At 45.3% G+C, this 72,089-nt stretch overlaps 1 protein-coding gene across 1 annotated transcript; it reads left to right on the forward strand.

The window, feature by feature from the left end:
- Positions 1-17,740: 17,740 nt before the first annotated feature.
- ATP23 (ATP23 metallopeptidase and ATP synthase assembly factor homolog) lies at positions 17,741-22,859 on the forward strand (the record flags this gene model as incomplete). Its single annotated transcript, XM_084255632.1, has 3 exons — positions 17,741-17,839; positions 21,012-21,095; positions 22,656-22,859. The coding sequence occupies 3 exons, from the start codon at positions 17,741-17,743 to the stop codon at positions 22,857-22,859; spliced, it is 387 nt and encodes a 128-aa protein (XP_084111758.1).
- Positions 22,860-72,089: the final 49,230 nt, after the last annotated feature.

Consider the following 72,089-nt stretch of genomic DNA (forward strand, 5'->3'; position numbering starts at 1 on the left):
GAGCGCGGGCCGGCAGCCTGCTTTAATAATTCAGCGCCAGGGGATGAAGCCTGAGGCGGTGGAGACGGGGACAGCGAGGAAGAAATGGATTCGAGTACTTAGCATTTTTTTCCCGGTGTTTCTGAGCTACAGTTGACGAGTAACGTATTAGTTTAAGGTAATGATGCGACCTGGGTGCGTGTTATGAAATGACGATCCCCGTAATGAGGCTGACGAACAGCTACATTTTTTTCTTGTGGTAAGAACTTTCAAGTCTGCTTGCCCTCCCGTGGCAAGATGTGTTATGACACTCCAGGGATTCCTTCTCTGCCTTGCTGAGGGCTGCAGAGAGGAAGACAGGGCCCCGGAAGGCACCAGTTAACAGCTGGCATAGTGGTGTTCGCCATAGTCGCCAGGTGTACATTGTGTCCCCAAAACTTCTCTCGTAACTGGAACTTTGTCCTTTTAAACTCCCCGCACCCATTTTTGCGAGCCCCACCTCCTGACTGGCCAAATCAGTTCCCGATTTCTGTGAGTTTGGTTTTCCAAGATTTGACTAAAAGTGAGAAATTATATAGCATTCGTCATTCTGTCTGGCTTATTTCACTCATAATGTAGAAGTATCATGACCTGAAGGTCCATCCAGGTTGTCACAAATGGCAGGATTTCCTTTTTCATGGCTGCAAAATATTCCATCCTAGTGTGTGTGTGTGTGTGTGTGTAGACCATGTGTGTGAGTGGCATTTGTATACCTCACCGTGTTACTCATTCTCGGTGAATGCACAGATTGTTTCCATGAGACGGCTATTGTACACAATGCTGCAGTGAACATGGGGTTTCAGATATCTCTTTGAGATAATTGATTTGTTTCCTTTAGATATAAGTTGCCGATTGCATATTTATTTAGTATTATTACTTTAAAGATTTATTTTATTTATTTATGCATATAAGAGCTGGGGTGCAGGCCAGAGGTGCGTGGGGTGAGAAGATTCACCAGACAGAGTGGGGAGCAGAACAGGCAGACTGACTGAAACACACTGCTGAGGGGAGCAGCGGGTGAGACAAGAGAGGTCTGCTGTGCCATGTGGGTAGCTCCCTGGCTGGGGATGGAACTCGTGCTGCAGGGGCTGCGGACAGCTTCACAGTGCTGAGACTTTAACCCCTCGCGCCACCAGGGAGGCCCCTATTCGTCTATTTATTTAGAATGAAAAATAAATCACAAGTTGTTGATCCTCTCCCCCAGACCGCAGGCTCCGTGAGGGCAGGCCCGGGTCTGTTCTGTTCACCACTCTCAGCGCTTAGCAAAATGGCGCAACGTGGCCATTGTTCTCACACAGTTATTGAATGAATAAGAGAGGGAGGAGAAAGTTTAGTGTCATCCAAATTCTACCCAATGCCCGGGGGCGTGGGGGTGGGATCTGCCTGTCTTCTGTGCTGGACATTCTTTCAGGAGTGAGATTGTTGCTCTTTTTCAATAGGGCCCGATTATAATCACTGCTCATCCACCTGTGTGCTCCTGGAAGGGCCGCTTACGCCAATGACTCACATTAAAACACAGAAATGTGCAATGGGATGAAGCAGAAGGTGTGAGCGAGCCAGGTGTCAATCTCTGGAGAATTGTTTTTCTTCATCATTTTTTAGATCACCTTCTAAATCTCGTTGCAAAGTAAGGTTCAAAGGATCCTCTCCACAGGTGAAGACAATGGTTCCAAGACCCTTGCAAGCCTGATTGTTTCTGGAACAAACAAGGATGCTCATGAGGGGCGGTTTTCTTTACAGAGGAGACAGTGGACGCTGGTCTAGGCCAAGAAACCTGGACCTTTCTCTGTGCAGCGCCGCCGCCCCCCGGGCTGTCTGCACCCCGAGTGGCACATGCCGTGTTCCCCCAGAGACCCGGCGGAGCTGAGGCCCAAGGGGCTGGCACAGAAGGTGACTTTCCCAGAAGGGAGAGGGATGCGCAAGTCCCCGAGACAAAAGCAGGACACTGGGCTTGACTGCCCGGGAGAGGGCGGCCGGGAGGGCGAGCCGAGGACTGGGGGGCCTTGGACACAACTTCGTTGCCGATCTCGGAGGTCTGGGGACAGCGTCCTCTGCAGTTCAGTCCCCGTCACAGATCTTATTTTTATTTGGAGTTGATCATGGAGCAGTTGCTGGTTGGTCCCTCACGATGCAGGGTAATTTATTTGGTCAGGTCCCTTCCAGACACCCACCGTGGCGCTCGCTTTTTATTTGCTTGTTTGTTGGGGCTGAGCTGCAGGCAGCTGCCTCTTGCTCTGAAGCGACCAGACGCCTCCCCTTGGAAGACGGCCGTGTCCCCAGGGGGCCGTGACTGTCTCACGTGTCAGAACTGTGAGGGGCATACCTGTACATCTTTTATGTCTTTTTTAAATAAAATTTTAAAAATTTTATTATTTATTCTTGCGGTCACGGCGGCTCACAGCACTGCGCGTGGCTGAGGAACAGAGGCGCCCCCTCCTCAGCTGAGGCGCCCCCCGCACCCACCCCAGGCACCCTCGGGCCTCCCCACGCCCAGGGGCCCCTCCGGGAGTCGGAGCTTGGCCGCAGGTGTCTAGTTTGTCTCGGCGTGGTCTGGCCTGACTGTGACTTTCTCTGTGTTCCACGGAGGAGCGAACCCAGCCTTGGCTCCTCTGCTTACTCGGCACCATCCCGACCTGTTCCCTCCACATGGCTGTAGTCGGCAGGAATTCATCTCTCTCCTCTCTCTCCCTCCCTCTCACAGCGGAGCAGCACCCCGTGTGTCCCCGCACATCTTAATCCACGCACCTGCTCTGGGTCTTAGGTCGTTTCTGTGACGTGGCTGTTGCAGGTGGTGCTGCCGAGGGCACGCGCGAGCCGCCCGGCCCTTTGAATTAGTGTCTTTGCTTCTTCAGGCAGATCCCCAGGGTGGGCTTTCTGGGTCATAGAGAGCTTTATTTTTTTTTTTTAAAGATTTATGTATTTATGCACACAAGAGCTGGGGTGCAGGCCAGAGGTGGGGGTGTGGTGAGAGGATTCCCCAGAGACAGAGTGGGGAGCAGAACAGGCAGACTGACGGAAATCCACTGCTGAGAGGAGCAGCGGGGAGACAGGAGAGGTCTGCTGCGCCATGTGGGTAGCTCCGTGGCCGTCCGGGGATCGAACTCGTGCTGCAGAGGCTGCGGTTAGCTTCATAGGTTGCATCTTAACCCCTTGCACCACCAGGGAGGCCCTAGAGCTTTATTTTTTTTAAGCAGAGGAGAGGTAAATGAGGGTCACAGCCCCGCCCAAGGAGCCTGTGGAGTGGGGTGCTATGGGGGCCCAAGTGTCTTGAGGCTTAAGTAGGGGCTGACGCTACGTCATTAGCTAGAGACAAGAAGACTTGGAAGCTGTCGAGGACAAACTCTGCCTCATTTACTCTTTGCCGCGGGGCCAGTCGCCAGCCTGGCCTGCTGCGGGCTTGCCGTGGAACGGGCGGCACAGGATGTGGAGGGAAGGGTGCGGCAGGTGAACTAGGGTCCCCTAAGGCGTCACTCTCTCGCCGGGAGGATGTGGCAAGGTAGATGGTAAAAGAGACTGTGCAGGGGGAATTACGGTAATGAGCCTCAACACAGGGAGATTATCCTGGGTTAGCCGCATGGGCCTAAGGTAAGCGCCTGAGTCTCGGGAAGAAGAGAAAGGCGGGAAAATGAGTCAGAGGGACTGGACCACAAAGAAGCAGGAGAGACGCCAAGTATAAGAAGTTACCTACCCCGCGCTCTGCAGATGGAGGAAGGGGCCAGGAGCGCCCAGAAGCCGGCCACAGTGCTCAGATGACAGCCGGCCGGGGACGTGGGGCTGAGTTCTGCAGGTACCTGCACCAGCAAGAAAACACGTTCTCCCCTAGAACTTCCAGAAGGAAACAGAGTCCTGCCAACACCTAGATTTCAGCTCGCTGGGTTGCGAAGCTGCCCGTAGCCTCTGCAGCGCCAGTTCGATCCCCGGCTGCTCCCCGGCCACCGGAGGAGGGTCCCACATGGCGCGCAGACCTCTCCTGCCGCCCACTGCTCCCCTCAGCAGTGTACTTCGGTCCTTCTGCCTGCTCTGCTCCCCGCTCTGGCTCTGGTGGATTCTCTCACCCTCCCGCGCTTCTGACTGTACCCAGTGCTTGTATAAACAAATTAATTAAAAAAAGTATATTTGATTTAAAATATCTAAAATATCATCTCAGCATATAATCAGTATTAAAATGAGAAACAAACAAACAAAAAAGAGAAACGTTTAATTCTTTTTCAACATCTCAATCGGACTAACCACATTTTAAGAGCTTGGTAGCCAAGGCGGCTCGCAGTGGCCGGATCAGGACAAGTTTAGAGAACAATGAAGCCCTGGGGTGGAACTTTTGAGACACAAACATTATTTAATATTTTATATGAAAATAGCCCCAGAAAGTCAAAGTAGTTATTAAGTGGAGGAATGATTGGCACTTGCTAATCCCTTTAACCCAATGCACAGTTATGGCAATAATGTGTGAAGGAAAAAAAAAGAAAATTGAAAGATTATTTTTTTGCAGATTTTAATTTAACCTGGAGGATCTAGAGAACTTGCATGTGGCCTTCTCTGTACACAACAGGCTGTTAACATGCATGTTCATTTTGATTTTTGTCATTTAAATGGGTTTTAGTATTGGAAAAGACTTAATCACTGTTTTTTAAAGTGGGGAAGCGTAGATTAGCGCATGGAAAGAAAAGAAAATATAAAAATACCTTTCTGGACCTTTTTAGTGGGGTTTTTATGTATGAGCTGAAGTTTTCTCAAAAGTACAGTTAGTATCTTATTTATGTCAATTATTTTCTAACTTTTTATATTGTAATGAACATTCTTATACATGCATTTTTTTTTTATCACTTGGGAGACATTCCTGAAGTATTCCTGCTGATGACAGTAATGCAGATCACATTTTTTTAAATTAAAGATTTATTTATTTATACAAGCACTGGGTACAGCCAGAAGCACGGGAGGGTGAGAGAATTCACCAGAGCCAGAGCGGGGAGCGGAGCAGGCAGAAGGACCGAAGGACACTGCTGAGGGGAGCAGCGGGCAGGCGGCAGGAGAGGTCTGCGCGCCATGCGGGACCCTCCTCCGGTGGCCGGGGAGCAGCCGGGGATCGAACCGGCGCCGCAGAGGCCGCGGGCAGCTTCTCAACCCAGCGCTCAACCGCTGCGCCACCGGGGAGGCCCCCCATATCACATTTTAAAGAAAGTTTTTTTTTTTTTAAAGATTTATTTATTTTTTTTTATGCACACAAGAGCTGGGGTACAGGTCAGAGATGCGGAGTGTGAGAGGATTCACCAGAGACAGAGTGGGGAGCAGAACAGGTGGATCTACTGAAATCCACTGCTGAGGGGAGCAGCGGGGAGACAGGAGAGGTCTGCTGCGCCCTGTGGGTTGCTCCCTGGCCGGGGATCGAGCTGTGCTGCAGTGGCTGCAGAGGGCCTCATTGCGCTGCGTCTTAACCCCTTGCGCCACCAGGGAGGCCCCAGATCACATTTTAATACTGACAGTGCTGTAGCTTCTCTCTCTGCCAACACCAGCCTGTGTTGCTTTGCTAACCTAATGAGAACATGTTATGTCATTGTTGGGATTACCTGTATTTCTTAATTAGCAAGAATAAAAATATTTTCATATGCTTGTTAGTCATCTATGGGGTGACTATTATTTCTTTGTTCATGTTCTTTACCAGAATTTCTGTTAGGGTGTTGCACCTTTTTTGTCCACATGTAAGAACTCTTTGTGTATGAATGACATACACCTTTTCTCATCTATGTTGCAAATATTTTCTCTCGACTCATTGCATCAGTTTCATTTATGGTGTGTCATATGTGTGTATGTTTCCCATATAGTAATTTAAAACATTTTTGTAGCTTAACCTAAACTTTAATAGTTTTGGGACTTGAAGTCATATTTAAAAAGTCCTTTCTTCACAAGACTGTGAAAATATTCGCCTCAATTGCTATTTATTCTTAGCTTATCTTATAACGCTGTTGTAAAAATGTAAACATCATACTGAACAGCACTGAATGATCTTGTAATTTTAACTCCCAAAAGGAACATCATTAAGACTTTATATATACGGTAGGTATGTATTATGTATACAGTTTACATATATATAGCTAACTTTTTCTAAAACTTCCTGCATGTTGGGGATACTCTTTTGTCACTATACATACAGCTACCTCATTTTTTTGTTTTAACAGTTGCATGGTAATGAATTATACAGATCAGTTTTTCTCCAGTTCCTTCCCCCGACTATTATCTCCCTAAGGAGACTTTGAAGACATTTATTTATTTATGCATATAAGGACTGGGGTGCAGGCCAGAGGTGCAGGGGTGGGGGGTGGTGAGAGGACTCACCAGAGACAGAGTGGGGAACAGAACAGGCAGAAGGACTGAAATCCACTGCTGAGGGGAGCAGCGGGGAGACAGGCGAGGTCTGCTGTGCCCTGTGGGTCACCTCCCTGGCTGGGGATGGAGTTCAGGCCTCTGTGGCCATAGCACTGAGACTTAATCCCTAGGCCACTAGGGAGGCCCCAAGACTTTTTCTTCATCATCCCCCTCCGTGAAATTTCAATCACATCTAGACTATACATCTGTGAATGTACTGTGTGCAGAGCTGTGCTTTATACATAGAAAATAAGATTTTTTGGCCCTCCTCTCCCCCAACAAATTTTCACATGCTTGGTTATGATGTCACCCCTTTGAGACTGTATGGCGTAGAGCGATATTCTATACCTTTGCTATCAACATGTGTCTATTACTTTTGATATTCCCAAGCTCTATTATCTCTATCTCTCTATCTGTCTGTCTCTCTGTCTATCTCTCTCTCTATCCCTTTATAGGTATAGTTTGTGTTTCTGTTGGAGAAATTTTTATAGTTGAAAATTTGTGTCAAAGGCATTAATATTTTAAAATTTAGCAGATAAATTCCTAAGGATTATACCAATTACATGCTAACCAGTATGTTTTGAGAATCTGGCTTCAATATTATAAGTCATAAATCCATTTGGAGTTCTCCTGAGGTGATAAATAAGGTAAAGATCTAATTACATTTCTCCCCAAGTCTAGGTCATTGTCCCTTAATTCATACTTTATTGCCTTAGTCTTTTCTTAATTTACCACATGTTCAATGTAGTAAATACTCCTGTATACACACAGACTTTGAATTCTGTTCCATGTCTGTTTGTCTCTACTCCATTACCACCCTATGTTTATTATTCTTGCCATCATATATTGTAATATATGATTTTACATAAGCCTTTTATGAATTCTTCCCCTCCCATTTTGTGATATTTTAATATTTTTTTTCTCTCTCAGTGAATGTGGAATAATTTTGCTTAGTTCCAAAACAAGCAAACAATAATGAAGAACTCTTAAAATACTATTGGGATTAAGGTTGGGGTTGTAGAATATACTGCCGAGCAGTACATTAAAATAAAGCATCGAGGAAACAGAAGTAATGTTGATTCAATGATGGATACCTACAGTGGGATTCTGTAGCAAGTGAGAAAAATCCAGATAAAGCCACGTCTAAGCATAAAAGAGAGTTTACTGGTTCATTTAACATCAGCTCAGAGGTGAAGCTAATGTGCAGGCATGTCAAGATCCCTGGGCTCAGATAATGTCATCAGGACATGATTTCTTTCTTCCAGGCTGCCTTCTTTAAGCTTCCATGTTAGACAAGTCTCCATGCGGTAGCAAAGGGGGCCTGTCTGCTCAAGCATGGAGTCACTAGCACCTGCAGCATCAGATAAAAAGAGAGTTAACGTGCAGGGGCGTGTGTGTGAGAGGACTCACCAGAGGCAGAGTGGGGAGCAGAACAGGCAGACAGACCGAGAACACTGCTGAGGGGAGCAGCGGGGAGACAGGAGAGGTCTGCTGCACCCTGCAGGTAGCTCCCTGGCCTGGGATCGAACTCGTGCTACAGAGGCTGTGGACAGCTTCAGTGCTGAGACTTAACCCCTTGGGCCACCAGGGAGGCCAGCAGGTGCACCAATTTCTATTCCCACCTGCAACACCTGTGTACTGAGCCCTTGGCCAAAACATTATTTTCTTTCTAATCCTTGCCAATGCAGTAGGCAGTGAACATGCTATTTATATTTATTTCTAATTTGACTGAATCTGCCTATTATCCATTTATATATACTGTGGTTGCTCTCTCACCAGTTTGGAACAGTTGTTCAACCGTCACATGCATCTGATCTTGACATCCTGGCTCCCAGTTCTGCCTCCCAGCTAACCCGGCTTGTGGGCCTGATCTGTGGCGTCACCTCCTCTTTCTTTAGCGACTCACCCGGCCACTCAGCCTCTCTCCTGGGATGATCTTTTCATTTCTACCATTTTCCCCCAAATCCCAACGTTTTCCATTCTCCTCCGGCTACCAACCTTCTCCTCTGCAGCCAAGCTCCTTGAAAGAGCTGTCTCAGCGCCGCGCCCACCGCCTGGGCCTTTCGGGCCCACGACCAGCAGCCGACGGGGCGGCTTCAGGCCCTGGTTGTGTTGCTAAGATTTTAGTAACAGAATTTTACCATATATATGAAAAATATAATTATATATGAAAACAAGGAGACACAAGGGCCCTCCCCAAATCTGCCGACCTACGTGAAAACCATTTCTGCGGAGAATGAAGCCGCCAGGCAGAGCATGAAAATGTGAGGTGACCCCGGGGTGGTGGGGTACCTGCTTCGTTTTCCTTTTCCTTTTAAAATTTTGCACATTTTATAGAAAAAAGAAAGGGTCAGACACGGAGAAACGTTAACACCAACGCTTGGAAACTGCCGCCTGTGCCGAGGCTGAGCGAGGGGCCGGGGAGGGGTGAGGACGAGGGGCCCGTGGCTGGGGCGAGGCCGGGGGGGGGGGGGGGGGGGCTTGGTGACTGGATCTGGGCCCGGGGTCCGGCACCCCCGGGCGCCGAGGAAGAGGAACGGGGTCCCTCGGGAGTAACTAAAGCAGGGCCTCCCCGGTGGCGCAGGCCGGGAGCCACCCCCAGGGCGCGGCAGACACCCCCCCCCCTCCCCGCCGCTCCCCCGGCAGCGGGTTCCGTCCAGCGGCCGGTCCTGCTCCCCGCTGGGTCCCCCGTGGGGCCTCCCCGGCCCTGCCCCAGGCCCGCGCCCGGCTCGTGCGAAAATAACATAAATCTTAAAAAAGAGTCACTGAGGCCGAAACCCAGAGACCTGGGCCACAGGCAGCAGCAGGAGCCCCCCCGGGCCGCCCGCACCCCGCACCCCGCAGCCGGCGGCCTCGCGCGCGGGGACCCGCGGGGACGCTGCTCCCGGGGACCCCGTCTCCCCCGCGCGCCCGAACCCCCGCAGCGCGCGGCCCCCCCAACTGCTCCGAACCGCAGGGGCGCGCGCCCCCGTCCTCGGGGACCCCCCGCGCCCGCGCGCAGCCCCCCGCGCTCCCCGTTCCCCGGGGACCCCCCGCGCCCGCGCGCAGCCCCCCGCGCCCCCAGTCCTCGGGGACCCCCCGCGGCGCCCCCCCCCGTTACCCCGCGCGCCCCGCGGTCAGCCCCGGGGGGTGGGCGGCAGCCCCGGGCGCGGCCGCGGGAGCGCGCGCAGGCGAGGCGGGCTCGGCGCTTCCCCGCCCCGCGGAGGGCGCGCCCCGACACCCGCGCCCGAGAGGGGGGACCGCAGGGCAGGGCGGGGCTGGGGCTTCGCTGGGGGGTGACGGCGACACGTCACACGTGCTCCCCGAACTACAGCCACGTCGCGCCCGGCAAGTCAGTGAGATCTGCGAGTAAAAGAGGCCTCGGGGCGGATTTAATCAAAAATTACACCTCAGCAGCGGGGACGCTCGGGCTCCCCGTACCCCCGGGGGACACAGTGCCCCGCCCCGCCCCGCCCCGCCCCGTCTATAGCCACGCCCCTCATCACGCCCCGCCCCCTCCCCGCCTCGCCCGTCACCCGCTCCGCCCCGCCCCGCCCCCCGCCCGCCCCGCCCCTCGCCCGCCCCGCCCCTCGCCCGCCCCGCCCCGCCCCGCCCCGCCCCGCCCCCGCCCCGCGCCCCGCCCCCCGGCGGGCGGAAGGGCGCGCCCCGCTCCGCTGACCCGCATGGCGGGGGCTCGGGACGCGCAGCCCCGGGGCCCCGGGGCCGGGGAGCCGCCGCCGCCGCCGCGCGCGCCCCGCGGAGCCTCCGCCGAGCGGCCGGCGCCGGGCCCGGGTCCCCGGGGGCTGCTGCCCGGCCCGCTGGGCGCCGACGCGCGCTGCCCGCGCCTGCTGCGGAGGACGGTGCAGGCCGGTAGGCGGGGGGGCCGGGGGCGGGGGCCGGGGGTCGGGGGCCGGGGGTCGGGGGGGTCGGGGGACCGGGGCCCGGGTCCCCGGGGGCTGCTGCCCGGCCTGCTGCGGAGGACGGTGCAGGCCGGTAGGCCGGGGGGGGGCGGGGGGCCGGGGGGTCGGCCCCGGGGGCCGGGGGGGGCCGGGGGGCCGGGGGGGCGGTAGGCGCGGGGGGCCGGGACCCCCGCGGCCGCTGTGGAGGGGCGGGGGGGTCGGGGCGCCCCTCCTCGGGCCCCGGTGGGGGGCCCGGGTGTGGGGGGGAGCCCCAGGGCCGCTGGGGTCCCTGTGTTTCTGTGGTTCCTGCGCCGTCTTCCCTGTGCGCACCGGCGCGCGTCCGTTTTGGTTTCGTTCCCGCTGCTGCGCGGGGCGGGGGGGGGCCGGGGAGATCCGGGGGGGCGGGCCCCGCAGGCCCCTGGGACCCCGCGGCCGGCCGCGGCCGGCTGGTCCCCTCCGGGGTCGCGAGGGCGGCGGGAGCGCTGGGGAGACCTTGGTTTCTCTTCCTCGAAGCACGTCTGGGGGCGCCGGGGGCGCCGAGCCGCGGTGCTCCCCGGACAAACCCCAGCGTTTCAGGGCGGGGTCTGCAGACCCTCAAACCCGCTGCAAGCTGCAGAGCCCCTGCGGCCGCCCGAGGAGCAGCGCCCTAGCAGGGCGTCGGGCGATGCGTCAGGAACGCTTGTTATCAATGATGATGGTTTGGGGTGAGCTTTCTTCGGAGCGCGGGTTGACGAAGCAGCAGCCACACCTGCATTTCTTCCCCCACTACTTTCCTCTTTTTTTGCCTTTAGTGCTTTAAATAACTGCTTTCCTTTCCTTTTTTTTTTTTTTTTTTTAAGATTTATTTATTGATGCATACAAGAGCTGGGGTGCAGGGCAGAGATCCAGGGGTGAGAGGATTCACCAGAGGCAGAGTGGGGAGCAGAACAGGCAGATCCACTGAAACCCACTGCTGAGGGGAGCAGCGGGGAGACAGGAGGGGTCTGCTGCGCCCTGTGGGGAGCTCCCTGGCTGGGGATCGAACTCGTGCTGCAGAGGCCCGGATGGCCTCATAGTGCGGTGCTCAATCCCTTGCGCCACCAGGTTCCTTTTCTTTTTGGGGGCTGGGTCATGTGACTTCCTGTGCGCCTCTCAGAAAAGATCCTATGTGCAAAGTTGATATTAAAAGGCATTTGGGTTCTTGCACTTTGCTGTGGTTGTCCCAGGTGCTAGACCCTCGGCAGAGGAAGGGTCTTCAGGAGTCACCCGGGCCTGTCCACCCACGTAGGGCACATTAGCCTCTGGGCCCTCACTGGCCAGAGAGAACTGACAAACCTCTCTTGAAACAGGCTCCCTGTTCCACGAGGCCCTTTGAGGCTACTGGTCTATTTTGGCACCAGTTTTCATTGCTGGAAAAAGTATTTCTTGTACGGACCCGAAATCTGGCCCATGTTACTTCTGCTGTTTGGTCCTTGCTCTGCCCCTGAGGAAGTATTGATGGAGTCTGTGCCCACGTGGCACCCCTACAAATACTCGGGACTGCTGTGCTCCTAGTTAAGTTTTCTTTCCTTTTTTCCAAATCTACAAATCCTTCCTTGCTTTCTTTTTTCTTTTTCTAAAGATTTGCTTATTTATGCACACAACAGCTGGGGTGCAGCCCAGAGGTGTGTGGGGGGGGGTGAGAGGAGTCACCAGAGACAGAGTGGGGAGCAAAACAGGCAGATTGACTGAAATCCACTGCTGAGGGGAGCAGCGGGGAGACAGGAGAGGTCTGCCGCGCCCTGTGGGGAGCTCCCTGGCTGGGGATTGAACTCGTGCTTCAGAGGCTGCGGGCAGCTTCACAAGTGCTGACACTTAACCTCAGCGCCCCCAGGGAGCCCCCTTTCTTGCTTTCTGCTGAACATGGTCCCCTGCTCTTCTAGCTGCCTTCCCCTGTCACGGAGCTTCGGTCAGCAGGTCTTGTTTAAGAGAGAGGTAATGGGGATGGGCCAGTGTTCCTGGCGGGGACTGACCAGTAAGCGGGGCTTCCTCTCATCTGGACACCAAGCTGCTGTTCGTTTCTCGGATGTGGCTTCAAATCGCCTCCATCTTTTGGTATCTACTTTAGTGCAGTGTGTGCTGGATCGCTTCACTGAAAATGACCTTTAAAAGCACAGTTGATAGCATCTAAAGTGTCGGGCGTAGCCCTCTTGGTATATGTGAGTGTTTCATAACCATTTTTACCAACTTTAAGATCACATTATTTAAATAAGATTTGTGAGTTATGTCTTGATAATATCTCAGACTGTTTGGATAATTTAATTGGCCCTGTTTTTCCCAGTTAGCATACTGAATTGAGTCAATGTCTTTTTAGATCCGTATGTCAAACTTTTACTTGATGCCATGAAGCGCTCTGGTTGGTAAGTAAATCTTTTTGAAGGGCTGTTCTATATTCTGCTAAAAACAAAAACAAGCAAATGAAAAACTGGAACTACTTAGAGATGTTTGACTTCAGGCCACAAACCTTTTCCAGATGTAGGTGGTGGTGATCGGCTGCTTTCTCTCCAGGCAGGCCTTGCTCCCTTTGGAAATCTTCTGCTCTAACTTTAAATCTCTGGCTCTACCACTCACCTCAGGTATTCAGGAAAGACAATACTCAAAATCTTTCTTGGAAGTAGTTACCCAACCTGGCTTTTCCGCCACACCAGCCTCGGCCCTGCCTTTAGTGGAGATGAATTCTCAGCGAGCTATGCAGGAGCCTCCTAGGGATTTAACTTCCAGGGATTGGAGGAAGTGGCTTCTGGGGTCCACTGCTTCACATTCTGGCCCGCGGACAGGCGCCCCAGACACTTCCAGTATCGACTCGGACTGAAGACCCTATTGGGCTTAATGTCAGCTGGCCAAACGCTGTATGGAATTATGCCAAAGAATTTGAACGAGGATAGATTTCACAGAGACAGTCTCTTAATCTTATAGTGGAGAAAACTGAGTCCTGAAAGTGCTAAGTTGCTCCCCAACAGCCCGAGTGTTAGTGGTGGAGGGACGTGTGATGGGCTCACATGGGCGCATTGGTGCTTCTGGACATTGTCTCTTAAATTCATTCTTTTTCTCGCAGCGCTGTTAACAGAGAAAGACACTTCTCTTGTGAAGATTGTAGTGGAAATGTCAGTGGCGGTTTTGATGCCTCAACCTCTCAGGTAAGCACCCTTGCCAGCTTGTTTGCTTTCCTCTGGTTATCTCTCTTGATATTTGCAGATCACCTCCTACGTTCCAGGCATTCTGTTTGGTAGACTTTGTGTAGGATTAAAAAAATGACTTAGGGCCGCCCCTGGTGGCGCAGGCGGTTGAGCGCCACCCTGTGAAGCTGTCCGCAGCGTCTGCAGCGCGGGTTCGATCCCGGCTGGGCGGCGAGGGTCCCACAGGGCACAGCAGACCTCTCCTGTCTCCCCGCTGCTCCCCTCAGCAGTGGATTTCAGTCAGTCTGCCTGTTCTGTTCCCCACTCTGTCTCTGGTGAATCTTCTCACTCTCCTGCGCATCTGGCCTGTACCCCGGCTTTTGGGTAAATGAATATATAAATCTTAAAAAAAAAAAATGAGTTAGGCGCGGTCCTCACTCTTACGGAGCTTACACTTTCACAGGGGAGACAAGGCAGGAACACAGTCGACTGTAAATCTGAGGTCAAATGATTTTATGTGGGCACGATTACTTAGCGGGGTGCCAATGGCACAGGTGCTGTGATTGACTGAAAGGCGTTGACAGATCCAGCAAGGGTGCAGCGGAGACAAAAACCGCTTTCCAGAGCAGGCGTAGCATGAGGGGAGCTGGTGTGTTAGGAAGCCCAAGTATCTTTGCTGATGTGCTCGCTGGAGGGCACGGATGTGTGGGGAATAGGAAATAGGATTGGGAGGAAAGGTAAGCCATGTGGTGGGAGGCTTAGAATGCTAAACTTTAGTTTCCCCTTCCAAGGGAGAAATGATCTACCTTTGAACAGTTTTCCGAGGGTAGCGAGAGTTCTCAGCTGTAGAGTATGTGGAGCGATCTTGTGTGTCTTGTAGCTGTGTTTGTCCACTGTGTATCTTTGTTTTTTTTTTTTTTTAAGATTTATTTTTATTTATTTATACAAGCACTGGGTACAGTCAGAAGCGCGGGAGGGCGAGAGAATTCACCAGAGCCAGAGCGGGGAGCAGAGCAGGCAGAAGGACCCAAGCACACTGCTGAGGGGAGCAGCGGGCGGCAGGAGAGGTCTGCGCGCCATGTGGGACCCTCCTCCGGTGGCCGGGGAGCAGCCGGGGATTGAACCGGCGCTGCAGAGGCTGCGGGCAGCTTCGCAACCCAGTGCTCAACCTCTGCGCCACCGGGGAGGTCCTGTCCACTGTGTATCTTATAGCTGCATTGAGTGCTTATGAAAATGAATTGATGTCTCTCTTGTAAAGTGCTTGTCACAGCGCCTGGCCCACAGCAGGCCGTCAACACGGCTGTTGTTGTTAGTCATTGGAAGGTTTTGAGGGAGTCTTGGGGGCGCAGATGGGTTCTGTGTCAGGGTAGATGAAGGTGTTAGCAGCAGCTGTTTCCATCTCGAGTACGTGACCCACATGGAACTACACGTAAGTTTTCCTGCTGGGCGTTTTTTATTTATAGTTTGGTTATTTATAGCTGTTGCTCGGTAATCCTGGGGAGAAGTAAGATAGCACTGGCACGAGGGGGTCTGAGTTTACGATCAGATAGACTTGGGCGCAAATCCTAATTCCCTCGCTTATGAGCTGGGGGCTTGGCCAGATTGTTTTCCTTGTTCTCCGTCTTCTCCTTTGTAAATCTGGGATCACAGTATCTGTAGCTCTCAGAATGGGTCTGGGTAAGTTCCTCTCCTCTTGGCGTTACGTAGGGTGGGCATTTTGAACCTTCATCCTACTTTCCAGCAGTGTTGAACACAACAGGGCAGTCTTTTTTTTTTTTTTTTTTTATTAAAATTTATATTTGTGCAGTATCTCATGTAGACAGAAGAGTAAAAATCTTCAGTCCTCTTGATTAAATGGACCCCTGTGAACTGAGAAATAGAACATTGTCGGGACTTCAGGGAGCTGTGTGTCCCTCTCGGGCTACATTCCATCTCCCTTCCTTACACTGTGGGCCAGTATTGCCTGCATTTCGGAGTGCTTTTTTTTTTTTCTTCCCCAAACTGGAGTACAGGCCAGAGGTGTGGAGGGTGGGAGGATTCACCAGAGACAGAGCGGGGAAGAGAACGGGCAGACTGACCGAAGTACACTGCTGAGGGGAGCAGCGGGTGAGTCAGGGAAGGTCTGCTGTGCCATGCGGGTTGCTCCCTGGCCAGGGATCTTAACTGAAAATGACCTTTAAAAAAGCACAGTTGATATCCTCTGAAGTGTCAGGCAGTAGCCCTCTTGGTATATGTGAGAGTGTTTCATAACCATTTTTACCAATTTTAAGATCACATTATTTAAATAAGATTTGTGAGTTATGTCTTGTGCTGCAGTGGCTGCGGATAGCTTCATAGGTTGCATCTTAACCCCTTGCACCACGAGGGAGGCCCTTCAGAGTGCTTTTTAACACACATGTATACAGTCCAACAGTGTGTAATTTAGGCGCCTGTTTTTAAGTCTCATACTGGAATACTTTGAGATTTGTAATACTTGTAGTTTTACGGAACAGACACTAGACAGTCTTCTGTAAAACTTGGTTCTTTTGCTCAACTTTGTGAGATTCTTCCACAGTGTCCTGTCTCCACTGGCTTATCAGTTTCACTGTTGTGTAGTATTCCACTGTATGTCTGTGCTATACTTTGCCCAATCTAATATCGATTCTTTCCAGTTTTGATATGAAGAAAGCTGCTGCGGTATTCTTCATCTTCTCTCCTGGTGCACAGGGGCAAGAGGTGCTGCTGGCTGTCTGCTAAAGAGCAGAGTCGCCAGGCCGTGCGCTGTGCATTTGCTTGCCTCTTGAGATAATGGCAGGCACTTGCCTTTCTTGGTTTCCAGCACTCGGCACTCCTCCGATTCCTCCTTTGCCGGCAGGCCTTCCACTGTCAGCCCTTCTCAGAATGTTGAAATCTTTTAATCCTTGTTGCTGAATCTCCTTTTCTCACTCTGTATTTTGCCAGGGGGATCTCCTTTATTTTCCTAGATCAGAGCTTTCTTTCGAAATCCACCTCCACATGTCCACGTGTCCCTCTAACACCCACCTCTGCTCGGGTGTCTTAAAGGCATCTCACACCTGACATATCCAAATCCAACGTAATGATTTTTTAACTATCTCCCATCTCTACTCACCTGGTCTTTTAGTTTTGCATGGCTCAGTGAGTGGTGTCATCAACCTGTTACCCAAGTCAGAAATCTAGAAAACATCTTTGATAGCTCTGATTTCCTTCTCGTATTTTATTCATCACTAAATTTTATCCACTAGCACCTAAATCCCTTGTTATCAGCTCCCACTACTCTAGCTCAGGCATCCTTTCCTCTTGCCCAGAATATTTCATTTGCTTTCACTTGGTCTCTCTGTGTCCAGTGTGGATCATCTGCTGAGCCTTCCAACTAGAGCCAAAGGGTAAAAGCATCTCCTGGTTTGGCCTTATCAGTCTTAACTCATTTCTTCCAGTTTTAGCTCAGGGCTTACCCCACTTTCCATACGGGCCTGCTGTCAGCTTCTCAAATGCTCTGTTCTTTTGGTCTTCCTTTGCCCTTTGCATGTGTTGTTCTGTCAAGGATAGTCCCATCTTGGGCCTCCCTGTGGCGCAGGGGTTAGTCTCAGCACTGTGAAGCTGTCCACAGCCACTGCAGCATGAATTTGATCCCCGGCCAGGGAGCTACCCACATGGCATGGCAGACCTCTCCTGTCACGCCCTCTGCTCCCCTCAGCAGTGTATTTCGGTCGTCTGCCTGTTCTGTTCCCAACTTTGTCTCTGGTGAGTCCTCTCACCCCCCGCACCTCCGGCCTACACCCCAGCTCTTGTATGCATAAATAAATCTTTAAAAAAAAAAAGTTTCTCAATAATAAGTGTTTCACATATATTCTCATTTAGTTCTCACAAGTCTATGAAGTCAGTATTCTGTTTATCTACTGCTTAGAGTCCAGGCAGCTGAGGAACAGAGACTTTCCCAAGGTCACCAAGTTAGTAAGAAATGGGGCTAGAATTTGAATCTGTCTGCTTCATTCCTCAGTCCGCTCTCTTAGCATAATGCTGGCACCCTAGACACCGTGGTAGAAACAGCCCTGCGAGGAAGGTGTGTGGATAAATGTCTTCAGCCTGAGTGCTGCTCTGTCTGGAGGACGGAGAGGGGAGAAGTTGGTCACTGGGAGGCTCACTGGGGCTGTGTAGTTGGGACTGGGCCTTGAGGCCTTTGAGGGGTTGATGAAGGAGGGATAGGGGTGTGTTAGAAGATGGGCCCCCTCATGTGAGAGAGAAGGGGGGGGTCTACAGACTAAGAGCGGACTTCAGAAGTAACCAGGCTTCTCTTCCTTTGCTGTCTCCTAGATTGTCTTGTGCCAGAATAACATCAGCAGCCAGGCCCACATGAACCGCGTGGTCACCCATGAGCTCATCCACGCGTTTGACCATTGTCGAGCTCATGTCAACTGGTTCACCGATGTCAAACATCTGGCCTGCTCAGAGGTGAGTTTGCTGAAGCTGCTCTGCCCACTCGGAACATTCCGAGCCTTTTGTTCAAGTAGAATTTAGTTAAGTGTATTTGCATTTCCTGCCGTCCTAGTTCCATGCTAGCCTTGAATTTTTGTTTTTAGCTATTGAATGTAATTAAAAAAAATTTCATTTTTAAATTTTTTTGTTTTTTACATCATTGTTCATTTTTAAACAATGTGTGCTTCCCCCACCCCCTCAGGTGTCATCCCTGTAGAGTTTCCTTCCCCAAGGCCCCCGTGCACCATCACCTCAGTCCCCTGGGCTCCTCCCTCCCTCCCTCTGACCCCTCTACTGCCTCCTCCCCTGCAGGATGTCTCTGGTTTACAATTGTCTGTTTTTGCTTTGTTGTGTTGTGTACTGTTGTTATTTTTTTTACACTGATGTAAAATACAGGTTCCCACTATAAGTGAAACCATCTGATATTTTTCTTTTTCCTTCTGGCTTATTTCACTGAGCATCATTCCTTCTAGCTCCATCCATGTTGCTGCGAATGGCATGAGTTTATCTTTTTTGATTGCTGAGTAATAGTCCATGGTGTATATGGACCACATCTTCTTGATCTAATCATCTATTTTTGGGCATTTGGGTTGTTTCCAGGTTTTGCCTATGGCAAATAGTTCTGCAATAAACATAGGGGTCCAGGTGTTCTTTTGTGAATATAATTTTTGAGAATCAACAAGAGACACTTTAAGTCTCTTTTTAGAATTGTCTTACATATAACCTCTAAATCCTAACAATAGTGATGGCAACTTTAAGTTGAATTAAACTTAATTAAACTATTTTACTTATGGAATAAATTCTATTATGTGAAAATGTACAACATTTGTGAGAGCTGTGTGCGCTCTCTTTTCTGCTGCTGGGTTTTTATTTAATCATCTCAATAATCCCCTGAACTGAAAACGTTTATATATGTAGAAGGAGTTATTTAGATTCCACAGCTAGTAAGTGGCAGAGGCAGGAATATAACCTGGTTCTTCCTCATTTTCTTTGCTGCCTTCTGTAGGTGAAGCTCTTTGCTTGCCCTGTGGTGCAACATTTATTGTCAAAAATATAATACAGGGGGCCTCCCCTGGTGGCGCAGCGGTTGAGCGCTGGGCTGGGAAGCTGCCTGTAGCCTCTACAGTGCCAGTTTGATTCCCGGCCACCGGGCGAGGGTCCCACATGGTGCGACAAACCCCTCCTGCCACGCCCGCTGCTCCCCTCAGCAGTGTACTTCATCAGTCTGTCTGTTCTGCTCCCTGCTCTGGCTCTGGTGAATTCTCTCACCCTCCTGCGCTTCTGACTGTACCCAGTGCTTGCATAAATAAATAAATGAATCTTTAAAAAAAAAAAATAAAATACAGGGCCTCCCTGGTGGTGCAAGGGGTTAAGCACCACACTATGAAGCAATCCGCAGCCTTTGCAGCACAAGTTTGATCCCCGGCAGTCCAGGGAGCAACCACAGGGCACAGGAGACCTCTCCTGTCTCGCCCGCTGCTCCCCTCAGCAGTGGATTTCAGTCAGTATGCCTGTTCTGCTCCCCACTCTGTCTCCGGTGGGTCCTCTCACCCTCCGGCATCTCTGGCCTGTACCCCAGCTCTTGTGTGCATAAATAAATAAATCTTTAAAAAAAATACAATACAAAAAGATGTTCGTTATTAAGCACTTTGGATTTTTCTCAGAAGTACAAACATATATTTTTCCTTCTATGGAGGCATATGGGTTTCGTAGTTGCATTTCATTGATTAAAGGGTACAGTGTGCTGAGAAGTTAAAAAAACTAATACTTACAATCTTATACTTTCTTTTTTTTTTTTTAAAGATTTATTTATACGTATAAGAACTGGGGTCCAGACCAGAGTTGCAGATGCGAGGATTCACCAGAGACAGAGTGGGGAGCAGAACAGACAGACTGAAATACACTGCTGAGGGGAGCAGCAGGCGAGACAGGACAGGAGAGGTCTGCCGTGCCATGTGGGTCACTCCCTGGCCGGCCGGGGATTGAGCTTGTGCTGCAGAGGCTGCAGAGGCTGCAGACAGCTTCATAGTGTGGTGCTTAACCCCTTGCGCCACCAGGGAGGCCCCGCAACCTTATACTTTATAACAGATTTTTCTCTTTCCCTTGAAATGAATAAGCAACCCTACTGCATCTAACGATAACTTATATTATTTGGAGACGAGACTGAAATCTGTGTTTTTAGTAGATCTCTCTCGTGGGGTTATGAAAATGAATGCCTGCAAGCTAGTTAAAGTGTGTTAAATACTTGGTGCTCTTCAGAGGAACCAAACCAGGCCATGTTGCTGACGAAGTGACAAGGAATGTGTCATTCTGTTTGCAATGAATTAGAAAAAATGGGGCTGGGTTGATTGTAGAATCTATGTGCGTAGTTCTAAGGCTTTTTCACCCATTAAAGCTGCTTTTTGTCTTAAAATACAGGAAATTAGAAAAAATGTCCTAATTTCAAGCTGTTGTGCTCAGAGCATTGCCCCAGGATGTCCTTGATCCTTCGTGTTTTGCACACTTAACTTTTTTTTTAGGACAGTCCAAACTTTGGTGGTCATTCACTTAACTTACTCAAGTTGAAGGGAAGGTCTTGAAAGTTCCAGTGTTTGGGCCAGGGCTCAAAGTGCTCAAAGTGCAGCTACTGATGGATTCTGTTTTAAGCTCTCATTGAAACTCACTTTGAGACCCGTTGGAAGAATACTTTCTTTCTTTTTTTTTTTTTTGTGGGACCCTCGCCGGTGGCTGGAGAATGAACCGGTGCTGCAGAGGTTGCAGGCAGCCTCGCAGCCCAGCGTTCAACCACTGCGCCACCAGGGGAGGCCCGGAAGAATACTTTCTTAAAGTCCTTCTGGAATCTTGCAGAGAGCAGCATAGACTTGAAGGCTGAGGTTTTGAAAATTCCGTCTGGCGGGCGATGCTTCCCAGGCCAGTGTGTTTGTCACTTTCTGGCATAGCTCTTGGATATCTGTTTTTTTCCCCCTTAGCTTAAAAACTTTACTGAGTCAGTAGAGTTAATATTCTTTATAAAAGTCTTATAGATACTCTGTCCTCAGAAAAACAGGCTGCATTTATATTCTTTGACTTTTGAAAACTGTCAGTTGATTTAAAGGCTTCGAGTGTGAATACTTACTTTCTTTTCATTTGCCTTCTGTGGTCGTGACAGGTGCGAGCTGCTAACCTCAGTGGAGACTGCTCACTTGTCAATGAAATATTCAGGCTACATTTTGGATTGAAACAACACCATCAGGTAAAAACTGGCGTGAAATAACTGATAAGAGTGCCTGGAGTGGAATAAGAAGGACATGAGAAGTAGATTTCATAACTGAAATTTGAAAGAACTACATATATGGGACGAATACAAAGTTTAAGCCAATAGGTGGGATTTACTTTCACTTTATAATTATGGGCAAGCTGTGTGACTGACGGAGAGATTTTAGCAGTGAAGAGAGCTGTGCTCTTGCTTCAGGACGTGTCTGGAGAGGAGCAGATAAGGGATGGAGGTGAAATCACAGTCTGTCTTACTTTTGTCCTGGCAGTCCTGGACTTATGTTTTGAAACTGTAGCGTTGTTCTTGAGACAGAAAGTAGCAGCTCTCATGCCACCGGGTCCTGGCTGTGGATTAATGTGCCTTTGAGGGCTGTGGGATGCAGTAGCCAAGCTTTGCGTTGGCCCAGACTTGATTGTGATCCACGGAAGGGAAACAAGAGAAAATAAAACCAAAGGCCCAAAACCAGGCAAGATGATTCAGCTAGAATCAGTGACTGACAGGATGCAGAGTGTTTGGTTATTTTTTGATAAAAAGGTTAAAAGTCACTTAAACATTGTTTACTATGGGCAGAGGAGAAAAAAGTGGATCAAAAGCTCTCTAAGAATTAGAATGGCAGGACCGACTGTTTCTTAAAACAGAATATTGAGAAATTCTAATCTGTTACTGTGTGAATTAGGTAATTTAGGGAGAGAACTTTAATATCAAAGAACAGGAATAGCCCTGGGAGGTGGGGGGACAGCTTCTTTTCTCTGAAAAACCCAGACACCTTCAAAAAATTTTTTTTTAAATAATTTTTTTTTCTTTTTTTTAAGATTTATTTTTATTTATACAAGAACTGGGGTACAGGCCAGAGGCTTGGGAGGGTGAGAGGACTCACCAGAGAGAGTGGGGAGCAGAACAGGCAGACGGACCAAAGACACTGCTGAGGGGGAGCAGCGGGTGAGACAGGAGAGGTTTCCCATGCCATGTGGGTATCTTCCTTGCTGGGATCGAACCCGTGCTGCAGAGGCTGCAGACAGCTGCACAGCGCTGTGCTCAACCCGCTGCGCCACCAGGAGGCCCACCTTCAAATTTTATGTGTTTCTGCGTGTGGTTTCTGTTGCTTCCAGTGCGCCCCTCACGAAAGGGACTCACCCTAGCATTGGTCACCTGGAAATTTAAGGAAGAGATGTGTCGAGTATATTTTAAATTGATAAGTTCTATTAAAAATTCAATCAACCTTATTTATCGACTTTGTTTTGGTGATTTTGCAAATTGGGAGTTTTTATCTGGCGGACACTGCCTAGAACTTCATGACCTCTGCTTATGTTTTTGGAGAAGATGAAACAGTGGTATGAGTCTTATTTATACCTAAATAATTTTGGAGCTAAACATGGGCCATAATTTGAGTTAGATTTCTCCTTTGGGATGACAGAAATGAATAAAAAACATGAGAAGAAATTAATTTTAATTGTGCTTCAGATGTTATATATGTAAAGTGTTTTTGCATGATGATTTTTCATATAAAATGAAAGCCACATGACTTTTCTTGCTCCTTAGACGTGCGTGCGCGACAGAGCCATTCTTTCTATCCTGGCTGTTAGGAATGTCAGCAGAGAAGAGGCTCAAAAGGCGGTGGATGAAGTTTTTGAATCTTGTTTCAACGATCATGAGCCTTTTGGAAGGATTCCACATAACAAGACTTACGCAAGATATGCTCACAGGGACTTTCAAAACCGCGATCGCTATTACTCAAATATCTGAAGACTGTCTTATATTACAGAGCTTCCGTGATCATGAAGAAAATGTGATTCAAAAGTAGACAAATGTGTAAAATGTAGGTGATAAATATAAGACAAAGAAAATGCCGATTTTAGCATTGGATCAGAAATGTATATATCTTTGTAGCTCTCCATTTGGTAAATAAGGCAAATAAATGACATTTTTTTGTATTTTCTACATTGTACTTGTTTTTTATTACTTGTGTTTGGTTTTGATTGTTGTGATTTGTTTTTGTTACAAGTGATTACAGATTTGATTGAACCTGTGAAGTGTGCTCTTGCATGATGTTAGTTCACCGCTGTTAGTATATATAGTAAATGTGAAAAAAATGTACTGATCTCTTTTTTTTTTTTTTAAAAACCTTTTTTTTTTTTTTTTAAAGATTTATTTATTTATTTTATACAAGCACTGGGTACAGTCAGAAGCGCGGGAGGGTGAGAGGATTCACCAGAGCCAGAGCGGGGAGCAGAGCAGGCAGAAGGACCGAAGTACACTGCTGAGGGGAGCAGCGGGCGGCAGGAGGGGTCTGCGCGCCATGTGGGACCCTCCTCCGGTGGCCGGGGAGCAGCCGGGGATCGAACCGGCACCGCAGAGGCTGCGGGCAGCTTCGCAACCCAGCGCTCAACCGCTGCGCCACCGGGGAGGCCCAAAAATGTACTGATCTCTTTATGGGACATTTATTTATGTTGTCATGATCAGAAAAACATGCGAAGAGTGAAAGTTGGTAACAATTCATTCTGCGTTCACTGCCTCCCTGTCTCTCTTCTTCCAGCGTGTGTGAGGGGACATATACTTCATTTTCTGGGGACAGTGCTGTTTAGAGCTTTCCTTTTTTTATAGTAAAGTCAATGTATTAAATTTATAATGTATTTGAATTTAATTTTTATGTATTTATAAGAGTTTTCACATCATTCTCAATTTTTTTTGGTCAGGCCTCATGTCTGAGTTTTGAATTCAGAAAACATGAATTTTTTATCTTATTCCCTTAACTGGTGGCCGCGTCTCCCAGTGTCCCTGGTGATCCTCTTGTAACCTATGTCTGACCTGGAAAATATGCCCGTGTGTGGCTGATTAAAAAGGTTTAAAGACAATGAAATGAGCAGGATTCGTTCTTTTGAGTTAAAATTTGATTAAATATAAATGATAGAGTGGTACCTCAGGCTTATTATTAAGTTATTAAATATTAACATAAGTTTTGAAGATTCTGGGAAGACGAAGGGTTGGGAAGCAACAGAAATCTCTCCCCACCTAGACAAAATCACACTGGCAGAATGTGTCTGCTGTGAATATATTGGAGCTCTTGCAGTCTACGGAAGGCCAGCAACACCTTTGGGAAGTTGGGTGGCGAAGTGCAGTTAATTTTGATCCATTTCAGATCTTACCACATAGCTGCTGCCCATCTCTTGCCACGCTGCCCTGGGCAGGTGGCAAGGTGTGTGTTCCTGGGCAGCTTGTATGCAGACTGTGGGAGCCAGGGTGTGTAAAATACAATCTATTTGGAATCTGCTCTCCTCACTGTTGCTTCTAAACACAGAGGCTAAACACTTGAACAGACAAAGCAAGACACACCATTGGCCAATAGGCATATGAAAAATGTATAATGTTATCAGTCATCAGAGAAATGGAAATCAAAACCACAATGAGAACCTACTACACACCCAGTAGAAAAGCGCAAATGTAATAGACTACTGACCACACTGTTATGGTAAGACGGATTACTGGTAGAAATGTAAAAAATAGTACAGTCACTTTGGAAAAGTTGCATATAAAGTTGAACATGACTTTATCCTTTGACTTGGTTATTCCATAGTAGGCATTTTACTTAAAAAGAAATGAAAACTAATGCACAAAAGACTTGTGTAAGATTGTTCATAACAGCCTTATTCACAACAACTAAAACTGGTAGCAAACAAATGTTTATCAATAGGAGAATGAATTAAAGTATGATAGACCCATATCACGAACACTCCTCAGCAATAGAAAGGAATGAATTAATGATACAATAAAATGAGTGACACTCCTGATCATGAAGAAGCATAAGCTAGAAATCAGTACGTACTTGATGATTCTGTGTTTATGGAGAACAGGAAAATCTATATTGACAAAAAATATCAGAATCATGGTCGCCAGGAGGGTGGGAGAGAAGATTATAGATTTGACCTGAAGAGAGGAGGAACTATTTTTTTTTAAAATTTATTTATGTATACATGAACTGGGGTACAGGCCAGAGGTGTGGGGGGGGTGGTGAGAGGATTCACCAGAGACAGAGCGGGGAGCAGAACAGGTAGATGGATCTACTAAAATACACTGCAGAGGGGAGCAGCAGGGAGACAGGAGAGGTCTGCTGTGCCATGTGGGTCAGCTCCCTGGCCGGCTGGGGATCGAACTTGTGCTGCAGTGGCTACGGACAGCTTCATAGTCTGAGACTTAACCCCTGCTCCAGCCAGGGAGGCCCGAGAAGGAGCTATTTGGGTGATGGAAGTGTTCTGTCTTTTCGTTGTGATGCTGGTTATACACATGTATCCATTGTCAAAGTTGTACTGTTAATATTTGTACATCTTAATATATGAAAATTTTAATTTAAAAATAACTAAGTGTGTGGAGAGTGGGTGAAGTTACAGGATAAACAAGATAGCAGAATATTGGTAATTGTCAGAGCTGAGCGATGGGTACATGATATTCAATTTACTATTTTGTGTACTTTATAAATACTTGAAAATTTTACACAATTAAGTTTTTCTTTTAAACAGGAGGAAATTAAGAGTAACATGCATTGAATACTAAATATAATAATCTTTTATTTAAAATTAAAATGATATGCGAACTGGTATCGCCACACAGTCTTTGCCAGGCAGAAAATTGAATGCTAAATAATAAGAAAGCCATTGTTTTGTTCATTTCTGTCCTTGGGCGAGGCCAGGAAGGGCAGACCCAAGGATGAAGAGGATAATCTCAATAATCTCAGTGTGCAGCCAGCCGGCTGTGCTATTTCAACTATTCAACTTCCTCTCCTCGAGGGCATAGATATTCAGCCAAGATATTACCAAACCTAGTTATTTGTTAATTAAAATAATCTCAGAACAATACCCCAAGTGTATAATTAATTGAATGTTAAATTATGTTGATAATAATGTTGCATGTGAATTTTTAAACTTTTTTTCGGAATTTAAAATTATTCGAGAGGAGAAAAACATTCTGCTAATAACCTACATTTTTCTTTTTCTTCTTTCTCTTCCCTGCTGGTTTCTACTTCTTTTATGATCAGCTAGAGTTGCCCAAGCCAGAATTTGGTTCTACAGAAATCCCCAAGTGGAATATCTTGCATTTTATAAGGACAATATTGTTTATTCCACAGGGGCTGAGGCTGACTTCAAGTGGGAAAAAATCAAGCGACATCCTGAGTGGAAGTGGCAGCTTCTCTGCTTGCGAACGGCAGCGTGCTGCTCTCCAAGGGGGTCAAGTCAGGGGGAAAAGAGGAAATTGGGTCAAAAACCTTCTAACTGTAAGCCTGAAAATTAATAAGTCAGAGCATCCCAGTATAAAGGCCAAAACCACCCGCGTCCCCTGCAAGTGGCTCTGTACAGTCAGCGTGGAGGGGCAGGCCACTGAGTGGTCACTTATTAGCAGGAGGCCCTGAGGAGCCCCGTAAGAGATGGGCCCAGGCTCGGGAGGGAATCGCGCCTCCCTGTCGTTCTCTCCCGCTGCATGAGGAGAATTCATCTGAGGGGCAACACAGAACACCGCACTCATTCAATAAACATCTGTCTATTAGGTCCCAGTGTAGACGCTGGACCCTGAAGTGACCAACATGAATTGGGTCTTTGTCTTCTCACTTCTCACTGTGGGCAACAGTGGCACAAAAGTGGAAGAAATGCAGTGATTTGGGGGTGACTTGGGGATAGATAACATGACACCCAGCCCTAGAGAAAGTCACGTTTAAACTGAGAGGGGAAGGGCCTCCCTGGTGGCGCAGGGGTTAAGTCTCAGCGCTGTCAAGCTATCTGCAGCCTCTGCAGCACAAGCTGGATCTCCGGCCAGGGAGCTGCCCACAGGACGCAGCAGACCTCTCCTGTCTCCCCCTGCTCCCCTCAGCAGTGGATTTCAGTGCACCTGCCTGTCCTGCTCTCCGCTCTCTCTCTGGTGAATCCTCTCACCCCCCACATCTCTGGCCTGCACCCCAGCTCTTGGATGCATAAATAAATAAAAATTAAAAAAATAAAACAAAACAGAGAGGGGAAACTTGAGGAGGCTTCCAGGCAAGAGGAAACCCTTTGTGTGAAAGTCCTGGCACAGGGCTGGGTGGAAGGGAGAAGGGCTGTGGAAGGGGATAATGTGGAACGAACTACCTGGTTTCCAAGGAAATTCATACTCACTTCCCAGGGAGAGAAGAGGCTACGTGACCTGAGTGTCAAATCAAAAAGTAAACTGAGTGGGAAAGCATGAAACATTCTGTAAGTGACTTGGAGAAAACTAGAGATGTCTGGAAGAAATTAAGTTAAATCTCTTAACTATACCCAAATAAATCCCAGCGATATCAAAGATGTTAATGGAAAAAAGTCATAAAAATACCAGCACATGGGCGATGTAAAAAATAATCTTGGAGGGCCTCCCTGGTGGCGCAGTGGTTGAGCGCTGGGTTGCGAAGCTGCCCGCGGCCTCTGCGGCGCCGGTTCGATCCCCGGCTGCTCCCCGGCCACCGGAGGAGGGTCCCGCATGGCGCGCAGACCTCTCCTGCCGCCCGCTGCTCCCCTCAGCAGTGTACTTGGGTCCTTCTGCCTGCTCTGCTCCCCGCTCTGGCTCTGGTGAATTCTCTCACCCTCCCGCGCTTCTGACTGTACCCAGTGCATGTATAAACAAACAAACAAACAAACTAAATAAATAAAGCATGCCTCTATAAAAAAAAAAAAAATAATCTTGGAGTGGGAAAGTCTGAGATAACACAAAAATCACAAAATTATAAAAGATGATGTCGATGTATTTAAGGTGCCTAAAAATCTTCCAAGCGCTATTGTCAAGTGAAAATAGCAGGACATTGGTCAGGGAAAGGGGACAGAACAGTGTGTAGACAACAGAGCCACATGTCACCCGCCTTCCAGAGGCCCGAGACACTGTGGCTCGGAAGGCACCCAAGCACGCTTGGCCACTAGGCCACCAAGTCCCTGCGTTGCCTTTGAAGAAGACAGAAGACAACACGCTTGTGCTCAGCGTGGACATCAAGGCCAACCTGCACCAGATCCAACAGGCTGTGTAGAAGCTCCACAACCCTGACGTGGCCAAGCTCACACCCCGACCTGGGCGGAGGGAGAGGGAAGGGCGTCTGTCCCGCTGGCACCTGACCGTGAGGCTTTGGGTGTTGCCAACAAAGTTGGGGTCACCTAAACTGTGTCCAGCAAAACCCAATCCCCCCAAACAACAAAGTAGTTGCCAGTGTTAGGAGCCATCAACTGGAGGGGCCATCAACTCCTTCTCTGGAGAATGCATGCAGGAGACCCTACAAAGACCCTACAAAATATGAATACTTGAGGAAGAAATATTTTTTTTAATAATAAATTTTATTTTTATATTCCCCATACAGTTGCAACCCCCCCTTTCTGATCCCAATCCCTCCCCTCCCGCCCCCCACCCCCCAAAAAGTGTCTCTGTTTCATAGTTTTTTGTTGATTTTGATTTTCACTTTCTTATAGTTATTCGTTTTCCTGGTCTTTTATTTAAGTTTTCTAGATTCCTGCTATGAGTGAGACCATCTGGTATTTTTCTTTTCCTTTCTGGCTTATTTCGCTGAGCATGATCCCTTCCAGCGCCATCCATGTTGCTGCAAATTGCATGTGTTTATCTTTTTTGAATGCTGAGTAATATTCCATGGTATATATGTACCACATCTTCTTGATCCAGGCATCTATTTTTGGGCATTTGGGCTGTTTCCAAAGCTTAGCTATTGTAAACAGTGCTGCTGTAAACATAGGGGTGCAGGTGCTCTTTGGAATTGATGTTTCTATGTCCTTTGGGTAAATACCTAGGAGTGGAATTGCTGGATCCTATGGACGCTCTATGTTTAGTAGGTCCAGAAATCTCCACACAGCTCTCCATCGTGGTTGGACCAGTTTGCACTCCCACCAGCAGGGCAGGAGAGTTCCTTTTTCTGAGGAAGAAATATTTTAACAGCAATTCTTACAGCGAATTCTGGAGCGATTTGAAAGACAATGCTCTGTCCTGCTTCCCGTTACATACCACATCCCGGTGAGAAGGCTTTGGGAGACTATGGTGGCCGTTTCCATATTAAAATGTTAATGTATGAATCAAATTGATGGCTTTTGAACCTGAAGGGTCAACGAGGTTCATTTAATTGTATTAGGCAAATTGATTTTAAACCGGGGGAATTATTTGTAGTGCTTAAGAAGTCATTATGTTCCACCCGAGCGAGGTAAATGGGTCACCTTGGGATTTGCAGCTGGAGTTTTCCTTTACAACAACCAAGGCACTTGTCCTAAAGAGACTCTCTCAGCAAAGGTTCACCAAACCTGTCTTGATTAATTTTTCAAAAAGCACACGAGGAGATTTACCAATTAGAGTTTCAAGGGCTGATGTGATCAGCCTCACATGGGCACACAATCTGGCTCTTGCTGCCGTGAGCTCCAGCAGACCAAAATGGTTAAAAGGGTCTGATGCAGATGAACTGTGAACTAAATTGAATATGAGCTAAACTTGTATGCTTTAAATTATTGCACATGTGAAATGTTGCATAAAAATGATCTAATGCAAATTCTCGTGCCATTTCTGAAAAAAGTCGTCAGGGAGCAAATATTAACTCCTCCTGGCCAGTGAGAGGTGTCGCCACAGAAAACAATAAACTCATTGAAGATGATCCACTCCCATCGCAGAACTATGAAGGTATGTTTTTCTCTCACTTTCCCTTCCTCCTTTGTTTCCAGCGCAGTGGTCACCACAGCGATGTGGTGTAAATAATCTGCATTTTCAGCTTACAACAGGCATTAGGAAGTTCCATATTGACACAAATTGCCTCATCTCTGTCTGCCCCTCCTATTCTCTGGTGCCCCAAAGTGTGGTCCATGGTCTAATGGATCAACTGAAAGCTAGGAAGAAATGTTCGGATTCTTTTTTTTATTTTTAAAAATTAATTAATTTTTAAAAAAGATTTATTGATGCAAGAACTGGGGTACAGGCCAGAGGTGCGAGGGAGTGAGAGGATTCACCAGAGACAGAGTGGGGAGCAGAACAGGCAGACTGACTGAAATCCACTGCTGAGGGGAGCAGCGGGGAGCCAGGAGGGGTCTGCTGTGCCATGTGGGTAGCTCCCTGGCCGGGGATCAAACTCGTGCTGCAGTGGCTACCAATAGCTTGATAGCGCTGTGTCTTTAACCCCTGTGCCACCAGGGAGGCCCTTTCATGTTTTATATACGATCATTGTTGCTGCACAAAAGAAAGTTGGGATTTAAAATTTCTCATTCAATCCATCCATTAATTACAGAACTTTTCTTTTAAAAACAAATGTTTTAAATTTCATGCCTATTAATTCAATCTTTTGTTTTAAGTCTTAATATATTAAAAGTTATTCAGATTCTCACAAAACATGAGGGTAGAAATAGAAAATAGAGAAAGAGATGTTTTGTTTTTATTTGTTATCATGATAGGATAACTCTATCGCGAGAGTAAAGAATTTCAATGCTGCCTCTCAGGGCACACGTGAAAATAGTTAGGTCTCCAGATCAAATACAGGAAGCCCAGCTAATCTTAATTTTAGATAAACAATGGATACTTTTTAATTCAGAAATTTAAGTATAAGTATTTAGGTATGTGCCACAAAAATATGTCCACAGAGTGTATTTTTATTTGCAAAATCTGGCAACCCTAGAAGTAGGCCTTGTTCAGTGAGGAGTAAATTCTATCTAGAATTAATTAAAATTGGAACCTCTATGCTATGCTAGCAGGATGCCTACACAATTGCCTTTTATGGACTATTTTACAATTTAAAAAGCAATAAACACATACTCCACGATTACAGCTCAACGGGAAATCGAAGTGTGTTTTGACCAAGAGGCCTCTTTGAGGGAAGGATTGAATTACAAAATAATAACTTTAAGCCATTCCATGCCTTCTGATGATCATCCTACTAATAATTCCTACTAAATTATGCATAAAATATTGAACCAAAACAAAACACTGCATGTTCTTAAAAGAAAACAAACAAAAAACAAAAAAAGGAAAAGAAAAAGCAGAGTGGGCCCGAGTTGTTGGGAAGTCTCGTCAGCAGAGGGCACTCGCGTATCACTGATGACTTCTCAGTCACAAAGCCTCATTTTTTTTCCCAATCCTTTGTGCAACTTGGACTTTATAGAAATGTTTATTTTAGGCACCTTTGCCATGCAGTGTTTCTAAAACAGATTAGAAGCTAAATGCATTTCTAGTGTACCGCTCAGTGCTTGCATTGACCCAAATGATAGATTTCTATTGCCCAAGATCCTTGGCTGAGAAATACACCTTAGCCTGTGATGGCAACTGGAAACACGTGCGTTCTGGAGTGTGAGTGTGTGTGTGTGTGTGTGTGTGTGTGTGAGGGAGAGAGAGAGGCAGAGACAGAGAGAGAGAGAGAGAGAGAGAAAGACTGTGTGAGTGATCATAGTTCTCACTGAGAAAGGCAGTTTGGGTGGGAGTCTATCAAGTGAAAGAAATGAAAATCCCAGGTGGGGTGGGAGGTGGCTATTGCTGGCATGACTTGACCCCTGGACCATGGATTGAGGGTTGCATGCCACAGCTCTGGCCTCAATGCACACACCTCAAAGGAGTGCATAGGTGTATGTTAAATTCAGCATAATTTCATTTGTCCAGCCTGTGTGGACAGAGAAGGAACATTTGTTGTGCACCTGTGTTGAGTGAGGCTTGACCTTTTATAGATTTGATTTCATTTCAATCTCACAACAACCTGTTAGGGATTGTCCGTTTACAAATTGTAATTATTGTCTGTTTACAAATGAAAAAACAATGACCGAAGCCGAAAGAAAGGGCAGAGTCTTTGGACACTGCTTTTGCATCCAGTGGAGCCTCAATTCACGTTTGTCTCATGCAGCATTTCCCAGAGTTTGTTCTCCAAGACACGGTGCCCTTCAAGATTTTGTAAGTTTTCCTTATTCAATGACTTTGGGAGATGTTGCAAATTTTGAGCCGCTCTTAGGGTTTCACAATGTTTTGTGCAAAAAACATGCTTTAAAGTTTCTTAAGAAATTTTGTGGTGGTGAAACATTTAACTTTGCACAACTCATGTTTCCCAGTCTTAAGCGACTAAGCCCTTTCCCCTCCATTTTTACTAGAACAATCTGCAAGTCATGTACCTTCTGTGCGACATGATTTGAGAAACATGGGTCTGATGGCTAAACATAGGACATCCATTTCATGCTAGGAACAAGGGGAGCTAGTTGACTATTATTAACATCAAAAGGTTTGTCTTCAACGCCACCTCAGTTTGTAGGACACTGGATTCGGACCCTGCGTTGTGAGCCAGACCTTATTGTTGAGGATTCGCAGTTGGGTGAAGAGGCAAAATGCTTGTAGTTTGAATTGGAATATGACTTTAATTCCCGTAATCATATTTCTCCAATTTTTAGAGTAGGATGGTGATAATGGATAATAGGGTTTCCAATGATTTCTTAATGTGGCATTCTGTTCTGCTCCCCTGGTGAACAATTACCATTTTCTTCCATTAATTTAGTATGGCTCAGATGCTTGGAGGATGAGAAACTTAAACATTTGATTATGAGTAAATCCTAGGTAGACGTCATTAAGAAATACATCTTTGACACACCCTGGGGAAACCCATGCTCTCTTGTTCACACACAAGTGCACACGTATACACACACTCCATTTCACAACTTCATGTCCTTTGTTAGATGAACAACAGTCAGTGAAGGGTGTGGAGGTCTATGTCAGGGGGCTGGTCATAGGTTCTGGAAGTTACAGAATCAAAAATTTCAGGTGTTTTTCAGCATTTTGTGATGGGCAAGATATCACTAAGCCGGAGCTGTCTAGCCTGTCTTCTCCAGAGACGTGATCTTTCACACGATTCTGGCGCCTTTTCTCTAAGACTCTTTTAAAACCTTATCAAACAAGGTAGCATATGCCAATAGGGAGGATGAAATGGATTCAGAGTTGCACGATTGAGAGAGGAGTAAGAGGTGAAATCTTCAACTGTGATGAGTTACATAAAGGGAAATGTGAAAATGATGGAAAAAAATCCAGATTATCCAATCTTGAAATGTATTTTCTGGAGGTATTCCCATGCCTATAACAAAAAAAGGATTTTTTCTTCTTGAGCTGTCGGCCTCATTCCTTCCGGCTGCGTGTCGCTCCGTGTCGGGCTCTGTGTGGCCAGGCCCCGGGGAGCAGCTGTGCTTCTGGGGGGATCGTGACTCGCACCTTCACCTAATCAAGCTCATCTTGGAGAGACCAGACACAAGGTTTTATCTTGGCTTCCATATACCTTAGCTGCTTTCTCTTCCTATTAAATGACCAGGCCTTTTTTATTCAGGTCACAAATAACTGAGCAGTGTGGAAATAATAGGATACTGATGGCAAATTGTGTTTTTCCACATCATGACTATAAATAAGGTATCCGAGACAACTTTCAGAAGCCAATTTCAGTATCACGGTTTAAACCAAAATCCAATGAAAGGAAGTCATCTTTCCACATAATGCCGACATGATTAAGAATGATTAGTTTCCCTTTACGTTGATAATACCTAATCCTTAATCCTCCCTAGGAGATTTGCCTTAATATCTAAAAATAATGGACATTTCTGAAAATTTCTTGCAACGGAACCACAAACGCCCTAGGAATCAAGAGAATGTCCAAGTGGGAATTTTTCACATGAAATTGAACGTGGCTTGGGACATTACTTTGGAGAGTTTCCTGGGGGAACGAGACACCTATCTGACAATAGAGATGGGATAATTCATGTCTTGGTCCAAACTGGCGCTTTCAGCTGGCTTTCTGCCTCCCTGTCTCTTTTTTTTTCACCTAAGTACACTGCGGGCTCCTGGAAGAAACACTTCGTCATTTAAGCTCTGGTTCCTACATTAAGAAATTGAGAATGGAAAAAAACAAAGGCGTTCAGCCTGAGAGTTATTGGTCTCAGGTCTTCTAGCAACACTCATAAGTCACAGACCTGATAGAAACTTGTCAAGACGACTTGGGCAACTTGGAGTCTGTAATCACTTATTTATAACAGAGATCAATATTTTTAATACTCGCAACTCCAGCTGTGGCTTGAAATCATCACTCGGTTCGGCTAACCAAGAATCTTTCTTCAACACTTCCATTCATTGCTTCAAAAAATATTTGCTGACCGCCTGTTGTGTGCGAGGCATCGCTGTAGGCGCCAGGACACTGGTGAACATGAGGGGTGAGGTTCTAGCCGTCTTAGAGCTTAATTTCCAGTGTAAAAAAGACAATAAACGAGTTAGCATAGAGTCTGTATGGAAAATGAAATAAGGTTATGTGGCTGACCGTGATGGGTGTGGGGTGAGAAAAGACCTCTCTGGGAGAGAAGGGAGTCAGCTATGAGAAGGGGCGGGAACAGAGCCCCAACACTGGCAGCAGCAAGTGCAAAGTCCCTGAGGCAGACGCACCCATGGTGTGTTCGAGGCCCTGGAGAGAGGTGTGTAGCTGCAGCCTAGTGAGCAAGGCAGGGAACATGGAAAAAGAGGAAAGAGAGACAGGCAGGCACTGGGCTCTGTGGGGTGTTGGAAGGGCCTGGTGCAGAGAGCCAGCCCTGATGGGAAACTAACTCTCTTGATTCCTAGTCCTTGGTTTTGTCATGTTCTGATTTTCCAGTGAAATATCGTCTCTTCAGACTCCTTTCATATTTTGGAAAAGCAGCAGGAGGAGCTCTTTGGATGAGTTGAGGCAGTGGCCATCCTCGGATAATAAAATTTTATTTCTAAGGCACTGCGAATAGATCTAGAGGCCTTTTACTGTGGTAGGTTTTTATCTATGTTTTAAAATAAATAGAAAGGGACACATGAATTTTTATCAATTTATCGATCTAAAAACAAAACCCAGAATCTTGCCCCATGTTTTTGTTTCTTTTTTTAAAAAATAAATCACTCATCTTTTTTTTTTATTTTTAAAGTTTATTTATTTATGCACACAAGAGCTGGGGTACAGGCCAGAGGTGTGGGGGTGAGAGGATTCACCAGAGACAGAGTGGGGAGCACAACAGGCAGATCCACTGAAATCCACTGCTGCGGGGAGCAGCGGGGAGACAGGAGAGGTCTGCTGCACCATGTGGGTAGCTCCCTGGCTGGGGATCGAACTCATGCTGCTGTGGCTGTGGTTAGCTTGATAGGTTGTGTCTTAACCCCTTGCACTACCAGGGAGGCCTGCCCCATGTTTTCTAATAATGTTTTATTACTATCATTTTCTTTTTTTTTTTTTTTTTTTTTTTTAATAAATTTTATTGTTATATTCCCCATACAATTGCAGCCCTCATTTTCTTATTTACTTCTCTTCTGATTGTATGATGATGTAAAATTATTGCTTGGGACATTTTTATACCTGTTTCAAATTTGAAGACTTCATTTGGGACTAGAGTCACGTCTTTAGGAAAGCGTGATTGGATGCTCATGCATGTTGCTGTGTTCCTAGCTAAGTCTTTTAATTTTTGCAATATTTTAATATTTTTGTTTGCCTAGATGTTCAAATCATCAATAACTCAAGCCTTATTGCTTACCTGTCATTGTAGTTAAGAAAGTAAGCTTCATATAGGTAACTTAAGGATCCCCATCTAGTTAAGCATAATAAGTTGAAAAAAAATAAGTTGAAATCTGGGCAGTTGCTGTTATGATTCTCTCTTTCCTCTGTGGCTAGTGTTTTATGTGGAAGTTAACAGTGATTAAACTGCAAGCATTCCTATCTTTTCAGATGATTATAATGTTTTGATGAAAAAGGAAGTTCTTACAAAGAAAATTGGAAGAGAAGTTAATTCATTCAGTTATCCATCAATGAATAAATATTAAGAACTGGGCACCACACTAAGTTCTGGTGAGATATGAAGTCTTAGCTGTCTTAGCTCAGCTTCTCCCCCTGCTGCCACCCCCCCCCAAAAAAAAAAAAAAAAAAGCAGAGGCTGACAAAGACCTGATCGTGGGGGGTTTATTTTGGGAACTATAGAAGGATAGGAACTGGAAATAATGAAATAGGAAGGAAGCAAAGGGTTACTGAGCTGACTGGGCCTCTGGGGTTCCATTCCCCCGGGGACCCTCTGAGGAACTATGGGATGCTCTCCAGAATCGCTCATTTGACATATGGCAGTGGGCACTGTTCCTTCAGCGGAATAAGGATTGTCCCCCGGGGTGTTGGCTCTTTTCTACTTCCAAGTTTGGGTAATTTAGCCTGGCTGAGGGATTCGTAGTGTCCTCAGAAGAGGCAGAGAACCCCAGTATCACTTCATGGAGTGATCCTTAACCCTTCACCATGTTAGTCAGGATAAGCTGTAACAGATCAACCCCCAAATCTCAGTGGCCTAACCCTTACAGCTTACTTTCCTGCTCAAGCGGTTCACCCAGTGGTAGGTTTTTATCTATGTTTTAAAATAAATAGAAAGCGACACAGAGGGTAAGGGTAGGGTGAGGTGGGCTTGCCTTACATAGTCACAACCTGGCAGCAGCTCCACTGTCAGCTATACCTCTGTCCCAGCAGGGCAAGAGAGGCTGAAACATTGTGCAGGTTCTTCTTATTGCTTCAGGCTGCAAGAACACAAGTCACTTCTCCTGTTTCACTGGCCAGAATAGGACATAATGTTATAGGGCAGCCCCAATATTGAATGGATTGCCTGGCTGTGGGTCCTCACCCGCGCGCTTACAAGGGACTTATGAATACTCCACTGCAGGCACACACAAAAGGTTCATAAAAGGTTTATTGACAAGGGAAAAGGAAAGAAGGAAAATGGACAACTCAGGGAGAAAATAGGGAAATAAAGCCTTTCATGCATCCTACCCGATCCGCCGACCTGGAAACCCAAAGGCACTCTCAGAGCTGGCTGGACGCTGCGAGCTGGCGGAGAGCCAAAATGGGGGACACCCCCCCAAAGCCCACGTGTCTGGCTTTATACCAACCTGGCTGCTGAACCCACCCTCAGGTCCCAGCCACCTTCCCTTGGGTGGGGATGGGATGTGGAGTTCCCAGTGTCTTTGGCTTTGGCCTGGGGTGGGGGTGGAGTCCACAAAGCCTGTATGGGATTAGCTTTAGGACAGCCTTTTCCCCCTAACAATTAGACCCCTTCTAACCGCAAGAGGCCTGGAGGCATAATCATCTGAATGTTCAGTAAGAAAAAGAAGCCTCTATGTGAAGGAGGATGGTCTATGTCTACCAGAGCACATGAATATTTAGGTTGTTGGGGTTGGTGCTCATAGGTGGAGGGATTACGGGTTTTGCTTTCAGAAAGGACAGAAGGTCATTGAGATTTCTGGGTGGTAGCTAAGCATCCCTGGATTTTCTGAATTCTAAAACTTTGACACCGAGACTTCATTGTTTTGATTAGAAACCTGTCCTTTACCTTAGCATTTGGTTTCAGTTGGCAAACAATAACTCTGAGCAATAATAAATCAATTGGAGTGAGCTGTCCAGTACTTTAGATTATAAGATTTAAATGTAGGCAAATGCTAATTTATTAATTTATGCCTGTCTAGCTGCTAAGACATGGAAATATACGCCTTCTTGTAAATAGAAAATAGCAACGAGTGTCCTTGACAAAGAGGCATGTCCTTTCCTTCCAAGAGATAACTTTAAAATAAGACTAGATTGCCTTTTAGTATTTACCTAAAAATTCTTTAAAACAAAATGAATTTTTAAAATAAAATTTTATTGTTTTGCCCTTGATTTGCAATACTAGATAATTTTGGCGGAGTACAGCTTTGCAATGTGGCCATAACCCCAGCAGCTTAACTGCTAAAACACCCAGATCTGCCCCCCAATTCCCATCAGCCCTTCCGGGAGGTTTCATCTGAAAAGCTCCACACTCTGTCAGTGAGTTGGCTCTTAAATTTTTCTGTTTTCAATGTTTGTTAACATTTCTGTGGTGATGAAACCTGGATGCAGGGGTGAGATCTCAGAGACAGTTTTCCCTGGGGTTTTCAGTGTATTCAAAAGGAAATAACAGTTACAAGGTGTTGTCCATGCAGAGCCAGGTGGCAAAGTCCTTCATTCCTAGAAAATCATCCATCAGTGCAAGCCAAAAGAGAAAAATCTCAAAAATGGTTAAGAGAGACAAATACTAAATTCATTTCTGCCCACCTTCATCCCAGTTCTATCAAACAGTACAGCCAAATGCGTTTGTCAACTAAATCTAATTCCAATCTATTTGACCTACTTCCATTTAGTTATGTTTTGTTTGGGCTAATGTTAAAATGTCCTGATTTCTCCTGAATACACGCTGAAGAGAGAGGAGCGTGGTTCTGAGTGATGGTGGGGGAAATCAGTGTGGGACGAAAATGTCACCATTATGCATGCAGTTAATTGAGAGATGGCTGAATGTAAACAAATATGAAGTTACATCCTCACTCCCCTCGAGGGAGAGAACTTCCTTTCAGAACTTGACAAAACTTGAAAAGGATGCAAAAGGAGATTTTCTCCCATATATTCAGTGTGGGGCATTACAGGTGCTTCGGTGAATTTAAATAAAACAACCGGATTCATAAGAATTCATACATATTTATAACATATTACATTTTATATTATAATAAAAATCTTTCATAATATAGGATTTTTTGGTTAAATGGGTTTAGATAGAATATGAACCATATAATATTCCTTGAAACACAGTCTCTGCATATAATAAAGATTGTATCCATTACAGATATTAACTTTAGCTTCCTGGGTTATCCTATATTTAAAAATTTGAACTTCATTTTTTAAAAAGATTTATTTATTTATGCATACAAGAACTGGGGTGAAGGCCGGAGGTGGGGGGGATTGAGAGGATTCACTGGAGAACTGTGGGAAGCAGAACAGGCGGATCTACTGAAACACACTGCTGAGGGGAGCAGCGGGCGAGACAGGAGAGGTCTGCTGCGCCCTGTGGGTCACCTCCCTGGCTGGGGTTCGAACTTGTGCTGCAGTGGCTATGGACAGCTTCATAGTGCAGACATTTTACCCCTTGCACCACCAGGGAGTCCCCTCCCTCAATGATTTTATTTCATCTTTTTTTTGTTATTTTTAAAAAAGATTTATTTATTTATACAAGAACCAGGGTACAGGCCAGATGCGCGGGAGGGTGAGAGGATTCACCGGAGATAAAGTGGGGACCAGAACAGGCAGACTGACGAAACATACTGCTGAGGGGAGCAGCGGGCGAGACAGGAGAGGTCTGCTGCACCCTGTGGGTCACCTCCCTGACTGGGGATCGAACTTGTGCTGCAGCGGCTATGGATGGCTTCATAGTGCAGACATTTTACCCCTTGCGCCACCAGGGAGGCCCCTAAAAATTTGAACTTCTAATTTAAGTAAGACAATTAAAAAGTTCAGAATGCATTCATTGCCTGTCACCGAGGCATTTAGATCAAGGGTAATATACAAGGGTAATATACATGGACTGAAGAATCTCATATGCTAATAAACACTATATCTACTGCTTGTATGTTAAAAAAAATCTGAAATGGCCAGGTTGGCTATGCCTAATTGCATTTCACAATATCACTGTGTAAAGGAACTTTCTATGAGGACATTTTTCCAAAGTCAACCGTCACCCTGCTTGTCAAATAATCCCAGAGATGACGATACACAGAGCTAGAGAATTGGTGCAGAGAAGATGTGATGTGACTCCTGCTCGTTACTCAAGGCATGACTTCTATTGTAATTATCTACCGATCACAATAGCTTCCTTCTGCCACCTCCTGTTTACCTGCTGCCACACACATAACTCATTAACATTTGGTCAATACAGCACCATTCAGAGAGTTAACCTCTGAGCAAAGTGAGGTCACTACTCCATTATGATGGATTCTGTAATAACACAACAACTTGCACCAAGGGTTAATATTTCTCTTTTCTTCATTTATGGTTAAATTAGTAATTAGTCTAACACCTGGATTCCATTATATCCTTATTTGTCTGATCTTGTGTTGAGAAATCAATTGGCTTGAAGGAAATTTCAGAACCTTCTTGCCAAGGAAGAGTTACCTTCCTCTCTGTCTATACTTTAAATCGTAGAAAAATTATTTGGTGTTGTATACGGCCTGAATATGAGAACCATTGGTCATGTGCAGTGAGCCAAAGGAACATACAGTTGGGAAAGTCCATTGCAGTTTTTGGAAATTGAAGTTAGATTAAATTAGAAGAAAATTCTATCAACCTATTTATTGGGATGAGAAACTTGAGTCAGTTCCTTCTGCTGTTTGTCATGGACATGTACAGATCTCAAATTTTAGGTTTATATTCACAATCCTTCAGGGTAGCCTCTCATTCCACTTGGTAAACCATTGTCAATAGCTGCATTCTGTGTAAAGACGTGGTTCATTTTCTTATAAGCAGTTATTTGAACTTTCTAAGTTGAGAATAGAGTTATTATAGCAAGACACTTTTAAAAGGAAATGGATTTTCACATTTAAACACCATTTCTCATTACAAAGAGTAACAAAAGTCAGGCAGAGGCAGCAAGGAGGAGAGCTAATGTTTCTGAGAATCTATTAACCTTTGCTGTTTGTGCCCATTATTGTTTTTTTTTTTTTCTTTTTTGCCAACAACTCTGGAATATTGTTTAGAAATTCTGTGGTAATTAGTGGCACATTTTACAAAGCTTTATTTTATGCTTCTGTGGTTGTCTTTGGAATGAAAGTTGGAAATAACTTGGCATGCTTACAATTTTTACCATGGGCAGTTGAATAAAATCCCTAACAGAATGAGAGCAGTGAAATTCACAGAGCCAGGCTACCTTTAAAAATAGGTACTTTCTCTGGGCAAATAGTTTACTAGATGTTCCAAACAGTTTTTTATTTTTATTTATTTATTTATTTTTACTTTTGCCTATTAAGTTTATTTATTTATTTTTTAAAATAAATTTTATTTTTATATTCCCCATACAATTGCAACCCCCTTATTTTGACCCCAATCCCTCCCCTACCGCCCTCTACCCCCCGTAGAGTGTCTCTGGTTCATAGTTTTTTGTTGATTTTGATTTTCACTTTCTTATAGTTATTCTTTTTCCTGGTCCCTTATGTAAGTTTTCTAGATTCCTGCTATGAGTGAGACCATCCGGGATTTCTCTTTTTCTTTCTGGCTTATTTCGCTGAGCATGATCCCTTCCAGCGCCATCCATGTTGCTGCAAATTGCATGTGTTTATCTTTTTTGAATGCTGAGTAATATTCCATGGTGTATATGGACCACATCTTTTTGATCCAGTCATCTATTTTTGGGCATTTGGGCTGTTTCCAAAGCTTAGCTATTGTAAACAGTGCTGCTATAAACATAGGGGTGCAGGTGCCCTTTGGAATTGATGTTTCTGTGTCCTTTGGGTAAATACCTAAGAGTGGAATTGCTGGATCCTATGGAAGCTCTATGTTTAGTAGGTCCAGAAATCTCCATAGTGGTTGGACCAGTTTGCACTCCCACCAACAGTGCAGGGGAGTTCCTTTTCCAAACAGTTTTTTATTTTATTTTATTTATTTATTTTTTTTTTAAAGATTTATTTATTTTTATACAAGAACTGGGGTACAGGCCAGAGATGCAGGGGTGAGAGGATTCACCAGAGACAGAGTGGGAAACAGAACAGGCAGATGGACTGAAATACACTGCTGAGGGGAGCAGTGGGGAGACAGGAGAGGTCTGTCCCGCCATGTGGGTTTCCCCTGGCCGGCCGGGAATCAAACTCATGCTGCAGTGGCTGCGGATTGCTTCATAGGTTGCGTCTTAACCCCTGTGCCACCAGGGAGGCCCCCCAAACAGTTTTTTAAAAACCCTTCAAGGTGGATATTATTGTCCTACTTAGAGGTGATAAAAATGAGGCTCATAGAGATGAAGTGTTCAGCTTAAGGCCACTTCCCTGGAAGTGGTCGAGTCAGACTTCCAAACCAGAGAGCTGGCACTTTCCATCCTGACTGCTCTTACTGGGCTGGTCATTCATAAAACACATCAGTCATCTAACCACAATCAGAGAGATAACAGCCTTTGTGCCGAGAACATGGTTTCATCTCTACTTGAATAAGGGATTCCTATGATTGACTTGCTTTTAAGAAGTATCTTGCCTGTGTTTTAAAGTTAGTGATTTCAGTGGACATTTGTCGGTTTTTGTCTGCCCTTAGCTCTCCTCCAAGAGCACCCCAGTTTTACTGTGACATGATGACTCATGAGCCAAGCCAGATGGCTGGGAGGCATTACACTCTTGAGAGTAATAGAAAGACCCCAAGGGCTTGGTACTGTTTATCTCTAACACCCCCTGAGTTGACCATTCCGCTGGTCTGCTTCTGTCTTTCTCTGGCCCTGCTCTAGTTCTGCCCCTTCAGAATTTCGTTCCACTCTGTGAGTTACCCCATTTTCCCATACATGCTTTTCCTGCTTAAATTAGTCTGGTGGTTATATTTCTTGCAACCAAATCATCTAGTTGGTAAAATAATTCATTTTATCATGATAAAAATCATTATCTTATTACACAGATTGAATACAATATGCTTGCATCAGCTCTATTCTGTGCTTTTAAGATACTGAATATTTAACATAAAAATGACAGCTTTTGATAGTCTTTTTCAATTTTGATAGACTAAAGGCATTTAGGCAAATCAAATCAAGAAGGAGAAATGATGTAACCTCTGTTCATGTTCCACTAGATGCAACATATTATGTTTTGAATGCCTTGCCCAGATTTCTTGTCCCCATCAGAGCTTTAGAATGAGTGACTGATACACTTAGTTGCTGGTAAGATGTGCTCATTTTATAGAGGAGAGAGAAAAGCTATAGTGAATTTGTAGAACAAAAGTCATTTCTAGATTTTTGCTACACAGAAAACATCTTCATTCTTTCATGACCGGAATAAAATTTAAAGACCAATGGAGAAGGGCTTCGCAGACTTCACTTTCAGAACAATATTGAATTATTTGTTGGCATAATGAGAAGGTTAAAAAAATGTGCTGGCAATGAGGTTAAGAAATTGGGGCATTTTTTATTTCAGGTTAACTTAACACCTAATAATAATAAATATTGTAAATTATTGTTAAAAATCCCATGAAATCTGGAAAATAAAATCTGATAACTGTAAAACCAAAGAAGAGTGTTAAAGAAAATAGGTTCTTCATAATAGAAAGGCTTTTAGATTAAATAACTTACTTTTTCCTTGAAAATTTGATGAAGATGTTCAACTGATAGTACATACAAAATAAACTTTTGGTGGGTTAGCTTCTATTTTAGTCCTAAAATTTATATTATTTTTAATTATATTATGCTATATATTATATATATATATTAATTATAGCCCAGGACTATAAAAAAGTGCATGCAATAGATCTAATAAACATTTCAAAAGGGCTTATTTTATTTGAATTTTTAAATTCCTCTCTGCAGTAGTGTATCATAATCCATGTAAAACAACTGATATTTACTAGAAAAAATTACGTATTGGGAGTGGCCACTATGGAAATCTGATAAAAAGCAATGCAAATTTTCAACCACACAGGAGAAAGAGAGAGAGAATGAGGAATTAGAGTCCCCTGAAGTGTTTGTTAAAACACAGGTTGCTGGGATCTACTCCTATTTCTGATTTAGTAGGTCTCAGGTAGAGCCTGAAATTTGTATTTCTAACAAGTTTCTAGGTGAAGCTGATGGTCCAGAGATTTATTTTCCTTTTGTTATTTGTGCTTTTGGTGTTGAATCCTGATAGTCATCACCAAGACCAACGTCAAGGAGCTTCCTGCCTATGATTACTTCTAGCTTTAGGGTTTCACGTTTTGCATTTGAAATTTTAATCCATTTCAAGTTAATTTTTGTGAGTGATGTAAGACAGAGCTCCAGTGTCATGCTTGTGACTGTGAATATGCAGTTTCCCCAGCGTTGGGTTTTCTGATCAAGAGCTTTCATCAACTGTTAGTTACGCTGAGACGTCCTTTGTAAAGGGGAGGCAGAACAAATACTTAATTTTTTTCTAACAATTTTCAGAATAATGAGTTTTGGGCACCATGCTTATGGCAGGAATGGTCCGGCGAGGGTTTGCTTCTTCACAAATGCCTCAGCAAAAATCCTGCTGTTAACCCTGATGAACCTGGGGACCCCTGCTTGGTTGTGCACCTCCTTTTCCCGGAGCTGAGCTCTCGGAGGGTCATGGTTTCTGCTCTCTTTACACACTTGCAGACCAAAAGGAAGGCCTGTTTTATGTCACTGTCTTTCACTAAGGTGAACGCCTTCTTCATCGCCATCCCAGCTGAAGACTGGATTTCCCCCCATCGGGCAGAGACTTGGGTACTAGGAAGCTTCCCGAGTTGGGAGATGGCTGGTTGCCTAGCTCGGACGGCTTGTGTTGGGTGTTTTTGTTTTTCCCCATATAAGCACTGTTTATCTCTAACTGTTGGCACTGCTTCAATTAGTCTGGTGGACAGAGTTTTTAGACCCATTAAAACAGAGGCGGCAAAGTCTGCTGCAGACAGCCAGGAGGAGAGAGGGGCGGAAGGGCCAGTGGCTGATTAAAGGCTTTCAAAGGTTGCCAGTGGAGAGATGGGCTGTGCTGTTGCCTGATCACCAGCCCGCCTTCTCCGGGCCCCTGGCTTGTGGTCTCTGGGCACTGAAGGGAAGAAATGACTTCAGGGTAGAGATCTGGAAACCAACCTCTGGAACTGTCGCCAGATGCGCACATGAAATACACTGAAGTTCATCCCTCCCCAGATTCTGGAGACATCTCTTTGTGTACTGAGCACCTTGTTGAACTGCCTTGGAAAAAGGGACCTAAAGACATGCCAGCTCCCCCTCTCTTTCCTGAGCCAAGCGAGTAGATGTTGTCTCCAAACCACTCCCTCCCCAGGAGAAGAAAAACCCTTTCTCAAGAAGCAGACGATGCTGACTCTGAGATCTTGCCTAATTTCAATCGTGCCTGCAAAATCCATCAAGCAGGTCCCTGAAGAGAACACGTTAAAGTCCTTTTGGGGTTTGAACCATAGGACTCCAACCAGCGCATAATGGCGTCTCCTTCCCTGAGGGGTGTGGGGAGGTGAACCCGCGAGGTGGACAGCAAGTCACCAGCCAGGGTGGGTCCCTCAGGCTGGGCGCTGAGAGGCGCCGAGTTCACGTCTGAAAGTGGTGGAACTTGCTGGGGAGGAGTTCTACAGAGCAGAACTGAGACGAATCCAGTTGAAAGGAGTGATTAAACCCTAGAGACTGGGTCATTTAGTCCTGGGAGGGAAGAAGATAACTTCTAGTGCGTTCTTTTGTGGGGGAGTGACATGCCCATAGGATTTCCTAGTGGAGCAGTCTGTTACTTGTAGACTTCAGGTGCACCAAGGGGTGTGTGTGTGTGTGTGTGTGTGTGTGCACGCATACACGTGTGTGTGTGAGAGAGAGGACTCTGGAAGATATAAAGACTTGGGCAAGTGTTACAGATTGAGGGACACTAATAGGGAAGCCGGAGTTTTGCCTGGAGTTGGCCGTGAATTGGGTTTGCCTTTTAAGTCAAGCGTGTAACACAGTGATAACCCACTTAAGGACCCGCTGGCTGAAATTCCACTTTCCTGGTCCTTGTTGCTAGAGCGCGTGTTACACTACCTCAGACTGGACTGAATTAGAGCTGGAGCAACCGGTATCTTTAGTCACTGCCTTATTGAGCAGATGATGAAATAACCTTTCCACACTCTGCAGCAGCGGCAGCATCCCTAGCACCAGGACGGGTCTGGCTGGGGAAAAGTCTCCTTAAATAAATGACTCATTACAAGGCTGGGGCAGAAAATGCATCTGGATGAAGCTGGGACATCCTTCTGCAAGGAAGCTTTTCCAAAAGGAAGTTTATGTCAAAGGAAATAAGACCCTTAAAGGGATCCCCATGCTGAAAAATGCTTTTTTTAGAAAATACTTTTTTTTTTTTTTTTCAGAAAGATTCAGAATATGCCTCCCTGGTGGCACAAGAGTTAAAGTCTCAGTGCTATCAAGCTATCGCCAGCTACTGTGGCCTGAGTTCCATCCCCGGCCAGGGAGCTACCCACATGGCGCAGACCTCTCCTGTCTCCCCGCTGCTCCCCTCAGCGGATTTCGGTCAGTCTGCCTGTTCTGCTCCCCACTCTGTCTCTGGTGAATCCTCTCACCGCCCTCCCACCCTCTGGCCTGTACCCCAGCTCTTGTATGCATAAATAAGTAAATATTTTTTAAAAAAGAGAAAGATTCAGAACATGGGGAAGCATACATCCCATAATACCAGAGGTAAAAGCAGGAAGGGCAGATTTTTTTTTTTTTTGCACCAGAAAGAAATAAATATGTCAAGTACAGCCATATTTGCATATACTGTATTTTAAAATCATACTTATAACGGCCTCATATATTCTGACTCTGGCAAATGGAAGGCAGGGAGGTCACCTGCACAGCTGGTGCATGGAATGGAATCCCCATCAGGCACATTGAGAAGCTCCAAAGCGATGCGACAAGCAGAGCACTCCAGCTGTTGGTTGCCCATTGAGAGGAGCGCCAGGTCTGCAGACACTGTAACGTGGGCCGTGTATCTTGAGGGGAGCCATTTATATAAATTTTATTGACTTAACCTAAAATTATCCTAGAAGTAGTCACAAATACAAACTATAAGGGAGGACATGTGCTGGTGAGTGAATATAATATTTCAATCCTAATTATCCTACATGAAGAGAAAAACGGAAACATGTTTCAACACAAGACACCTTATAAATCATGCATTAATAGAAAATGTCTGGTAGCAGTTTATTCATGCTATTTGAAACAACTAGGGTCAGCGACACAAAGAACATTTGACGTCAGATATAATATAGACCATTGCTACAACCTCTTTGATAACTGAAGAAAATCAAGGATAATTCAACAGAAAATTTTATTCTTTCTTTCTTTATTTTTTAAATAAATAAAGAGCTGGGTACAGGCCAGAGGTGTGGGGGGTGAGAGGATTCACCAGAGACAGAGTGGGGAGCAGAACAGGCAGACTGACTGAAACGCACTGCTGAGGGGAGCAGTGGGTGAGTCAGGAGAGGTCTGCTGCACCGTGCGGGTAGCTCCCTGGCTGGCTGGGAATCGAACTCGTGCTGCTGAGGCTATGGACAGCTTCATAGGTTACATTTTAACCCCTTGTGGTCAGCAGGGAGGCCCTTAACAGAAAATTTTAGATGAATTCTTAAATATAACATGTAACTGACTGTAGGTGAGAGGCCAGGTTAGGTTACTGAGAATTCTACCAATAGCTAACACTTAGCATCAAAATTTTAAATAATTCCAGTTCGTTAAGTTCCTCACCTTGAACAGCGGTTCTCAATGGCATTGTGTCTTCTGTGAGGTATGTCACAAGTCATTTGTGATTAATTGTAGTTACCGAAGTTTTAAATGAATTGCTTACTAGAAATTAGAGGGATCTGTGTGAGTTCACCCAAGGACATGGGGCGCAGGGATTTCTGTCAGATGAGAGTGAACTTGAGCAGTGGAAGCTGGATACAACCTGCTCTTATTTCATCTTAGTGCTGCACGTGAGTGTCCTTCATCACGTATGTTGCAGTGGGTGTGATAAGGTTGGCAACTGTCAAATAGTTGGTGTGCGCAGGGAGATCATGGAGTTTGAGACCTCTTGCTTGTTGGCTTCCTCCGATCACCCCTGCTTCTTACTGAGCTTCTATCGGCTCTCCAAGATAAGGAGTGATGCTTCATATTTTGAGTCATGGTTTTCCACAATGAGCTATATCATCCCACCCTCTTGAGAACAGCCCCGATATCAGAAAGACAAGAAACAACAATTAATGATGAGGATGTAGAGAAAAAGGGGCCACTATACTCTGCTGATCCAGCCTCTATGGGCATAAGCATGGAGATTCCTCAAAACATTAAAAATTGATCTACCGTTCAGTCCAGCCAACCCACTGCTGGTTATCTATCCAAAGAATATAAAAACACTAATTTTAAATGATATCCACAGGATATAATACCAAGTCTAAGATACTCAACACACAGAAGTTGCTCAATTCCTATTTGTTGAACAAATGAATGTCAAAGGGGACCAGAATAATTTTTCTGTGGTTCAAGAATTCCTTCTATCAAAAATTAACCAGGAGACCAAATTACACTCCACAGCGGCAGGTCAGGTGGCTTTCGTATCTGGAGTCTTTGAATTAGGCACATCTGTCTCAAATGTGACTACTGAGTCCTTTGAGTTTCTCTAGGTGCTAGGTTTACTCTTCTACCAATGCATTCTCTCTGATTTCAATTAATTTATTTTTAGAATGCCTTTTTATTGAGGCAACTTTTATGACATTGTATGTTCTTGATGCATAGCATATAATTCAACCTCTATAGACACGACATCATGCTCCCCATCGAAAGCCTAGTTTCCATCCATCACTGTACACTTGACATCCTTTTCCTGTTTCTTCTGCTCAGATTCCTTTCTTGCTTGCTAACCAACAATTTGTTCTCTGTATCTAGGATTTTCCCCGCTCAATCTTGCTTTGCTTCTGAAAGGGATTTTATGATGCCTTAGCTTGTACCCCTGATTCTGCCTGCCTCAGGCCTGCACTGCCTCATTTACCAGCTCTTGCACAGAGGTCTGCTTTCTTGCATCCGACCACTACCCAGTCTCGATCACTCTTTCACCAAGCAATTGATGCTGTGCAAATAGAACCATACTTCTGAAATGATGGCCGGAACTTGGGTGTGCTGAGGTGTCTCAGCTATTTTTTTCAGATTACTGCTTAGGGTGGGTTACCTTTCCTGACCATTTCTTTTGTCAACTTCACGTTGAACATTTTCTGGAAGTTTTGAGGCTATCTTCTCACCACAGTGGTAGAAGCCATGAAAATACTTGCTGATTCTGTCTTCTTGATATCAAAACTCCAATTTCTTGAATCTACTAATGAATTCAATCAAAGCAGGGAGTCTTCATTCACAAAAAACAGATCATAATAAACTTTGAAAACAAAAATTAAATAGAGGCGTACTCATGCTTCTTTAAATTTTTCTACCTTTCTTTTTAAAGATTTATTTATTTATTTATTTATACAAGCACTGGGTACAGTCAGAATCGCGGGAGGGTGAGAGAATTCACCAGAGCCAGAGCGGGGAGCAGAGCAGGCAGACTGATGAAGTACACTGCTGAGGGGAGCAGCGGGCGGCAGGAGAGGTCTGCGCACCATGTGGTACTTGCCGGCAGCTGGGGATTGAACCAGCGCTGCAGAGGCTGACGGGCAGCTTCGCAGCCCAGCGCTCAACCACTGCGCCACCAGCGGAGGCCCTCTACCTTTCTGTTAATTACCTTTTTAAGTCATATGAAAAGTCTAGAGCAAAAGAGAGCCAATTCTGGTTAAAGCAGAAATTACCTGGCCATTCTGACATGTTTTGGCAATTCAAAATATAGAATCAAAGTATGTATTTACTTAAAATCAGCTTTCTTTTAGGAAGTCATTTGAATATGATTATGGTAGATACTATGGAAAAAGTCTGGAAGAACCCAAACAAGAAAACCATCTGGAAAGAAAATCTTAAAATTATGAGTTCCATAATTTTATGAATGTTTTTGTGAAAGACATGCTTCCTAGGCTTGGCTGACCCATGGTGAGTGGAGGACAGTGTATGGTTAGGTCTGTATTCGGCATTGAGGGTGCAGGGACAGCGTTTATGCAACCTAATTAAACACACTGGAGCAATGTTAAAAATAAATTAAGATATTTTAAGGACCCAATTTGTTCAAACTGCTTAAGGATAAGAAGTGATTTCACAGAATTTGTTACTATTAATCTCTGACCCTAGGATTTAGTAGATTGTGGCAGGTGTTTTCAGGATTAAACTAATAACAAAGGAAAACAACAGACATGTTTTTAATAGTCAAATTACAATTGGTGACAATTAAAATTAGATTAAAAGGGTGAGGCTAGCATGTTATAAAATCCAGAATTGATGCATTGAATGCAGATGTGATGTTCTTCCTTCATTTTGTAATTATTCATTTCAAATAAGTAAGTTAGTAACAGATTTAGGCTGAACTTGGGAGAAAATAAAAGACATCATTGTTTACCTCCTGGTATCCAGGAAGGAGGGAGGAGAAAAAGCTGTATTTTAAGAGACCTCTGAGAAAAGTTCATTTTAGAAAATGCTGAGACTCAGGTTTATTATTATTCTCCTGGGGCACACACTTTGAAATGATATTTTCACACAAGGTAGAATCTGAAATTTGAATCCTGTCACAGCCACAAAATGCTGAAAGTCCAGCTCTCCAGGGAATAACATTTAAATATTAAATGTCTATGTCCGAGGCAGAGATGACAAGAATAGAAATGATCCTATTTCAAGTGAAATCTCTGTCCTCTTTGTTTTTTAAATCGGGTTAAATTAACATTTTTGTTCAGTTTGACCTGAATGAATATAAAATAAATGCAGTAAGAAACAGAGAAACTATAATGCTCACGGTCAAAATTGTTTTCGATTTTACCAAAGGGCCTGCTTTACACCCACGTAGGATTGTTGTTTACAGTCCATGGGGCCAAAAAGACTGGTTCATCCTCGGGAAAACCCAGAAAAATGAATAGTGGAACTTTTCATTTTGCATCAAATTGTTTTGCTGTCAATACAAAAAGTCTGCCATGCAATTGCTCAACAGCCCCCACAATTGTAGAAGAAGCTGTGGCCCCTGCAGTCAATCCCATGTTGAGGTTCTGCTTGTCTGACGAAGACTCGACACAATATCGCCCCCACACCCCCACTATCTCTGAGGATTCCTGGGAAGAACTTGGTCCTCATCATCACTTCTTGGTCTGATTTTCTGCTTCTCGGAATTTTCAGATCCACGGTCATTTTGACTTCTGACTCAATCAAATGTGCACCCTACGACTCTTATCTCATTTATCTCAGGCTCCACTCGTAAAAGCAGAGAACTTTATAAAGATGTTATGGGGAAACATGGGAGGTGCATTAAAGCCAAGTACCTATAGCCCATTACTTCAAATAAACTATTAGTCATTCCTGCTTTGTAAAGTCCGGCTCCTTGGCCATCTGCCAACTGTCAGTTTTCTCTTCTTCCTTTTTCTCCATCTCTTTGTCTCTCCAACCTGCACCCCCCTCCCTGCTCCTGGCAATTCAAAATTCCGTCCATTAAAAAAATTGTGAAACGGTCTTGAACTCTCTCACCTTAGATCTCAGCAGAAAGGGCCACCGGGTTCTCTGTCATTCTATCACAGATTTACTCTAAATCAATTTTATTTGAACCTTAAAGGAAAGTTTGGCAAAACGATCGTTACTAGGAGATGTAGGTCCTGCTACAGAGCAGCTTTGAGAAAGTTTTGAGTTATAGGCAGTTTGTAACAGCTGCAGGTGCAATCTTGTCCCAGGCGAGTTGTTCAGGCACCAGTGTGTGTAAATTCAAGCTCCACGTCTAGACGCCATCATTTAGAAAGTTGATCTTTTGTTTCTCGAAGTGAAAGGGAAACCCCTGGCTGGGCCTGGGTATGTGACTTTGTGGACAAATTGTGGCGTGATCGCCTCTTTGGGGACATGTATGGAAGGAATGGAATTATAGAATTGCAGAAAGAAGGCAGAAAGGGGGGTATCTAAATGCAGAGAGGAAGAAGAAAATATGGAAGGAAATCGAGGAGGCGAGGATTCTTTTAAAAATATATATCAAGACATGATTGTCATCATCTTGCTGATTAATTGTTTTGGGGGAGAAATCAAACCATTGAACCCTTACCCCAGAAATGTAAGAAGGTGCCATATGCTGTGGTTATTTTTTTACATAGTAAAGCTGAATAAATGACATTTTGAAGGCCAGTAGTTGCACACGTTGGTAAATATCCTCTCTGTTCGGTTCCAAACGACGTATTTCCTTACACAATTTGGTGAATCGGTGTTGAGCACAGCAGAAAGGGACCCGGTTGGCCAATGACTCGGGGCTGGAGGCCTCGTGAGACAAGCTCAGGGAGAGTGGGCTGGATGGAGGCTTCAGGGGTGTGGCGATGGCTGTGGACACCCTTCCTCACGGGCTCGGGAGCACCCAGGCTGGGCCTGACAGCACCTCTCCAGCCGGCTTTCAGCCTGACTTTCACGTTCTCAAGTTTCACCTTGTCAGGCTTGATGATCAACAAGGTTGCAATGAGTATTCATAGAAATTGGTGCAGAAGTTAATGTCCAGATCCACATGAATGCAGGCAGAAATGAAGACAGTGACACTTACCAGCCTTGACAGGAGGGACAAAAGCCTAAACTCTACAAGAAAACATTGGTGGTCCTCGTCAGCGTGATGCTGCAGATTGCAGACAACGCACCGCTTTAAAATCAGAGGATCTAAGCATTATGGAAATGACAATGACAACGGAAGGAGAGCTGTTGTGACTGAACTGCTTCTCAGCCCCCCTCACACCCCCTAAGCCCTTGACTTTGGGTGCGTTCTCCTTCGAGTTTATAAGTCATAGCTCAAATTCTTCCCCCATTTTCTTAGTTCCCGGGTATTTCCAGCCAATTAATCATAAGTGCAGAAATGAAACGAGGGAAGGGAAGACAAAAACGCTCTCAGATTTTCCAAATATTTCGCGCTTTTCCTAAACGTTCTGAGAGAGAATCTGGGCATAACCGAGTAGGTGATGTCTGTTTAAGTCGTGGAGGGGAAGAAATAAATTCACAGTAATCAAGGTGAAAAAAAAAAATCTCCTCCATGAATACGGAAAGTCTCCCCACTACAATTCTCCAGTTTTCTGGCAGTAGTTGGGTTTGGGGGCTGGATTTTATAGGTCATGATGGGGGGTGTATCTGCTCTTTTGTGCTTTACTGGGGTGGGCCTGAATCATCAACACACCCCCAGATGCATTGTATAGTATTTCCAGTGCATCTAATCCAGGACCCGATGGATCCTTCTTAGTGTCCCTGCATCTTTGTTAGAACTGACCTTCCACGAGAAAGGTAGCTTCTAGTGTCTTTCCCTAAACTTTGCCTGAAACGGCTAGGGGAGTCCCAAGGCCACCCTAGTTGTAGGGGAGTCTAGGAAGTGGCTCTTTGTAGCTAGGGTCACTACCATCCTGAAGAAATTCAGGATTATGTGGGAAAGAAAAAAACAAGGGAAAGGATCTTTGGCCAATATATATTATATATATATGTGAAACTATACACACACACATATTTATAAGATTTTCGGGGTGTGAGTGGTAATGACTGAAAATCAATGAAACCAAATACTCAGTTGGGACAGGCCGGCTGAGGAGGGAAGGGGACATTATACCCGGGTGTGATGCAGTGAGTGAGGGACTAACCGGGTCAGCCTGGGCAGACCTCGCTGGCGAGTGGCGCTGACAGCAGGCAGAGAGCAGGTGGCTGCAGTGGAGGGGAGAGGTTATGAAAGCAAGGCGGAGCTCAGTCAGGAAATGACCAGGGAGGATCAGGACAGAGAAAATGCCAGCGCTTATGAGAGCATACTCCCTACAGCCACGCCAAATAATCAAGGTGGCTTCTGGGGGTCAGACGCTACCCCCCAGGAAGCAGTGTCTTGCCCGTCTTAAGGTGGTTTTGTCTGTAAGCTATTCCCTGACACAACTTGCCGTGTCACAGGAAATTGGCCTGTTGCTAAGTGAAACGCCTCACATGCTGCCATATTTTTTTTTGGTCATTCTGTAGCTCTTTGTAGGAGTGTTACAGTCATGGTCTATGTTTTGAGCAAGAAGGCCAAAATTCCAGTGTCTCCTCTCCTAGATCATGCTACCTCCAGTGCTGGCTGAACATGCACATGGGAGTTCCTCCAGGGCTAAGTACCTCCTTCCCCCAGCCCTGTGAGGAGCATCAGGCCTCTGCAGAGTTGCTGGCCAGTCAGCAGGGATTATACCTGTGGCCACAGGATGATGAGGCTGTCCAGGGCCTGCATCTGTGACTCTGCTCTCCTTAGTGCCTTGTTCAGACTACCGGACCCCAGAGAAGTGCTCTTTGCTGTGGGAGTTGCTCGCCCTCAAGTGGGAGCTGGGTCTGGAGATCCAGCCTGTGAGCAGCTGGCCAGGGTCTATCCTAGGGGCAAACCTGTGGGAGCATCTCTGCTCGGGTGGGGCTCAAAGGAGATCAACAAGCTTCCCAAGCTGAAGGCCAAGCCAGGAAGGAGAGCTGAGGCACGGAAGTGAAAGTTGAGGAGCAGCCTGTTGTTAGTTGTGCTAATTCATGAGGATAAGCAGAGGATCCAGCGTGTAGAAACCAAAGTCTGGTGAGGCCAGAACCACTGGGGGCAAGGGGTGGGGCTAGACCCTCAAAGACACGGTCCTGAGCGTCAGTGGGTGGCTGGTGGTGGGGACCAGGCCAGGTAGGGAAGGTGTGGATATGCACAGGCCTGGTCTTCCCAGGGCTGAGGCTGGTCTGCCTCACCGTGGTCACCTGCTGCAGGCCATGGCGGGAATGTGGCCCCTGCACCAGGACGGCGCAGCTGTGACTCAAAATTTCTCCAAAGGGATTGTTGCAAGCTCTGCCTTTACTAGGAAAGTCCTTTCTGGACTAACTGGTGCAGGGCGTGGTCTGATCTCTAAAATGGCCCCCTTCCCATTGTTTAAAATGGAGACTTCCTTCTCCGGGCTCCAGAAGAGAGTGTAAATGAGATTATGTAGTTCTTGGAATTCCACTGAGAAAACAGCTATGTAAATTCAATGTATTGTTATTCATGACATGTGTGATTGAGCTGAAAACTCTAGCTACTACCTAGCCATGCAAGTCAGACAATTAGACTGCCTATCCTGAGCAGAGGATTCTCTTTCTTACAGTAGAAGCCACAAACCAATTTTGCCTTGCAGAAATGCTCTCCCATCCCCAATTTTTAATACATATTTTAAAGACTGGCTCAGTTTTACTGTGAAGTTACATCTGAGAAAAGTGATGCAGTCAAGGAGCTGTGTGCGCCACATACAGGAGCATACATGTTTTCTGTGTTATCAGGACTCACCAGTCCAAGTGATCATATGACTTTTATTTTCACATTCCAGTTCAATTAAGAAATACTTTTCAATAATGCAACTGCCAGTATATTACATTTCCGAACCACGCACATCCATGCTGTGGGCATTATCTGATTTTTTTTCAATTTAATCTTTAATTCTTTAACAGAATTTTTTCCTTGTGTGATGGGTAATTTATGTTGTTTTGACAGTTTGTTTCTTTGATATAATTTGCAATTCTGCACTCAGAGTTGTAATATACTGCAGTTTAGATACACGGCATGAAAATACAGAGATTATCTATGTAAAATGATTCATATTTCAGAATAGGGACTTCTGTAAGATTCAAAAAAATATATTGCTATTAATCACACTTTTCATATTACTTTTCCCTTGACTGAGATTTGTTGCATTTACTATTGTAACATATTTCCAAAACACATTAGTTAAATGGAGCTGAAAATCATGCATGCATATTTTATGGAAAAAAAATGTGTAGATACATTTTCAATTTTAAGCTATAAACTATGACTTTTCTTGGATGATTAAAATATTCTGGCTCATTTAAAATGGGCTACATAATAAAAGTAAAGCACAATAATAATTTTACAATGCTTAATAATACAAAATGCCTTATCTGGAAAATGTTTTTAAAAAGTTTTATGCATAATTCAAGCACTTCTGTATAGAAAATAAGTGAGTGATATGCAAGTTAAATCAGAAATTGAAAAGGATTTAAAAAATAATTAGAAAAAACCAGAGGTGAGGTTTTCCGTGTCTGCTAGAATTAAAAACAGTGACATTTTGAAAAATTTTATGCTGTTAGCAAGGAGGGCGAGTAGGGCATAGTGGTGCTGTAGGGAACATTAGGTCCAAACTTTCTCTTATATTGGTTTTATGGCTTAAAAATGGGGTACAAAGGGTTATTGAAGTTTGTTGAATATGCTTCTTATTGTCAATTCATGGCACTGAAGAGAGTTTGCCCTTGTTCACACAGGGGAGACACTTAGATCTTCATGCAGACACCTGCCAGAGGCACCTTTAACATACAAACCAGCCCAGGGACTTTGCCTTCCAGCCTCCATCAAAGCCCAGAACCTGCAGGAAGTTTACTCCCATCCCCCTGGTGCTGCCCCAAGTTATCCTAACCCAGAGGCAGGAAAACCAGGTTAGAGAAGTGTAATGTGTTTATTAATGAAGATCGGGCTCTCGCTCATTTAGAGTCATCCAAAAGATTAAAATAAGTTTGAAAGACACTCACAGTATATGAAAAGGGCATGGAAATCAGTCCCAGTAGGAACAGATTAATTAACAATCCACCGTGGGCACCATGACCCACAATTTTTTTTAAACACAAAGACATGGTAAAATAATAGTAGATTAAAAATGTATCGTATGTTAACCAATAACTAGATGGTGAAATGTAATAAAATTCCAGAGTATCCTAATTGTACCAGAAAGAGAATTCAGTTTTTGTTGTTTTTATCTGCCTAACCCCCTGATTTTGTGTGGGTAAATTTTTGTTTGCATTTATTGAAGATTTTGGTTGTATTATCTAATTTATTGAACTTGAACAGTGTTAACTCTCTCATTTTGACTCAATATTTCATGAACAAACTTCTAAAAGGACACAATTTATAAATCTGGTGCTTCTCAGAGGTGGCTTTCTTAATAATGTAATTTCCAAAAAAGTGTGAATAAAGGACAAACCTGCTGAGCATGGTCTAGCTACATGGCACCTGAAGACAGGGGTGTGTATGTGTGAGTGTGTGTGTGTGTGTATGAATTACTTCAGTGGAGCCTTAGAAAATTCAGGCAGAAATTTGTAAATAGCATCAAGAGACTTGTTTGTAAGAAAGTTGTTTGCTCTATTTTCTACGACCTTATTTCTTCCCTGCTCCAACATCTTTAATGGCGCACATGTCAGAATCCATCAAGCCTAAGCTTGGCTACCCTAGTGATGGGTGTGGAGAGAAAAGGACAGAGAACAGGGCTGCAGGGACCGGCCTCACTTTCCTTCCATGCTTCCATCATTATGAATTTGCCTGTCTCCTTGGCCTTGACATCTTTGTACTGAGAAATCTATCATCATCACTTCTTTGGGGGTCAATTATGACATTTCTATAGCTTTCAACACAAAACCGAGTAAATAGTGACACTGAATAAATATTGGTTGGTTGAGTTAGTCTTAGAGAAAATGACGCCACTCCCTTTTAATATAGTCTAAGTGGACAAAGGATTTTTCTTGTATTGGAGTAATATTTACCAAATGTCTAACCCAGTTTAAAGAGTAAACATGTATTTTTGTGTAGATTCCCTTTGGCCTCATCTTTAATAAATGGAAACTGAGACGTGTTAGTAGAGATCACTTCATTCCCTCTACCCTTTACGTAGGACCCTCCCCTTGGAAGAGACGAGACTTTCTGGAATCGTAACTGTGTTTAAATCAACACTGAAAAATAAATGAAAGTTGCCTTTTGGCCATCTGCTGTCATTTATTTTCCTTTTATTTTTTTTTACCCGGAATAAGTCCTCAGGAGAGCATTACATGGGTGGAAATAAATAATAGTGGGTTGATTGATTGTGATTAGAAAGTGTGTGTTCTGAAGTTAGAGGTTAAATAAAGCCAACACCACAGCTCTGAGTAGCCTGTATGAGGGGCTGATTTGAGAAAGAACCGGCCCACTGCAGAGAGGGCCCCGTGAGATGCTTGGAGGGCCTGTGCTCCTCTTGATTCTTAATCTACATAAATTACTTTGGAACTGACTGTAAACTGGTTAAATGGTTGGCTGGTGACAAAAAGATGAAGAAGATAATGAATGTATACTAGGCTGCACAAAAGATTTAGAGGGATTTGTATCAGCATTGTAACCAGCTTGACACGTGGGAAATAAAATTTATTGTTGCTAAACATTGAACATTACTCCTGAGGACTGAAGTAATGAACACAAGTAAAAATAAATAGCATTGAACTAACTAGAGCTGCAAGACTTTCAAAAGAGCACTCGGGAGAGAGGGAGGCAGAATTTTCCTCTAACGCTGTCCAGATAACAGAAAGGCACAACTCACCTGTGAAATAGCAGGAGGCTAACTGTAACTGCCCAGATGGCAGGTCGAGTGCTCCGTTACACCCAATTCGTTGACTCTTTCCCCCAGATTTGAAAGAACACATTCATATATGTGAAAATAGATATATCAAAATTGCCTATCCTCAAGCTTTTGAAAACATGGCAAAAAATATAATATAGTCTGGGTATTGCTAGAAAGGTCTCAATTTGGCATCTGTGTTGAGTGGTGAATAAACCCATTAGATCCTGAGATATTGCTTTGGAAAACATGAGTGACAACCACAGGAATTAGTTTAGGGAGTAGCTTCCCCAGGAAAGACTGGGAAACTTTGATCACTAGAGACAGTCACAATGGGCATAAAATATCAAGCAAATGGTTTTCTCTCTGATGTCACTCTGAGCATACAGAGTGAAAAAAATTTATTTTTATTTTGTCAATGAGTTTTTCTCTCTCCATTTGTCATTAAGTACATTAGAAATCAATTCTGAACCTCAGGGTAAAAGCGATTTTCAATGTCTCCCAATAGGCCCAGAGAGTCATAGATTAATTGTGTAGGAAAATGTCAGGCTTGTCACTAACCAGGGATTGAGTCTCCAACTGTCTCTTTTTAAGCATTTTTGGAACTTCTTACATAAGAATGTATCTCTCTTCGTGGAGGTAAACTGTGGAGAGCTGTGCCTTGGAGTCTTGTAGATGGATTATCAGTTTGATGAGAAGACAGACTTGGGAAGGCGGTATGAAGTGTCAGCTTGGCATCCCGGTTCCAGGGGGTGTGTTGCAGTGGGGGTTCTGACTTCAGCTCTGACACTGGACACGTGTGGACTTTGGGTCAGTCAATTAGCCTCTCCAGGCCTCAGTTTCCCCTTTGCAAGAGAGAATAAATATGTCTTCCCCCTGCTCCAGAAGGCTTTCTTCGAGCGTTCTTTTAATTCATCCAACCAGGAGGCGTTATTGACTCTAAGGGATAAGAAGGTAGTATCAGAGCCGCTCCCTGGAGCTCTCATTTAGACACAGGATTGGAAATATTTACTTAAAGGTCCAGAAAGTGAATATTTTAAACTCGGTGGGCCAAGAGGCAAAACTGGGAGTTTTATGTAGGTATTTATGTGACTATTCAAACCTCTGCAAAGCGCCCATACAACTCAACAAAAGCAAAGCAAGTAACCCCATCAAAAATGGACAGAATTGCTAAACAGGCACTTCTCCAAAGAACACATGCACGGGACAGCAGACACACGAAGCAGTGTCCATCATCACTTGTCATCAGGGAGATGCAGATCAGAACAACAGTGATGTGCCCCCTCACACCTGCGAGAATGGCCCGTGTTCAAAAAACCACAAATGACAAGGGCTGGCAAGGGCGTGGAGAAAAAGGAACCCTCTTACACTCTGTGGGAATGTACACTGGTCCAGCCCCTGTGGAAGTCTGTGTGGAGCTTCCTCACAACACGAAAAGTGGATCTGCCATATTAACCAGCAATTCCACTCCTAGGAATCTCCCCAACCGACACAAATATGCTAATTCAAAAGGAAACCTGCACTCCTGTGTTGATTGCAGTGCTATTTACCATAGCTAAGCTATAGGAACAACTTCAATATCCCCCAAACGATGACTGGATCAAGAAGATGTGGTGTACATACATACGATGGGATACTGCTCGGCAATCAGGAAAGATAAACTCATGCCATCTGTGGCAGCCTGGATGGAGCTGGAAGGGATCATGCTCAGTGAAATAAGTGAGGAGGAGAAAGATACATACCGACAGCTTTCCTTCTGTGTGGAATATAGAGAAGCCAACCGGAAGGTCAGACAGGACAGACCTGGAAAGCTGACTATAGATTGAGGCATCCGGGAGGAGAGGGCTGGGGTGAGGTGGGGTTGGGGAGGAGCCCCATGGACCATGACTAGGGCTACCCGAGGGGAAGTGTGGTGGGATCTACTGGAGGCTTATTGGGGCTTTAGTGTGGGTGTGGGGAAGCCACATGCATGTGCAGAGGTGTACCCTACCTCCCTAAGACACACATACCATGTTGTAACCCAATGTCACGCCAGTAAGTATAACTTCAAACAAACAAAAACAAAGTAGAACACCTTTAGGACCCGTGAGAGTGTGATAACACAAGTGTGAGGCAAGAATCACTGGGATTATTTTCTTCTATGATTTAAAATAACCTTTCCTGGTGGCGCAGAGCCCCCAGCTGCCCAGGGAGCCCGCACGCCCTCTCCAGGCTGCCTTCTGTCCCTCCTCCCGCTCACCTCCCTCCCTCTGTGTTTTCTCCGACCTCAAACCACCATCCCACCCGCTGCGAGAGTCTCTCACCGGGGCAAGAAGTGGAGGCCTGCGGGAGGGAGCGAGGGAGAAGTGGAGGCCTGCGGGAGGGCCTGTGGAGGAGCTAGAATTTTAATTTCCCACGTGCCAGCGTAATTACAGAGCAGACACAAAATCCTGCCAAATCTTTTGTGCTGCTTGATATGCATTCATTATCTCCCCATCTTTTTGTCACCAGTCAACCATTGAACTAGTTTATAGTCAGTTCCAGGGAAATTTATGCAGATTAGAATTCACCAGCCTAAACTGGAGCCCCCAAGACATCTTACCTGTGACCGCCCCGTAGAGAATGTGCTTTAATGAACTCACTCTCGGATCGGAAACCGTGTCAGGGACACAGCTGGGTCAGCACGAGGCTGGGCGCTGCCCTCAGTGTGCGGTGGAGAAGATCAGGAAGCCCCGTCTCAGATTGTTCTGGAGTTTGTCACCCATCAGGGTCCATCATTTTGGGAATTTGTTTAAAAAAGCTGAAGGAAAATACTCAGCACTTAAAAAATTCATTTAACTCTGTTGCATTTTTCTTTTCTATGATTAAATTTGTTTCCCCTGGAAAGGCGCCCCTTTGAAGCTATGGATGAATTAGAGATTTTCTCTCAGAATTATTAACACACACTGTTCTTGACAAGTAGTAGCTCCCGCTGGCAATCTTTGATTTTTCTCACAATTAAACGCAGTTAATATTGAATAAACAATCTTTTGTCATTGGTGTTTATTGTTAATGTGACTTGAACACCAGCAGCATTTTCTTTTTGAAACCTGGTGTTCTGGGATAAGACTTCTTGAGACATCCCGACCATTGTTGTGTGTGTCTGTGTCAAAAACAACGTGCTCGCCGGTGTGAGTGTGGTCGGAGCGGCTGTCAGAGGACAGTGGTGGACTGGGCTGCCACCTGGGGCTTGAGCCCACGTGGTGACCCTCACAGGGCAGAGAACACACACACGTCTATTACACACAGGCTGGTGGGGTGCTGCTCCCCAGTTCTCACGACCACGAGGTGAGTTTCCATTTTAAGAGAGTCAGAATTGATAAGAGTTGAGCCACTATTAAGGCCATGGTCACAGCTAGCGAGTGTGTGTGTGTGTGTGTGTGTGTGTAGAGAGAGAGGGAGGGAGAGACAGAGAGCGACAGAGACAGACAGACACTCAGAGAGGATGCCCACTACTTAGCTTGAACCTCCCCAGTCTTCCATGGATTCACGGCTCCGTCACAGACCATAGGACGCCTTTGACTAAACTTTCTGAGTAAGTCAGGATCATAGGAGAATCTGTAGCAGCCACCGAAAGGAACCCTCGACCCCCCATCTCCCTCCTTTTTTGCAAACACAATCTGATTTTCTTGGGGTCCAGCTACAAGGGCTAGAATCACGCTTTGCTTTGGTTATGACTAGCAATCTTGTCCTTTCTGACAAAGTCCCCTTCCTGAGGCTCTCGGGCCAGCTGACCCCATGCGCTGCTCGATGCCGTGTAAGAAGGCTGCAGGTGGGTTTCTGGGAAGAACTTTCCTATCTTTTTGCCCAATTGGGGTTGAACAAAGATGTGCTGCTTGGATCTGTGGCAGTTACCTTGTGGCCAGGGGGTGGCAGATGAGAAGGGCAAAGTCAAGGTAGAAAGAAATTGGATGTTGGCGGCCTTGGGGATCCTCTGCACCCGGTCTGGAGCTCACAGTCCTGATTTCGTGTCATGTGAGGTAAGTGCTCTTGCTGCTTAAGTCACCATTTGATGGGTTTTGCCTTTCAGTTGCTTGAAACCAAGTGAGTTTAACAGAAAGCAGAAAATAAAACTATGGTGCGCAGTCTCTGACTGACTTATGATCATAGGATCATTCTGTGGAATCGCAGGATAACCTGCGGGAACTCAGAGATTTAAGATGTTTATGGCTCGAGCACAATAGGACTTTATATTTTGCTCACATAACAGTCCGGTGGTCAGTAGCTGGTGATCCACTGGTGATTCGGGGGCCCAGGAGACTTTCCTCTGGAGAGTGTGGGGTCTGCTTGGACACGGTTATCTTTTGCACTGACCTGGTGGAAGAGGAAAACTAGATCACGGAGGAGAGATGTCTGCTTGTTAAGATCGTGCTCCAGAAGTGGCACGTGTTACTCCTGCCCCCGCTGGGCAGCGAGATTAAGTCATGTGTCTCGGGCTAGCTGCAAGAGAAGCAGGAGTGGGTTTCCCTGACTGGTAAATCATAGCTTTATGCCATAAAATGGGAGAATGGATGTTGATGGCCAATCTCTGCCACATCCAGGTCCTCCCAGAAATACCTGTTTAGGGGTGGGCTGGGGTGGGGCAGGTACTTGGCAAAAGCCCTGGAATTCTGTATGGGCTGCTGGGGTACGCCTGCGATACATGCATTACAAGGTCAGTGATTCACCCCTTGATCTTCTAAATGCAGAAAATGCATTTTTACCCCATCCTTGGACTTACCTGCTTCACTATACAAATTAACAAATAATTAAAAAACACGTCTTCTGCCCAGTTATTAAGACCTTGAATTTCATTTACAGTTTAACATAAACCATATACCAACTGTCTAAATTATAATATATGCACCTGCCGACTCCATTTTAGAATGAAGCACTTCAAAGCCTGTGGTAGCTTTTTTAATTTTTAAAGGATTACTGATGACTGCATGGCTTATGATTATTAAGAAATGGAATTTCAAAATGAACACCAGACTTATTTTTCTAGTGCCTAGTCATAAATGCATTGCTACCCATGGAATAAAGTAATTTTCCCTTGTGTGAAAAATAGGACAGTAAAGAAGAATGGGCCTTGTCTGATAAAATGGCTTTTATTAATCTCCTAATGTTTTTATTTTGTTGCAGAATTATGATTAGTTTCAAGAGAGTAACAAACAGGTTATGATCAGAGTTGGCTGTTATTGCTATCCAGATATCTCGGGTTAATGCCTGCTGTTTATTTCAAAAACAAAATGCTTCCATTAAGAAAAATCCACGATAATGGTCTGACTTTATTATCAAGGAATTATACCTGTTATGTAAACTTTGCTAATTAGAAGTGCTTGAATTCATCTGGGTGATAGAATAGATGAAAACGGCCATTTATTAGAAGAAGTACTTGGCGTGTGTACCAGCATGATAAAACCGATAAAATAAAGCACGATCTAAGGAAAGAAGAGGGATGGATGTGGCCCAATAATCAATTAGCCCAGGAGACCGAGGGGCTTGTGGGATTGACACCAAGTGTTTCGTCTTAGAAACTGATTCCACTCCCCTCCCCCTCTTTTGATTTTCCCTCTTACTTTCCCTGAGTGACTAAGGCTGAGATGCTCTGACCGGCTCATCTTGGGTCAGGCCTCCCTGTTGGCATGTCCTGAGCACCCCCGTAGAACCACATGGTTTGAAAAAGCATCTACCGGAAGGTGTTCTTTTGGGGCACCTGTTTTAATAAAATTTTCCTTAAAGTTCTCTTCCCCTCTTTATATTGGTGCATTTAGAAAATGACATCAAGCAGGTGCCTCTGTGAGGCCCTAATCTCTCTTAACCTCCTGGTTGCATCTGAATATTCTTGGCAAAGATGAGCTGCCAATGTCTCTTTTAACAAGGAAGCTGTGCTCAGGGCAGGAACCCCAGGAGCCCGGGGCGGGCTCAGGCTGACAGGCAGCAGGGGGCAGAGCCCATTGAATATGTATTGATTGGCACAGCCCAGCAAACGGGCAACAGTGGAAATCCTGAGCTGCGAGGGGTTTCTGTATTCCTGGCTGCTACTAGATAAGAACCAGAAATTTCTGTGTGCTTAAAACTAGAGCCTGGAAAGATCAGAGCTGGTATCAGGGGCAAGGAGGAGAGAGAGAGAGAGAACTACTGTGCCTGTCTTACCTCTGACTCCTGTGCCATAACCTTCCTCTTTTTTGGCCTGTCTCCCAACTCAGGAGCCTGCATGGGGCTTCCCCAGCCAGTTTTCTGCTCCACAAGTCAGGAAACAATGCTGGTTAATCTTTTGGTCTCATTTTTAATTGGCTTGGAAATGTAATCAGAAAAATGCCAGGTCCATGCAACGGTGAAAGAAGAAATCTATCAATTAGCTACACACGGGTTTGCCTCCTTAACGGAGGTTTAACCCCTGGAGAGAAGATGATATACAGCCTTGTTCTGCGCCTCCGGCTGCGGACACTCCCGCCCAGGAGGAGGGCGCAGGGAAGTCATGGCTTTGGAGGAATTCAGATTTTAGAGCAGAAGAGATGCGAGCTCGTTCCTGATCACTGAGCTGGTAAGGGAGATAAAGTACTCCCTCTTGTTTTGAGTTTTGTGTGTGCACGGCATTTATTCCCCTGTCTTGACAACAATGCTCTTAACGTGCCAAACATTCTCTTCGGCAACAACACCTGACGCTTCTGGCCACCTGGGAACAAAGGTGCCCAATTCCAGGAGAGGAGCTTAAATGTGGGAGCAGCCAGCTCACGGTGTAGACCCTTGTGTCGCTGAACACTAAAATGGACTCAGGCTCGACTGAGCTCAGAAACACACTTAATACATGCCATGGCACCCGTTTGCCTGCCATGCCTACGTCTCTTCATGCCATGTACCTGGTCAGAATTCAATGAGGGGTGACATCTTGCCTCGGGGCGACAGTCCACGGCCAGGTGGCCAGCTTATTGTCTTATGATATTCTCATTCTCTCTCCTCATCTGAGGATCTTGCCAAAATTCAGATCCTGGTTCAATAGAGATGGAGTGGGCCTGAACCCCAAGAGTCTGATACCTTCCAGGTCTGGGAAGCTGAGCTGCAGAGGGTCCCAGATTTGACCTTGCTTTCCCGTGGATTCCACAGGAGATGACTCTTTTAAATGGAACCCCCTTTTGGAGCTAATTTGGGAGGGATTCCGTTCCTTGCTTAGAATCAGCTGTGCCGTGGCTGGGTCAAGAGAGACATAACTACCCATGAGGACTGGATGGGGTACACGTCATCAGACCTTGCCCCCCGCCCCCCGAGATAGCCGGTCACCTCTCCCCCGCTGACCCCTCCCTGTCAGGTAACCCCCCAACTCCGTGCCTCTGGGGCAAGGTCTTCTGACCCTGGGAACGTGTTCATTCATTTAGTGGCAGTGCCTTTAGGTAAGACATACAATACAAAGCAGAACTATTTCCAGGACTTTGTCCTGAAGAAACAGTAGCTGTTTGATATAAAAACAAGGAACACCGTCACCAGCTCCATGGTTGGAATGCCGAAGAGTAAATTTATTTGCTATATGAATGGCACAACACTTGTGATCTTCCTGTGACCCAGAATAATTTCTAGTTATATATCAGCACCGACGGGAAACTAGCTTGGACTCTGTTTAACATATTCACCGCGAGAGGCCGGGAAGAGCAGAATATTAACACTCGACTCTTTGGGGGTGTTTTATTGCTGGGTCTTCTGCAGCAGCCACACTCAGTTTGGCTCAAGCTGTGAATGTGAAATGGACAAATGTACTGGGTGACATAAATAACAATAAGGAGAGTAGCTTCTGCTTAGTCCTTGGCATGTGGAAGTGAAATGAATGCAGACCCACTGGGCAATATCTGGTCACTCAAGATACACTTACTGAGCACCCCCTTTTCTGCAAGGCACTGAGTGAGGCACATGGGGAGGGAGGTCAGAAATGAGCAGAACATTGTTTCTTGCCTTGAGCCTCTTTCTTTAAAAAAAAAGATTTATTTTATGTATGCACACAAGAACTGGGGTGCAGGCTGGAGAGGCGGGGGGTGAGAGAACTCACCAGAGACAAGGTGGGGAGCAGAACAGGCAGATCTACTGAAACACACTGCTGCGGGAGACGGAGAGGTCTGCTGCGCCATGTGGGTCAGCTCCCTGGTGGGGATGGCGCTCGTGCTGCGTTGGCTGTGGATGGCTTCACAGAGCTGAGCCTTAACCCCTGCTCCACCATGGGGGGCCCCCGCCTTAAGGTTCTTGCACTCTAAGAACAAATGTTCCACATCTTGGAATCAGATTTCACTTTTAATGGATAAGTAGCAAGAACAACTAGCAGGGACGGTATGTATATTTAATTCTGAGAGTTCTGGCAAGAACGTTATTTTACTTCAAACTACAAAGAAGAGGCACCTTTTATGATGAGTACAGGAAAGAGAGTGAAGGAGTCATGTGAGAATAAACCCTTGGCTTGAGAATCACACTCTTACAGGTGTCAAGGTTTGAGTCCTGAATATTTCTTAATTAAACTGTATATTAAAACCACAGCCTTTCAATCACCTGATCTAGTCAGTAGGATTTCTGTTTTTCAGGAATTATGAGGAAGGAAAACAACTACATCTGAGCTACCAAGAGATGCACAACCACTGATAATTAGAAAGAAAGAAAATCGATGACTAAATGAATGTGCAGTTTACACGCCAAGGTAACCTTTTATTCTTTCCAATTAGGATGTTATTTCTCTGTAGACTTGGCAGATGAAGCTGTGTTATAAATAGAAGTGACATTTTGTAGGGTTCTTCTAACTGCAATGCACATGAGGTCAAATTATAATCAAGGTAATATGTATAAGAAATGAGCTGAACCCACATTCCCAAGCATTTATCCATTTAGTGATAATAAATGAGCAAAGATGAAAAGAGCTTCCGGACAAACAGAGCAAAATGCTTGTGAGGTTGGAGCGCAGCAACTTAGCTCTTCATAATGAATGCTTGCCAGTGATAATCAGCTTCATTTGTTAATTGTATTCATGATATTAATGATCTCATTAGCATAACACTCACATCCTTTTCCCCCGTGGTCAAAGTCTGGGGAATCACAAGTTGGGTACACCTTGTTGCTATAGATATTCTTAGGCATCCCAATTATGTGCAAATTCAAATGCCATCTGTGTTGATTTCATCCAAGGACACCCTCAAATGACTCTTGCCTGTTTTTAAGGGGCTTCTCTGAGAATTTGGAAGAGATTTTTCCAGACTAGTGAGTTTCATATTTGTGATAAAGCTTCAAAATTAGCATATTTTTGGCAAGATGGTCTTTTTCTCTGCTGGATGCTGCTCCCCAGTGAGACCGCCAGAGCATGGAGTCTAGAAGGAGGAGCTGAAAGTGACAATGGGCAAGTTTCAACAAGAGGGGAAAGGGAAACAAGTGATGCTCCCCTCTTTTGGTTTGGGGGTGGTGGGAGAAAGGGTGAAGGAAGAAGATGTGGGAAAAGCACTTCAAGGAAAGGGAGGCCCAAGGGTTTGTTTTTGCTTAGGTTCGGGAGTCTGGAAGGCGACGAGACTGCCCTCTGCTCCCAGGCAATAGCTGCACCAATTTGTGTGGTGTTGGGGCAACCTGGAAGTGTCCATGCGCTTTCTTTCACCCCAAGGAGGACTGAATGAGAGCCATAGGGTCTGCTGGGGGGTCTGGCAAGAGGAAGCCAACCCCTTGGGCCACATGGTCTTGTGGCCTGTCAGATGAAGGATGCAGTAGAGGCCAGGCCAGTCAGACTTAGAAACAGGTAGACAGAGCACGTTTCTGCTCAGACACAAGCTTGCCAAATCCTTTCACTCTTGACCTGCAGATAAGAATGTACTCAGAGATGAGATTTGCTAGGATAGGTCTATGAGAAAAGTGGGGGTCAAGTGAATCTGCTTGTTTCCCTTTTTTGACTTGAACTGAAAGTGTCTAGTTGGCCCCTGGCCTTCTCTGAGGTGCTCTTCCAGGTCTGTTCCCCTAGACCACCTTTTACACAAACATTTCCCAGTCTCTCCATCAATACCACCTGCCCTGGGTCTTTTAGGCCAATGTTTCATTGAATGGATACCGTGATGGTTAATTTTATGTATCAGCTTGGCTGGGCCACAGTGCCAAGATACATGGTCAAACATTATTCTGGGTGTTTCTCTCAGAGTGTTTTTGGATGAGATTAACATTTAAATTGGTGGACTATGACTGAAACAGCTTGCTCTTCACACCATGGGTGGGCCTCATCCAATCAGTTGAAGGCTTGACTAGAACAAAATACCCGTCTGCCAGCAGATGGCCGTTGGATGTGAACTGCAGCATCAATCAGTCCTTTCTGTGTCTCCAGGCTGCCAGTCCACCTTGCTGAACTGGACTTGCTAGCCTCCCTAATAACATGAACCGATTCTTGAAGATAAATCTCTTTCTATATAAATACATATGACATTGTTTCTTTGGAGACTCCTGAATAAAGCAGGTGATAATGACTTTAAGTAATGGTTTTAAAACAACTGTAGTTCAAGGTAATAGTCAAGAACATGGCGCTGGAGAATGCCTATTATAAAAAGTCAAGAAATGATAAGGGGGGGGCGGAGCAACATGGCGGCGAGGAGACGCTGCGAGTAAGATCTCCCATTAAAAAAAAGTTAATAGGGAGGGAAAGCGGCAGGTCCCAGTGAGAACTGGGACACGGAAGATAAACGGACGACTCCAGCAAACTGCCCGAAGAAGAAAGTGGCCATAAAAGAGGACCAGAAGGGAGGAAAGCGCAGAACCCTGCTCCCCTCCCCCGCCCACAGAGGCGGCACTCTCCGACCGGCAGAGAGGAGGGAAACAACACACTAAAACGGCCAACAAGAACAAACGACGCAGCAAGCGGGACTGGGAGTGGAAAGGAACTATTGCAGCCACCACACCCCGTGAGCGGGAGCTGTGGAGAACCCTGCAGGATTCGCCGGGCGGTGAGTGAACAGCTCCGGGCGCCATTAGAGAAGAACAAAGACCCCTGGAGACGCGCACACAGCCCGGGCTGCCGGTAAGCTTGCGCGGTAAAGCAGCGCGCTGGCACGCTTGAAAAGCAAACGCGGATTGGGATCGCAGCTGCCCGGGTCCCCGCACCTGCGACCTAGGCTTGCGGGGAGACGCACGGAGGCCCTCACTGAGATGAAAGTCCCTCCCTGAGTAAGCAGGAACCAGGCGCCCAGGCACGGGAGCGGTGCAAAAGGCGCCATTCCCGCGCCACTGAACTGGGCTACAGCCCGTGTCCTGGAACTGAGGGCTTTGAACTGAGACCTGGGGCACGAAGTTCGGGGCGTGGGTTCTCCACGACGGTGGGGCACAAGGCAGACACAGCACCCCAAAGCCGTTGAGGTTTACCCTACCATTCCCGCTCTGTTCCCTGTCCCACGGGGTGGGGGGGGCGAAAAACAGCCCCCCACGGACAAGAGGAGAGATCTCTGGCGCCACCTAGCGACCAGAAAAAAAAGTCACTAACACCCCATAGAACAGGGAAATTTCTTAAGTCCGCTTGAAAAGGGCAGAAGGCTCCCGGAGGAGACAGTGGCCAGCTGGGAAGTTAGCCCATGCCAGGCCCCTTCCCACCAGCAGTCTGAGCCCACAGAGGGAGCAGGCACCCACGTCCGGGGCAGACTGGGTGCGCAGAAGAGTGTGCCTGAGACCGGATGCTCAGGGACTGAGTCCCGCGTTGCCATTTTAGAACAGGGACATTTCTTCAGTAAAGTCTTCCTGAAACCAGCAGAAAGCTCCCTCAGAAGCCAGAGATGGCTCCTGGAGGAGCCAGAGGGGAGCGGAGAAGTTCACCCAAGATGCCGGCCAGTCCGAGCAACACAGTGTCCCAATGCATACGACAAATTAGAAAACAGACAGTAGGGAGTAAAAGAACCACACGCAACCTAGCAACTCCTCAGGAAAAAAGCACACCACAAAAAGAAAACCACCCCCCAGATTGCAACGACAGTAACTTGGAAGAACTTCTGAGCCTTCCAGAAAGAGAATTTAAAATTGCCGTAATTAAAAAAATGACAGAACTCATAAAGGAAAACAATGATCAGAAGAAGGAAATTGAGTCCCTAAAGAGGGAAACAAAAGAAACGCAGGAGATCAAAGAATTAATGGAGGAACTAAAGAACTCTGGGAAAAGCAATGAAAGCAGAATAGATGAAATGGAAGAACGAATAAGTACTCTTGAAGACACAGAAATAAAAAGAACCAAAACAGAAAAGGAAAGAGAAGTACGAAGGAAAAAGAACGAAGAAAGACTTCGGGAACTATCTGACTCCATGAGGAAAGGAAGTGTAAGAGTTATAGGAATTCCAGAAGGAGAGGAGAGAGATGTAGGAACAGAGAAAATATTCCAGGAGATAATTGAAGAGAACTTCCCAAACGCAAAGAAGGAGCTGAAAATTGATATACAAGAAGCAAGAAGAACACCAAACTTCCATGATGAAAGGAAAAACACAGCAAGACACATAATAGTAAAGCTCCCAAGAATCCAGGACAAGGAGAAAATAATGAAGCTGACAAGAGGGAAGAAACAGATAGCATTCAAAGGAAAACCAATCAGGCTGACATTAGACTTCTCTGAAGAAACACTACGGGCAAGGAGAGAGTGGAGGGAAATAGTCAACAGACTCCAAGAAAACAGATGCCAACCAAGAATACTCTATCCCGCAAAGCTCTCCTTCCTCTATGAAGAAAGAATAAGGACCTTCCCAGACAAACAGAAACTCTGGAATTTCATTACGACTAAACCCCCACTCCAAAAAATACTACAAGGAATCCTAAAGCCAGAACCTCAGAAGGATGAATAACAACGAAAGAAGGCCAAAAAAAAAGTTATTAAAAGAATAAATAAAATCAAAGGAAAGACAAACACAATGGCAAATACAAATGCTAACATATCAATATTAACTCTAAATGTAAATGGACTAAACTCTTCAATAAAAAGACACAGAGTTGCAGCCTGGATTAAGAAACAAAACCCAACCTTTTGCTGTCTCCAGGAAACACATTTAGCTACAAAAGATAAAAATAGGCTCAAAGTTAAAGGATGGAAAACAATCCTACAAGCAAATGGACCAAAAAAGAAAGCAGGAACAGCTATACTTATATCAGATAAAACAGACTTCAAACTCAAAAAAATAAAAAAAGACCCCAATGGTCACTACATCATGATCAAGGGGACAATACTTCAAGAAGAAATAACACTCATTAACATATACTCACCAAACGAAGGAGCACCAAAATATATCAGACAACTGTTGTCCTCTCTGAAAACAGACATCAGAGAAAACACATACGTAGTGGGAGACTTCAACACACCACTATCAACAATGGATAGATCAACAAGACAAAAAATAAGTAAAGAAACTAAAGCTCTAAATAAGGACCTAGAGCATTTGGGTTTAACAGACATCTATAGAACACTAAACCCCCAAAAAATGGAGTACACATTTTTCTCAAGCGTACATGGATCATTCTCCAGGATCGATCACATACTGGGGCACAAGACAAACATCAACAGATACACCAAGATTGAAATCATATCAACCATCTTTTCTGACCATGAAGGCATCAAACTAGAAATAAACCATAAAAAGAAGGCAAGGAACTTTCCTACCTCATGGAGATTAAAAACCACACTACTGGAAGACCACTGGACTAATGAGGAGATCAAAGAAGAAATTAAAAAATTCTTTGAACTGAATGACAAGGAGGACACCAATATCCTAAATGTATGGGATGCAGCAAAAGCAGTAATAAGAGGAAAATATATAGCAATAGAAGCTCACATCAAGAAACAAGAAAGAACTCAAAGAAACAACCTAATCTCGAAGCTCAAAGATCTAGAAAAAGAACAACAAAAAAAACCCCAAAACCAGTAGAAGAAAAGAAATAATAAAAACCAAAGCAGAAATAAATGAAATTGAAACTAAAAAAAACAATCCAAAAGATCAATGAAACCAAGAGCTGGTTCTTTGAAAAAAATCAATAAAATAGACAAACCCCTAGCCAGGCTCACAAAGGAAAAAAGGGAGAAAGCACAAATAAACAGGATCACAAAT

This window comes from Talpa europaea, assembly GCF_964194135.1.
Source record: "Talpa europaea genome assembly, chromosome: 15".
NCBI classification, from domain to species: Eukaryota; Metazoa; Chordata; class Mammalia; order Eulipotyphla; family Talpidae; genus Talpa; species Talpa europaea.